This window comes from Pseudorca crassidens, chromosome 6 (genome assembly GCF_039906515.1).
Source record: "Pseudorca crassidens isolate mPseCra1 chromosome 6, mPseCra1.hap1, whole genome shotgun sequence".
NCBI classification, from domain to species: Eukaryota; Metazoa; Chordata; class Mammalia; order Artiodactyla; family Delphinidae; genus Pseudorca; species Pseudorca crassidens.
Window position 1 is genome coordinate 129,989,850 of NC_090301.1, and position 69,811 is coordinate 130,059,660.

Sequence of the window (69,811 nt, forward strand, 5' to 3'; positions counted from 1 at the left end):
GAAGAGGACAGCGTGTCGCCTTGGAGTCTACATGCCAAGAAGTGTTACGAAGGGCCTGCACGGCGGCCTGTTTCTCAGCAGGCCGGGAGGAGACGTGCGGTCTTGCGTTCGGCTGCATGGCAAACAGTGCGGAGGCCAGAGTTCTGTGAGAGCCGACAGCTCTCCTCGCTCTCCATTTAAGCCCGAAGACGGTGGAGAACTCACGGAAACCGCGGCAGGCAAGACCTGTCCGGCGGCCATTTCGCCACTACACTGAGGCCAAGGGTCGCCTTGCGGTTTCCCAGGACGAACGTGGGCTGCAGGATTAGCTCTCCGCCAGAGTTGCAAGAGCCCTGCTTCTCAGGCTAAAATACTCGCTTCCTACACGGGCGTAGGGGCAGAGGAGAGATGCTGGGCAATAGCAGGGTCTTGCAAGCAGCCCCTGAGAAACCGGGATCCAAGCTTCCAAAGGGAAACGCCTGCTTCTGTATGCAGGGTCACCTAGCCTAGTTAGCAGCAAACCTAAGTCCCTGCTGTATTGGCCCTGCGAAGGGAGACCGTCGCAAGACACTGGGAACTTCGCTGAATAAAGTTTCCTTTACAGGCGTCTAAGTGTGGCGACTTCCCTAACAGAACGAAGACCTTAGCAAGGCCTAGTAGGCAATGCCTCTTACGACGACTACCACTGCAAAGTGAGCAATTGTGCTCTTTGCTCAGTTTGGACCTCACCTCGACATCCTGCTTAACCTAGAGAGGGGGCAATTGTGAGCTCCCGGAAAGAACGCTGAGCAGAGTGTTCACCTCAATGCAGGTGGCTTTTCGTAACCGAATCAAAGCTGCGCAGCACACGAGACTGGTTAGGACTGCCTTCGGTAGCGTTTGGCAAGCTGTGGCAACGTAGGTTTCCAAGGCAGAGGACAGTGTGTCGCCTTGGACTCTGCACGCCAGGAAATGTTAACAAGGGCCTACACGGATGGCTGTTTCTCAGCAGGTCGGGAGGAGACGTGTGGTCTTGCGTGCAGTTGCATGGCAAACAGTGCGGAGGCCAGAGTTCTGTGAGAGCCGACAGCTCTCCTCGCTCTCCATTTAAGCCCGAAGACGGTGGAGAACTCACGGAAACCGCGGCAGGCAAGACCTGTCCGGCGGCCATTTCGCCACTACACTGAGGCCAAGGGTCACCTTGCGGTTTCCCAGGACGAACGTGGGCTGCAGGATTAGCTCTCCTCCAGAGTTGCAAGAGCCCTGCTTCTCAGGCTAAAATACTCGCTTCCTACCCGGGCGTAGGGGCAGAGGAGAGATGCTGGGCAATAGCAGGGTCTTGCAAGCAGCCCCTGAGAAACCGGGATCCAAACTTCCAAAGGGAAACGCCTGCTTCTGTATGCAGGGTCACCTAGCCTAGTTAGCAGCAAACCTAAGTCCCTGCTGTATTGGCCCTGCGAAGGGAGACCGTCGCAAGACACTGGGAACTTCGCTGAATAAAGTTTCCTTTACAGGCGTCTAAGTGTGGCGACTTCCCTAACAGAACGAAGACCTTAGCAAGGCCTAGTAGGCAATGCCTCTTACGACGACTACCACTGCAAAGTGAGCAATTGTGCTCTTTGCTCAGTTTGGACCTCACCTCGACATCCTGCTTAACCTAGAGAGGGGGCAATTGTGAGCTCCCGGAAAGAACGCTGAGCAGAGTGTTCACCTCAATGCAGGTGGCTTTTCGTAACCGAATCAAAGCTGCGCAGCACACGAGACTGGTTACGACTGCCTTCGGTAGCGTTTGGCAAGCTGTGGCAACGTAGGTTTCCAAGGCAGAGGACAGCGTGTCGCCTTGGACTCTGCACGCCAGGAAATGTTAACAAGAGCCTACACGGATGCCTGTTTCTCAGCAGGTCGGGAGGAGACGTGTGGTGTTGCGTGCAGTTGCATGGCAAACAGTGCGGAGGCCAGAGTTCTGTGAGAGCCGACAGCTCTCCTCGCTCTCCATTTAAGCCCGAAGACGGTGGAGAACTCACGGAAACCGCGGCAGGCAAGACCTGTCCGGCGGCCATTTCGCCACTACACTGAGGCCAAGGGTCTCCTTGCGGTTTCCCAGGACGAACGTGAGCTGCAGGATTAGCTCTCCTCCAGAGTTGCAAGAGCCCTGCTTCTCAGGCTAAAATACTCGCTTCCTACCCGGGCGTAGGGGCAGAGGAGAGATGCTGAGAAATAGCAGGGTCTTGCAAACAGCCCCTGAGAAACCGGGATCCAAGCTTCCAAAGGGAAACGCCTGCTTCTGTATGCAGGGTCACCTAGCCCTGTTAGCAGCAAACCTAAGTCCCTGCAGTACTGGCGCTGCAAAGGTTGACCATCGCCAAACAATGGGAACTTCGCTGAATAAATTGTTCTTTCAAGGCCTCTAAGTGTGGCTGGTTCCTTAACACAGGGAAGGCCTCAGCCAGGCGTAGTTGGCAATTACTCTTACGACGACTACCAGTGTAACGTGAGGAATTGTGCTCTTTGCTCAGGTTGGTCCTCACTACGACTTCCTGCTTAACCTAGAGAGGCGGCAAGTGTGAGCTCCCGGAAAGAACGTTGAGCAGACTGTTCACCTCAATGCAGGTGGCTTTTCCTCACTGAATGCAAGTGGCCCAGCACATGAGACGGGCTCGGACTGCCTTCGTGAGCGTTGGCATGCTGGGGCAACGTAGGTTTCCAAGGAAGAGGACAGCGTGTCGCCTTGGAGTCTACATGCCAAGAAGTGTTACGAAGGGCCTGCACGGCGGCCTGTTTCTCAGCAGGCCGGGAGGAGACGTGCGGTCTTGCGTTCAGCTGCATGGCAAACAGTGCGGAGGCCAGAGTTCTGTGAGAGCCGACAGCTCTCCTCGCTCTCCATTTAAGCCCGAAGACGGTGGAGAACTCACGGAAACCGCGGCAGGCAAGACTTTCCTGGCGGCCATTTCGCCACTACACTGAGGCCAAGGGTCGCCTTGCGGTTTCCCAGGACGAACGTGGGCTGCAGGATTAGCTCTCCTCCAGAGTTGCAAGAGCCCTGCTTCTCAGGCTAAAATACTCGCTTCCTACCCGGGCGTAGGGGCAGAGGAGAGATGCTGGGCAATAGCAGGGTCTTGCAAGCAGCCCCTGAGAAACCGGGATCCAAGCTTCCAAAGGGAAAAGCCTGCTTCTGTATGCAGGGTTACCTAGCCTAGTTAGCAGCAAACCTAAGAACCTGCTGTATTGGCCCTGCGAAGGGAGACCGTCGCAAGACACTGGGAACTTCGCTGAATAAAGTTTCCTTTACAGTCGTCTAAGTGTGGCGACTTCCCTAACAGAACGAAGACCTTAGCAAGGCCTAGTAGGCAATGCCTCTTACGACGACTACCACTGCAAAGTGAGCAATTGTGCTCTTTGCTCAGTTTGGACCTCACCTCGACATCCTGCTTAACCTAGAGAGGGGGCAATTGTGAGCTCCCGGAAAGAACGCTGAGCAGAGTGTTCACCTCAATGCAGGTGGCTTTTCGTAACCGAATCAAAGCTGCGCAGCACACGAGACTGGTTAGGACTGCCTTTGGTAGCGTTTGGCAAGCTGTGGCAACGTAGGTTTCCAAGGCAGAGGACAGCGTGTCGCCTTGGACTCTGCACGCCAGGAAATGTTAACAAGGGCCTACACGGATGCCTGTTTCTCAGCAGGTCGGGAGGAGACGTGTGGTGTTGCGTGCAGTTGCATGGCAAACAGTGCGGAGGCCAGAGTTCTGTGAGAGCCGACAGCTCTCCTCGCTCTCCATTTAAGCCCGAAGACGGTGGAGAACTCACGGAAACCGCGGCAGGCAAGACCTGTCCGGCGGCCATTTCGCCACTACACTGAGGCCAAGGGTCGCCTTGCGGTTTCCCAGGACGAACGTGGGCTGCAGGATTAGCTCTCCGCCAGAGTTGCAAGAGCCCTGCTTCTCAGGCTAAAATACTCGGTTCCTACACGGGTGTAGGGGCAGAGGAGAGATGCTGGGCAATAGCAGGGTCTTGCAAGCAGCCCCTGAGAAACCGGGATCCAAGCTTCCAAAGGGAAACACCTGCTTCTTTATGCAGGGTCACCTAGCCCTGTTAGCAGCAAACCTAAGTCCCTGCAGTACTGGCGCTGCAAAGGTTGACCATCGCCAAACAATGGGAACTTCGCTGAATAAATTGCTCTTTCAAGGCCTCTAAGTGTGGCTGGTTCCTTAACACAGGGAAGGCCTCAGCCAGGCGTAGTTGGCAATTCCTCTTACGACGACTACCAGTGTAACGTGAGGAATTGTGCTCTTTGCTCAGGTTGGTCCTCACTACGACTTCCTGCTTAACCTAGAGAGGCGGCAAGTGTGAGCTCCCGGAAAGAACGCTGAGCAGAGTGTTCACCTCAATGCAGGTGGCTTTTCCTCACTGAATGCAAGTGGCCCAGCACATGAGACGGGCTCGGACTGCCTTCGTGAGCGTTGGCATGCTGGGGCAACGTAGGTTTCCAAGGAAGAGGACAGCGTGTCGCCTTGGAGTCTACATGCCAAGAAGTGTTACGAAGGGCCTGCACGGCGGCCTGTTTCTCAGCAGGCCGGGAGGAGACGTGTGGTCTTGCGTTCGGCTGCATGGCAAACAGTGCGGAGGCCAGAGTTCTGTGAGAGCCGACAGCTCTCCTCGCTCTCCATTTAAGCCCGAAGACGGTGGAGAACTCACGGAAACCGCGGCAGGCAAGACTTTCCTGGCGGCCATTTCGCCACTACACTGAGGCCAAGGGTCGCCTTGCGGTTTCCCAGGACGAACGTGGGCTGCAGGATTAGCTCTCCTCCAGAGTTGCAAGAGCCCTGCTTCTCAGGCTAAAATACTCGCTTCCTACCCGGGCGTAGGGGCAGAGGAGAGATGCTGGGCAATAGCAGGGTCTTGCAAGCAGCCCCTGAGAAACCGGGATCCAAGCTTCCAAAGGGAAAAGCCTGCTTCTGTATGCAGGGTCACCTAGCCTAGTTAGCAGCAAACCTAAGAACCTGCTGTATTGGCCCTGCGAAGGGAGACCGTCGCAAGACACTGGGAACTTCGCTGAATAAAGTTTCCTTTACAGGCGTCTAAGTGTGGCGACTTCCCTAACAGAACGAAGACCTTAGCAAGGCCTAGTAGGCAATGCCTCTTACGACGACTACCACTGCAAAGTGAGCAATTGTGCTCTTTGCTCAGTTTGGACCTCACCTCGACATCCTGCTTAACCTAGAGAGGGGGCAATTGTGAGCTCCCGGAAAGAACGCTGAGCAGAGTGTTCACCTCAATGCAGGTGGCTTTTCGTAACCGAATCAAAGCTGCGCAGCACACGAGACTGGTTAGGACTGCCTTCGGTAGCGTTTGGCAAGCTGTGGCAACGTAGGTTTCCAAGGCAGAGGACAGCGTGTCGCCTTGGACTCTGCACGCCAGGAAATGTTAACAAGGGCCTACACGGATGCCTGTTTCTCAGCAGGTCGGGAGGAGACGTGTGGTGTTGCGTGCAGTTGCATGGCAAACAGTGCGGAGGCCAGAGTTCTGTGAGAGCCGACAGCTCTCCTCGCTCTCCATTTAAGCCCGAAGACGGTGGAGAACTCACGGAAACCGCGGCAGGCAAGACCTGTCCGGCGGCCATTTCGCCACTACACTGAGGCCAAGGGTCGCCTTGCGGTTTCCCAGGACGAACGTGGGCTGCAGGATTAGCTCTCCGCCAGAGTTGCAAGAGCCCTGCTTCTCAGGCTAAAATACTCGGTTCCTACACGGGTGTAGGGGCAGAGGAGAGATGCTGGGCAATAGCAGGGTCTTGCAAGCAGCCCCTGAGAAACCGGGATCCAAGCTTCCAAAGGGAAACACCTGCTTCTTTATGCAGGGTCACCTAGCCCTGTTAGCAGCAAACCTAAGTCCCTGCAGTACTGGCGCTGCAAAGGTTGACCATCGCCAAACAATGGGAACTTCGCTGAATAAATTGCTCTTTCAAGGCCTCTAAGTGTGGCTGGTTCCTTAACACAGGGAAGGCCTCAGCCAGGCGTAGTTGGCAATTCCTCTTACGACGACTACCAGTGTAACGTGAGGAATTGTGCTCTTTGCTCAGGTTGGTCCTCACTACGACTTCCTGCTTAACCTAGAGAGGCGGCAAGTGTGAGCTCCCGGAAAGAACGCTGAGCAGAGTGTTCACCTCAATGCAGGTGGCTTTTCCTCACTGAATGCAAGTGGCCCAGCACATGAGACGGGCTCGGACTGCCTTCGTGAGCGTTGGCATGCTGGGGCAACGTAGGTTTCCAAGGAAGAGGACAGCGTGTCGCCTTGGAGTCTACATGCCAAGAAGTGTTACGAAGGGCCTGCACGGCGGCCTGTTTCTCAGCAGGCCGGGAGGAGACGTGCGGTCTTGCGTTCGGCTGCATGGCAAACAGTGCGGAGGCCAGAGTTCTGTGAGAGCCGACAGCTCTCCTCGCTCTCCATTTAAGCCCGAAGACGGTGGAGAACTCACGGAAACCGCGGCAGGCAAGACCTGTCCGGCGGCCATTTCGCCACTACACTGAGGCCAAGGGTCGCCTTGCGGTTTCCCAGGACGAACGTGGGCTGCAGGATTAGCTCTCCTCCAGAGTTGCAAGAGCCCTGCTTCTCAGGCTAAAATACTCGCTTCCTACCCGGGCGTAGGGGCAGAGGAGAGATGCTGGGCAATAGCAGGGTCTTGCAAGCAGCCCCTGAGAAACCGGGATCCAAGCTTCCAAAGGGAAAAGCCTGCTTCTGTATGCAGGGTCACCTAGCCTAGTTAGAAGCAAACCTAAGAACCTGCTGTATTGGCCCTGCGAAGGGAGACCGTCGCAAGACACTGGGAACTTCGCTGAATAAAGTTTTCTTTACAGGCGTCTAAGTGTGGCGACTTCCCTAACAGAACGAAGACCTTAGCAAGGCCTAGTAGGCAATGCCTCTTACGACGACTACCACTGCAAAGTGAGCAATTGTGCTCTTTGCTCAGTTTGGACCTCACCTCGACATCCTGCTTAACCTAGAGAGGGGGCAATTGTGAGCTCCCGGAAAGAACGCTGAGCAGAGTGTTCACCTCAATGCAGGTGGCTTTTCATAACCGAATCAAAGCTGCGCAGCACACGAGACTGGTTAGGACTGCCTTCGGTAGCGTTTGGCAAGCTGTGGCAACGTAGGTTTCCAAGGCAGAGGACAGCGTGTCGCCTTGGACTCTGCACGCCAGGAAATGTTAACAAGGGCCTACACGGATGCCTGATTCTCAGCAGGTCGGGAGGAGACGTGTGGTCTTGCGTGCAGTTGCATGGCAAACAGTGCGGAGGCCAGAGTTCTGTGAGAGCCGACAGCTCTCCTCACTCTCCATTTAAGCCCGAAGACGGTGGAGAACTCACGGAAACCGCGGCAGGCAAGACCTGTCCGGCGGCCATTTCGCCACTACACTGAGGCCAAGGGTCGCCTTGCGGTTTCCCAGGACGAACGTGGGCTGCAGGATTAGCTCTCCTCCAGAGTTGCAAGAGCCCTGCTTCTCAGGCTAAAATACTCGGTTCCTACACGGGTGTAGGGGCAGAGGAGAGATGCTGGGCAATAGCAGGGTCTTGCAAGCAGCCCCTGAGAAACCGGGATCCAAGCTTCCAAAGGGAAACGCCTGCTTCTGTATGCAGGGTCACCTAGCCCTGTTAGCAGCAAACCTAAGTCCCTGCAGTACTGGCGCTGCAAAGGTTGACCATCGCCAAACAATGGGAACTTCGCTGAATAAATTGCTCTTTCAAGGCCTCTAAGTGTGGCTGGTTCCTTAACACAGGGAAGGCCTCAGCCAGGCGTAGTTGGCAATTCCTCTTACGACGACTACCAGTGTAACGTGAGGAATTGTGCTCTTTGCTCAGGTTGGTCCTCACTACGACTTCCTGCTTAACCTAGAGAGGCGGCAAGTGTGAGCTCCCGGAAAGAACGCTGAGCAGAGTGTTCACCTCAATGCAGGTGGCTTTTCCTCACTGAATGCAAGTGGCCCAGCACATGAGACGGGCTCGGACTGCCTTCGTGAGCGTTGGCATGCTGGGGCAACGTAGGTTTCCAAGGAAGAGGACAGCGTGTCGCCTTGGAGTCTACATGCCAAGAAGTGTTACGAAGGGCCTGCACGGCGGCCTGTTTCTCAGCAGGCCGGGAGGAGACGTGCGGTCTTGCGTTCGGCTGCATGGCAAACAGTGCGGAGGCCAGAGTTCTGTGAGAGCCGACAGCTCTCCTCGCTCTCCATTTAAGCCCGAAGACGGTGGAGAACTCACGGAAACCGCGGCAGGCAAGACCTGTCCGGCGGCCATTTCGCCACTACACTGAGGCCAAGGGTCGCCTTGCGGTTTCCCAGGACGAACGTGGGCTGCAGGATTAGCTCTCCGCCAGAGTTGCAAGAGCCCTGCTTCTCAGGCTAAAATACTCGCTTCCTACCCGGGCGTAGGGGCAGAGGACAGATGCTGGGCAATAGCAGGGTCTTGCAAGCAGCCCCTGAGAAACCGGGATCCAAGCTTCCAAAGGGAAACGCCTGCTTCTGTATGCAGGGTCACCTAGCCTAGTTAGCAGCAAACCTAAGTCCCTGCTGTATTGGCCCTGCGAAGGGAGACCGTCGCAAGACACTGGGAACTTCGCTGAATAAAGTTTCCTTTACAGGCGTCTAAGTGTGGCGACTTCCCTAACAGAACGAAGACCTTAGCAAGGCCTAGTAGGCAATGCCTCTTACGACGACTACCACTGCAAAGTGAGCAATTGTGCTCTTTGCTCAGTTTGGACCTCACCTCGACATCCTGCTTAACCTAGAGAGGGGGCAATTGTGAGCTCCCGGAAAGAACGCTGAGCAGAGTGTTCACCTCAATGCAGGTGGCTTTTCGTAACCGAATCAAAGCTGCGCAGCACACGAGACTGGTTAGGACTGCCTTCGGTAGCGTTTGGCAAGCTGTGGCAACGTAGGTTTCCAAGGCAGAGGACAGCGTGTCGCCTTGGACTCTGCACGCCAGGAAATGTTAACAAGGGCCTACACGGATGCCTGTTTCTCAGCAGGTCGGGAGGAGACGTGTGGTCTTGCATGCAGTTGCATGGCAAACAGTGCGGAGGCCAGAGTTCTGTGAGAGCCGACAGCTCTCCTCGCTCTCCATTTAAGCCCGAAGACGGTGGAGAACTCACGGAAACCGCGGCAGGCAAGACCTGTCCGGCGGCCATTTCGCCACTACACTGAGGCCAAGGGTCGCCTTGCGGTTTCCCAGGACGAACGTGGGCTGCAGGATTAGCTCTCCGCCAGAGTTGCAAGAGCCCTGCTTCTCAGGCTAAAATACTCGCTTCCTACCCGGGCGTAGGGGCAGAGGAGAGATGCTGGGCAATAGCAGGGTCTTGCAAGCAGCCCCTGAGAAACCGGGATCCAAGCTTCCAAAGGGAAACGCCTGCTTCTGTATGCAGGGTCACCTAGCCCTGTTAGCAGCAAACCTAAGTCCCTGCAGTACTGGCGCTGCAAAGGTTGACCATCGCCAAACAATGGGAACTTCGCTGAATAAATTGTTCTTTCAAGGCCTCTAAGTGTGGCTGGTTCCTTAACACAGGGAAGGCCTCAGCCAGGCGTAGTTGGCAATTCCTCTTACGACGACTACCAGTGTAACGTGAGGAATTGTGCTCTTTGCTCAGGTTGGTCCTCACTACGACTTCCTGCTTAACCTAGAGAGGCGGCAAGTGTGAGCTCCCGGAAAGAACGCTGAGCAGAGTGTTCACCTCAATGCAGGTGGCTTTTCCTCACTGAATGCAAGTGGCCCAGCACATGAGACGGGCTCGGACTGCCTTCGTGAGCGTTGACATGCTGGGGCAACGTAGGTTTCCAAGGAAGAGGACAGCGTGTCGCCTTGGAGTCTACATGCCAAGAAGTGTTACAAAGGGCCTGCACGGCGGCCTGTTTCTCAGCAGGCCGGGAGGAGACGTGCGGTCTTGCTTCCGGCTGCATGGCAAACAGTGCGGAGGCCAGAGTTCTGTGAGAGCTGACTGCTCTCCTCGCTCTCCATTTAAGCCCGAAGACGGTGGAGAACTCACGGAAACTGCGGCAGGCAAGACCTGTCTGGCGGCCATTTCGCCACTACACTGAGGCCAAGGGTCGCCTTGCGGTTTCCCAGGACGAACGTGGGCTGCAGGATTAGCTCTCCGCCAGAGTTGCAAGAGCCCTGCTTCTCAGGCTAAAATACTCGCTTCCTACCCGGGCGTAGGGGCAGAGGAGAGATGCTGGGCAATAGCAGGGTCTTGCAAGCAGCCCCTGTGAAACCGGGATCCAAGCTTCCAAAGGGAAATGCCTGTTTCTGTATGCAGGGTCACCTAGCCTAGTTAGCAGCAAACCTAAGTCCCTGCTGTATTGGCCCTGCGAAGGGAGACCGTCGCAAGACACTGGGAACTTCGCTGAATAAAGTTTCCTTTACAGGCGTCTAAGTGTGGCGACTTCCCTAACAGAACGAAGACCTTAGCAAGGCCTAGTAGGCAATGCCTCTTACGACGACTACCACTGCAAAGTGAGCAATTGTGCTCTTTGCTCAGTTTGGACCTCACCTCGACATCCTGCTTAACCTAGAGAGGGGGCAATTGTGAGCTCCCGGAAAGAACGCTGAGCAGAGTGTTCACCTCAATGCAGGTGGCTTTTCGTAACCGAATCAAAGCTGCGCAGCACACGAGACTGGTTAGGACTGCCTTCGGTAGCGTTTGGCAAGCTGTGGCAACGTAGGTTTCCAAGGCAGAGGACAGCGTGTCGCCTTGGACTCTGCACGCCAGGAAATGTTAACAAGGGCCTACACGGATGCCTGTTTCTCAGCAGGTCGGGAGGAGACGTGTGGTCTTGCGTTCGGCTGCATGGCAAACAGTGCGGAGGCCAGAGTTCTGTGAGAGCCGACAGCTCTCCTCGCTCTCCATTTAAGCCCGAAGACGGTGGAGAACTCACGGAAACCGCGGCAGGCAAGACCTGTCCGGCGGCCATTTCGCCACTACACTGAGGCCAAGGGTCGCCTTGCGGTTTCCCAGGACGAACGTGGGCTGCAGGATTAGCTCTCCTCCAGAGTTGCAAGAGCCCTGCTTCTCAGGCTAAAATACTCGCTTCCTACCCGGGCGTAGGGGCAGAGGAGAGATGCTGGGCAATAGCAGGGTCTTGCAAGCAGCCCCTGAGAAACCGGGATCCAAGCTTCCAAAGGGAAACGCCTGCTTCTGTATGCAGGGTCACCTAGCCCTGTTAGCAGCAAACCTAAGTCCCTGCAGTACTGGCGCTGCAAAGGTTGACCATCGCCAAACAATGGGAACTTCGCTGAATAAATTGTTCTTTCAAGGCCTCTAAGTGTGGCTGGTTCCTTAACACAGGGAAGGCCTCAGCCAGGCGTAGTTGGCAATTCCTCTTACGACGACTACCAGTGTAACGTGAGGAATTGTGCTCTTTGCTCAGGTTGGTCCTCACTACGACTTCCTGCTTAACCTAGAGAGGCGGCAAGTGTGAGCTCCCGGAAAGAACGCTGAGCAGAGTGTTCACCTCAATGCAGGTGGCTTTTCCTCACTGAATGCAAGTGGCCCAGCACATGAGACGGGCTCGGACTGCCTTCGTGAGCGTTGGCATGCTGGGGCAACGTAGGTTTCCAAGGAAGAGGACAGCGTGTCGCCTTGGAGTCTACATGCCAAGAAGTGTTACGAAGGGCCTGCACGGCGGCCTGTTTCTCAGCAGGCCGGGAGGAGACGTGTGGTCTTGCGTTCGGCTGCATGGCAAACAGTGCGGAGGCCAGAGTTCTGTGAGAGCCGACAGCTCTCCTCGCTCTCCATTTAAGCCCGAAGACGGTGGAGAACTCACGGAAACCGCGGCAGGCAAGACCTGTCCGGCGGCCATTTCGCCACTACACTGAGGCCAAGGGTCGCCTTGCGGTTTCCCAGGACGAACGTGGGCTGCAGGATTAGCTCTCCGCCAGAGTTGCAAGAACCCTGCTTTTCAGGCTAAAATACTCGCTTCCTACCCGGGCGTAGGGGCAGAGGAGAGATGCTGGGCAATAGCAGGGTCTTGCAAGCAGCCCCTGAGAAACCGGGATCCAAGCTTCCAAAGGGAAACGCCTGCTTCTGTATGCAGGGTCACCTAGCCTAGTTAGCAGCAAACCTAAGTCCCTGCTGTATTGGCCCTGCGAAGGGAGACCGTCGCAAGACACTGGGAACTTCGCTGAATAAAGTTTCCTTTACAGGCGTCTAAGTGTGGCGACTTCCCTAACAGAACGAAGACCTTAGCAAGGCCTAGTAGGCAATGCCTCTTACGACGACTACCACTGCAAAGTGAGCAATTGTGCTCTTTGCTCAGTTTGGACCTCACCTCGACATCCTGCTTAACCTAGAGAGGGGGCAATTGTGAGCTCCCGGAAAGAACGCTGAGCAGAGTGTTCACCTCAATGCAGGTGGCTTTTCGTAACCGAATCAAAGCTGCGCAGCACACGAGACTGGTTAGGACTGCCTTCGGTAGCGTTTGGCAAGCTGTGGCAACGTAGGTTTCCAAGGCAGAGGACAGCGTGTCGCCTTGGACTCTGCACGCCAGGAAATGTTAACAAGGGCCTACACGGATGCCTGTTTCTCAGCAGGTCGGGAGGAGACGTGTGGTCTTGCGTTCGGCTGCATAGCAAACAGTGCGGACGCCAGAGTTCTGTGAGAGCCGACAGCTCTCCTCGCTCTCCATTTAAGCCCGAAGACGGTGGAGAACTCACGGAAACCGCGGCAGGCAAGACCTGTCCGGCAGCCATTTCGCCACTACACTGAGGCCAAGGGTCGCCTTGCGGTTTCCCAGGACGAACGTGGGCTGCAGGATTAGCTCTCCTCCAGAGTTGCAAGAGCCCTGCTTCTCAGGCTAAAATACTCGCTTCCTACCCGGGCGTAGGGGCAGAGGAGAGATGCTGGGCAATAGCAGGGTCTTGCAAGCAGCCCCTGAGAAACCGGGATCCAAGCTTCCAAAGGGAAACGCCTGCTTCTGTATGCAGGGTCACCTAGCCCTGTTAGCAGCAAACCTAAGTCCCTGCAGTACTGGCGCTGCAAAGGTTGACCATCGCCAAACAATGGAAACTTCGCTGAATAAATTGTTCTTTCAAGGCCTCTAAGTGTGGCTGGTTCCTTAACACAGGGAAGGCCTCAGCCAGGCGTAGTTGGCAATTCCTCTTACGACGACTACCAGTGTAACGTGAGGAATTGTGCTCTTTGCTCAGGTTGGTCCTCACTACAACTTCCTGCTTAACCTAGAGAGGCGGCAAGTGTGAGCTCCCGGAAAGAACGCTGAGCAGAGTGTTCACCTCAATGCAGGTGGCTTTTCCTCACTGAATGCAAGTGGCCCAGCACATGAGACGGGCTCGGACTGCCTTCGTGAGCGTTGGCATGCTGGGGCAACGTAGGTTTCCAAGGCAGAGGACAGCGTGTCGCCTTGGAGTCTACATGCCAAGAAGTGTTACGAAGGGCCTGCACGGTGGCCTGTTTCTCAGCAGGCCGGGAGGAGACGTGCGGTCTTGCGTTCGGCTGCATGGCAAACAGTGCGGAGGCCAGAGTTCTGTGAGAGCCGACAGCTCTCCTCGCTCTCCATTTAAGCCCGAAGACGGTGGAGAACTCACGGAAACCGCGGCAGGCAAGACCTGTCTGGCGGCCATTTCGCCACTACACTGAGGCCAAGGGTCGCCTTGCGGTTTCCCAGGACGAACGTGGGCTGCAGGATTAGCTCTCCGCCAGAGTTGCAAGAGCCCTGCTTCTCAGGCTAAAATACTCGCTTCCTACCCGGGCGTAGGGGCAGAGGAGAGATGCTGGGCAATAGCAGGGTCTTGCAAGCAGACCCTGAGAAACCGGGATCCAAGCTTCCAAAGGGAAACGCCTGCTTCTTTATGTAGGGTCACCTAGCCTAGTTAGCAGCAAACCTAAGTCCCTGCTGTATTGGCCCTGCGAAGGGAGACCGTCGCAAGACACTGGGAACTTCGCTGAATAAACTTTCCTTTACAGGCGTCTAAGTGTGGCGACTTCCCTAACAGAACGAAGACCTTAGCAAGGCCTAGTAGGCAATGCCTCTTACGACGACTACCACTGCAAAGTGAGCAATTGTGCTCTTTGCTCAGTTTGGACCTCACCTCGACATCCTGCTTAACCTAGAGAGGGGGCAATTGTGAGCTCCCGGAAAGAACGCTGAGCAGAGTGTTCACCTCAATGCAGGTGGCTTTTCGTAACCGAATCAAAGCTGCGCAGCACACGAGACTGGTTAGGACTGCCTTCGGTAGCGTTTGGCAAGCTGTGGCAACGTAGGTTTCCAAGGCAGAGGACAGCGTGTCGCCTTGGACTCTGCACGCCAGGAAATGTTAACAAGGGCCTACACGGATGCCTGTTTCTCAGCAGGTCGGGAGGAGACGTGTGGTCTTGCGTGCAGTTGCATGGCAAACAGTGCGGAGGCCAGAGTTCTGTGAGAGCCGACAGCTCTCCTCGCTCTCCATTTAAGCCCGAAGATGGTGGAGAACTCACGGAAACCGCGGCAGGCAAGACCTGTCCGGCGGCCATTTCACCACTACACTGAGGCCAACTGTCTCCTTGCGGTTTCCCAGGACGAACGTGGGCTGCAGGATTAGCTCTCCTCCAGAGTTGCAAGAGCCCTGCTTCTCAGGCTAAAATACTCGCTTCCTACCCGGGCGTAGGGGCAGAGGAGAGATGCTGGGCAATAGCAGGGTCTTGCAAGCAGCCCCTGAGAAACCGGGATCCAAGCTTCCAAAGGGAAACGCCTGCTTCTGTATGCAGGGTCACCTAGCCCTGTTAGCAGCAAACCTAAGTCCCTGCAGTACTGGCGCTGCAAAGGTTGACCATCGCCAAACAATGGGAACTTCGCTGAATAAATTGTTCTTTCAAGGCCTCTAAGTGTGGCTGGTTCCTTAACACAGGGAAGGCCTCAGCCAGGCGTAGTTGGCAATTCCTCTTACGACGACTACCAGTGTAACGTGAGGAATTGTGCTCTTTGCTCAGGTTGGTCCTCACTATGACTTCCTGCTTAACCTAGAGAGGCGGCAAGTGTGAGCTCCCGGAAAGAACGCTGAGCAGAGTGTTCACCTCAATGCAGGTGGCTTTTCCTCACTGAATGCAAGTGGCCCAGCACATGAGACGGGCTCGGACTGCCTTCGTGAGCTTTGGCATGCTGGGGCAACGTAGGTTTCCAAGGAAGAGGACAGCGTGTCGCCTTGGAGTCTACATGCCAAGAAGTGTTACGAAGGGCCTGCACGGCGGCCTGTTTCTCAGCAGGCCGGGAGGAGACGTGCGGTCTTGCGTTCGGCTGCATGGCAAACAGTGCGGAGGCCAGAGTTCTGTGAGAGCCGACAGCTCTCCTCGCTCTCCATTTAAGCCCGAAGACGGTGGAGAACTCACGGAAACCGCGGCAGGCAAGACCTGTCCGGCGGCCATTTCGCCACTACACTGAGGCCAAGGGTCGCCTTGCGGTTTCCCAGGACGAACGTGGGCTGCAGGATTAGCTCTCCGCCAGAGTTGCAAGAGCCCTGCTTTTCAGGCTAAAATACTCGCTTCCTACCCGGGCGTAGGGGCAGAGGAGAGATGCTGGGCAATAGCAGGGTCTTGCAAGCAGCCCCTGAGAAACCGGGATCCAAGCTTCCAAAGGGAAAAGCCTGCTTCTGTATGCAGGGTCACCTAGCCTAGTTAGCAGCAAACCTAAGTCCCTGCTGTATTGGCCCTGCGAAGGGAGACCGTCGCAAGACACTGGGAACTTCGCTGAATAAAGTTTCCTTTACAGGCGTCTAAGTGTGGCGACTTCCCTAACAGAACGAAGACCTTAGCAAGGCCTAGTAGGCAATGCCTCTTACGACGACTACCACTGCAAAGTGAGCAATTGTGCTCTTTGCTCAGTTTGGACCTCACCTCGACATCCTGCTTAACCTAGAGAGGGGGCAATTGTGAGCTCCCGGAAAGAACGCTGAGCAGAGTGTTCACCTCAATGCAGGTGGCTTTTCGTAACCGAATCAAAGCTGCGCAGCACACGAGACTGGTTAGGACTGCCTTCGGTAGCGTTTGGCAAGCTGTGGCAACGTAGGTTTCCAAGGCAGAGGACAGCGTGTCGCCTTGGACTCTGCACGCCAGGAAATGTTAACAAGGGCCTACACGGATGCCTGATTCTCAGCAGGTCGGGAGGAGACGTGTGGTCTTGCGTGCAGTTGCATGGCAAACAGTGCGGAGGCCAGAGTTCTGTGAGAGCCGACAGCTCTCCTCACTCTCCATTTAAGCCCGAAGACGGTGGAGAACTCACGGAAACCGCGGCAGGCAAGACCTGTCCGGCGGCCATTTCGCCACTACACTGAGGCCAAGGGTCGCCTTGCGGTTTCCCAGGACGAACGTGGGCTGCAGGATTAGCTCTCCTCCAGAGTTGCAAGAGCCCTGCTTCTCAGGCTAAAATACTCGGTTCCTACACGGGTGTAGGGGCAGAGGAGAGATGCTGGGCAATAGCAGGGTCTTGCAAGCAGCCCCTGAGAAACCGGGATCCAAGCTTCCAAAGGGAAACGCCTGCTTCTGTATGCAGGGTCACCTAGCCCTGTTAGCAGCAAACCTAAGTCCCTGCAGTACTGGCGCTGCAAAGGTTGACCATCGCCAAACAATGGGAACTTCGCTGAATAAATTGCTCTTTCAAGGCCTCTAAGTGTGGCTGGTTCCTTAACACAGGGAAGGCCTCAGCCAGGCGTAGTTGGCAATTCCTCTTACGACGACTACCAGTGTAACGTGAGGAATTGTGCTCTTTGCTCAGGTTGGTCCTCACTACGACTTCCTGCTTAACCTAGAGAGGCGGCAAGTGTGAGCTCCCGGAAAGAACGCTGAGCAGAGTGTTCACCTCAATGCAGGTGGCTTTTCCTCACTGAATGCAAGTGGCCCAGCACATGAGACGGGCTCGGACTGCCTTCGTGAGCGTTGGCATGCTGGGGCAACGTAGGTTTCCAAGGAAGAGGACAGCGTGTCGCCTTGGAGTCTACATGCCAAGAAGTGTTACGAAGGGCCTGCACGGCGGCCTGTTTCTCAGCAGGCCGGGAGGAGACGTGCGGTCTTGCGTTCGGCTGCATGGCAAACAGTGCGGAGGCCAGAGTTCTGTGAGAGCCGACAGCTCTCCTCGCTCTCCATTTAAGCCCGAAGACGGTGGAGAACTCACGGAAACCGCGGCAGGCAAGACCTGTCCGGCGGCCATTTCGCCACTACACTGAGGCCAAGGGTCGCCTTGCGGTTTCCCAGGACGAACGTGGGCTGCAGGATTAGCTCTCCGCCAGAGTTGCAAGAGCCCTGCTTCTCAGGCTAAAATACTCGCTTCCTACCCGGGCGTAGGGGCAGAGGACAGATGCTGGGCAATAGCAGGGTCTTGCAAGCAGCCCCTGAGAAACCGGGATCCAAGCTTCCAAAGGGAAACGCCTGCTTCTGTATGCAGGGTCACCTAGCCTAGTTAGCAGCAAACCTAAGTCCCTGCTGTATTGGCCCTGCGAAGGGAGACCGTCGCAAGACACTGGGAACTTCGCTGAATAAAGTTTCCTTTACAGGCGTCTAAGTGTGGCGACTTCCCTAACAGAACGAAGACCTTAGCAAGGCCTAGTAGGCAATGCCTCTTACGACGACTACCACTGCAAAGTGAGCAATTGTGCTCTTTGCTCAGTTTGGACCTCACCTCGACATCCTGCTTAACCTAGAGAGGGGGCAATTGTGAGCTCCCGGAAAGAACGCTGAGCAGAGTGTTCACCTCAATGCAGGTGGCTTTTCGTAACCGAATCAAAGCTGCGCAGCACACGAGACTGGTTAGGACTGCCTTCGGTAGCGTTTGGCAAGCTGTGGTAACGTAGGTTTCCAAGGCAGAGGACAGCGTGTCGCCTTGGACTCTGCACGCCAGGAAATGTTAACAAGGGCCTACACGGATGCCTGTTTCTCAGCAGGTCGGGAGGAGACGTGTGGTCTTGCATGCAGTTGCATGGCAAACAGTGCGGAGGCCAGAGTTCTGTGAGAGCCGACAGCTCTCCTCGCTCTCCATTTAAGCCCGAAGACGGTGGAGAACTCACGGAAACCGCGGCAGGCAAGACCTGTCCGGCGGCCATTTCGCCACTACACTGAGGCCAAGGGTCGCCTTGCGGTTTCCCAGGACGAACGTGGGCTGCAGGATTAGCTCTCCGCCAGAGTTGCAAGAGCCCTGCTTCTCAGGCTAAAATACTCGCTTCCTACCCGGGCGTAGGGGCAGAGGAGAGATGCTGGGCAATAGCAGGGTCTTGCAAGCAGCCCCTGAGAAACCGGGATCCAAGCTTCCAAAGGGAAACGCCTGCTTCTGTATGCAGGGTCACCTAGCCCTGTTAGCAGCAAACCTAAGTCCCTGCAGTACTGGCGCTGCAAAGGTTGACCATCGCCAAACAATGGGAACTTCGCTGAATAAATTGTTCTTTCAAGGCCTCTAAGTGTGGCTGGTTCCTTAACACAGGGAAGGCCTCAGCCAGGCGTAGTTGGCAATTCCTCTTACGACGACTACCAGTGTAACGTGAGGAATTGTGCTCTTTGCTCAGGTTGGTCCTCACTACGACTTCCTGCTTAACCTAGAGAGGCGGCAAGTGTGAGCTCCCGGAAAGAACGCTGAGCAGAGTGTTCACCTCAATGCAGGTGGCTTTTCCTCACTGAATGCAAGTGGCCCAGCACATGAGACGGGCTCGGACTGCCTTCGTGAGCGTTGACATGCTGGGGCAACGTAGGTTTCCAAGGAAGAGGACAGCGTGTCGCCTTGGAGTCTACATGCCAAGAAGTGTTACAAAGGGCCTGCACGGCGGCCTGTTTCTCAGCAGGCCGGGAGGAGACGTGCGGTCTTGCTTCCGGCTGCATGGCAAACAGTGCGGAGGCCAGAGTTCTGTGAGAGCTGACTGCTCTCCTCGCTCTCCATTTAAGCCCGAAGACGGTGGAGAACTCACGGAAACTGCGGCAGGCAAGACCTGTCTGGCGGCCATTTCGCCACTACACTGAGGCCAAGGGTCGCCTTGCGGTTTCCCAGGACGAACGTGGGCTGCAGGATTAGCTCTCCGCCAGAGTTGCAAGAGCCCTGCTTCTCAGGCTAAAATACTCGCTTCCTACCCGGGCGTAGGGGCAGAGGAGAGATGCTGGGCAATAGCAGGGTCTTGCAAGCAGCCCCTGTGAAACCGGGATCCAAGCTTCCAAAGGGAAATGCCTGTTTCTGTATGCAGGGTCACCTAGCCTAGTTAGCAGCAAACCTAAGTCCCTGCTGTATTGGCCCTGCGAAGGGAGACCGTCGCAAGACACTGGGAACTTCGCTGAATAAAGTTTCCTTTACAGGCGTCTAAGTGTGGCGACTTCCCTAACAGAACGAAGACCTTAGCAAGGCCTAGTAGGCAATGCCTCTTACGACGACTACCACTGCAAAGTGAGCAATTGTGCTCTTTGCTCAGTTTGGACCTCACCTCGACATCCTGCTTAACCTAGAGAGGGGGCAATTGTGAGCTCCCGGAAAGAACGCTGAGCAGAGTGTTCACCTCAATGCAGGTGGCTTTTCGTAACCGAATCAAAGCTGCGCAGCACACGAGACTGGTTAGGACTGCCTTCGGTAGCGTTTGGCAAGCTGTGGCAACGTAGGTTTCCAAGGCAGAGGACAGCGTGTCGCCTTGGACTCTGCACGCCAGGAAATGTTAACAAGGGCCTACACGGATGCCTGTTTCTCAGCAGGTCGGGAGGAGACGTGTGGTCTTGCGTTCGGCTGCATGGCAAACAGTGCGGAGGCCAGAGTTCTGTGAGAGCCGACAGCTCTCCTCGCTCTCCATTTAAGCCCGAAGACGGTGGAGAACTCACGGAAACCGCGGCAGGCAAGACCTGTCCGGCGGCCATTTCGCCACTACACTGAGGCCAAGGGTCGCCTTGCGGTTTCCCAGGACGAACGTGGGCTGCAGGATTAGCTCTCCTCCAGAGTTGCAAGAGCCCTGCTTCTCAGGCTAAAATACTCGCTTCCTACCCGGGCGTAGGGGCAGAGGAGAGATGCTGGGCAATAGCAGGGTCTTGCAAGCAGCCCCTGAGAAACCGGGATCCAAGCTTCCAAAGGGAAACGCCTGCTTCTGTATGCAGGGTCACCTAGCCCTGTTAGCAGCAAACCTAAGTCCCTGCAGTACTGGCGCTGCAAAGGTTGACCATCGCCAAACAATGGGAACTTCGCTGAATAAATTGTTCTTTCAAGGCCTCTAAGTGTGGCTGGTTCCTTAACACAGGGAAGGCCTCAGCCAGGCGTAGTTGGCAATTCCTCTTACGACGACTACCAGTGTAACGTGAGGAATTGTGCTCTTTGCTCAGGTTGGTCCTCACTACGACTTCCTGCTTAACCTAGAGAGGCGGCAAGTGTGAGCTCCCGGAAAGAACGCTGAGCAGAGTGTTCACCTCAATGCAGGTGGCTTTTCCTCACTGAATGCAAGTGGCCCAGCACATGAGACGGGCTCGGACTGCCTTCGTGAGCGTTGGCATGCTGGGGCAACGTAGGTTTCCAAGGAAGAGGACAGCGTGTCGCCTTGGAGTCTACATGCCAAGAAGTGTTACGAAGGGCCTGCACGGCGGCCTGTTTCTCAGCAGGCCGGGAGGAGACGTGTGGTCTTGCGTTCGGCTGCATGGCAAACAGTGCGGAGGTCAGAGTTCTGTGAGAGCCGACAGCTCTCCTCGCTCTCCATTTAAGCCCGAAGACGGTGGAGAACTCACGGAAACCGCGGCAGGCAAGACCTGTCCGGCGGCCATTTCGCCACTACACTGAGGCCAAGGGTCGCCTTGCGGTTTCCCAGGACGAACGTGGGCTGCAGGATTAGCTCTCCGCCAGAGTTGCAAGAACCCTGCTTTTCAGGCTAAAATACTCGCTTCCTACCCGGGCGTAGGGGCAGAGGAGAGATGCTGGGCAATAGCAGGGTCTTGCAAGCAGCCCCTGAGAAACCGGGATCCAAGCTTCCAAAGGGAAACGCCTGCTTCTGTATGCAGGGTCACCTAGCCTAGTTAGCAGCAAACCTAAGTCCCTGCTGTATTGGCCCTGCGAAGGGAGACCGTCGCAAGACACTGGGAACTTCGCTGAATAAAGTTTCCTTTACAGGCGTCTAAGTGTGGCGACTTCCCTAACAGAACGAAGACCTTAGCAAGGCCTAGTAGGCAATGCCTCTTACGACGACTACCACTGCAAAGTGAGCAATTGTGCTCTTTGCTCAGTTTGGACCTCACCTCGACATCCTGCTTAACCTAGAGAGGGGGCAATTGTGAGCTCCCGGAAAGAACGCTGAGCAGAGTGTTCACCTCAATGCAGGTGGCTTTTCGTAACCGAATCAAAGCTGCGCAGCACACGAGACTGGTTAGGACTGCCTTCGGTAGCGTTTGGCAAGCTGTGGCAACGTAGGTTTCCAAGGCAGAGGACAGCGTGTCGCCTTGGACTCTGCACGCCAGGAAATGTTAACAAGGGCCTACACGGATGCCTGTTTCTCAGCAGGTCGGGAGGAGACGTGTGGTCTTGCGTTCGGCTGCATAGCAAACAGTGCGGACGCCAGAGTTCTGTGAGAGCCGACAGCTCTCCTCGCTCTCCATTTAAGCCCGAAGACGGTGGAGAACTCACGGAAACCGCGGCAGGCAAGACCTGTCCGGCAGCCATTTCGCCACTACACTGAGGCCAAGGGTCGCCTTGCGGTTTCCCAGGACGAACGTGGGCTGCAGGATTAGCTCTCCTCCAGAGTTGCAAGAGCCCTGCTTCTCAGGCTAAAATACTCGCTTCCTACCCGGGCGTAGGGGCAGAGGAGAGATGCTGGGCAATAGCAGGGTCTTGCAAGCAGCCCCTGAGAAACCGGGATCCAAGCTTCCAAAGGGAAACGCCTGCTTCTGTATGCAGGGTCACCTAGCCCTGTTAGCAGCAAACCTAAGTCCCTGCAGTACTGGCGCTGCAAAGGTTGACCATCGCCAAACAATGGAAACTTCGCTGAATAAATTGTTCTTTCAAGGCCTCTAAGTGTGGCTGGTTCCTTAACACAGGGAAGGCCTCAGCCAGGCGTAGTTGGCAATTCCTCTTACGACGACTACCAGTGTAACGTGAGGAATTGTGCTCTTTGCTCAGGTTGGTCCTCACTACAACTTCCTGCTTAACCTAGAGAGGCGGCAAGTGTGAGCTCCCGGAAAGAACGCTGAGCAGAGTGTTCACCTCAATGCAGGTGGCTTTTCCTCACTGAATGCAAGTGGCCCAGCACATGAGACGGGCTCGGACTGCCTTCGTGAGCGTTGGCATGCTGGGGCAACGTAGGTTTCCAAGGCAGAGGACAGCGTGTCGCCTTGGAGTCTACATGCCAAGAAGTGTTACGAAGGGCCTGCACGGTGGCCTGTTTCTCAGCAGGCCGGGAGGAGACGTGCGGTCTTGCGTTCGGCTGCATGGCAAACAGTGCGGAGGCCAGAGTTCTGTGAGAGCCGACAGCTCTCCTCGCTCTCCATTTAAGCCCGAAGACGGTGGAGAACTCACGGAAACCGCGGCAGGCAAGACCTGTCTGGCGGCCATTTCGCCACTACACTGAGGCCAAGGGTCGCCTTGCGGTTTCCCAGGACGAACGTGGGCTGCAGGATTAGCTCTCCGCCAGAGTTGCAAGAGCCCTGCTTCTCAGGCTAAAATACTCGCTTCCTACCCGGGCGTAGGGGCAGAGGAGAGATGCTGGGCAATAGCAGGGTCTTGCAAGCAGACCCTGAGAAACCGGGATCCAAGCTTCCAAAGGGAAACGCCTGCTTCTTTATGTAGGGTCACCTAGCCTAGTTAGCAGCAAACCTAAGTCCCTGCTGTATTGGCCCTGCGAAGGGAGACCGTCGCAAGACACTGGGAACTTCGCTGAATAAACTTTCCTTTACAGGCGTCTAAGTGTGGCGACTTCCCTAACAGAACGAAGACCTTAGCAAGGCCTAGTAGGCAATGCCTCTTACGACGACTACCACTGCAAAGTGAGCAATTGTGCTCTTTGCTCAGTTTGGACCTCACCTCGACATCCTGCTTAACCTAGAGAGGGGGCAATTGTGAGCTCCCGGAAAGAACGCTGAGCAGAGTGTTCACCTCAATGCAGGTGGCTTTTCGTAACCGAATCAAAGCTGCGCAGCACACGAGACTGGTTAGGACTGCCTTCGGTAGCGTTTGGCAAGCTGTGGCAACGTAGGTTTCCAAGGCAGAGGACAGCGTGTCGCCTTGGACTCTGCACGCCAGGAAATGTTAACAAGGGCCTACACGGATGCCTGTTTCTCAGCAGGTCGGGAGGAGACGTGTGGTCTTGCGTGCAGTTGCATGGCAAACAGTGCGGAGGCCAGAGTTCTGTGAGAGCCGACAGCTCTCCTCGCTCTCCATTTAAGCCCGAAGATGGTGGAGAACTCACGGAAACCGCGGCAGGCAAGACCTGTCCGGCGGCCATTTCACCACTACACTGAGGCCAACTGTCTCCTTGCGGTTTCCCAGGACGAACGTGGGCTGCAGGATTAGCTCTCCTCCAGAGTTGCAAGAGCCCTGCTTCTCAGGCTAAAATACTCGCTTCCTACCCGGGCGTAGGGGCAGAGGAGAGATGCTGGGCAATAGCAGGGTCTTGCAAGCAGCCCCTGAGAAACCGGGATCCAAGCTTCCAAAGGGAAACGCCTGCTTCTGTATGCAGGGTCACCTAGCCCTGTTAGCAGCAAACCTAAGTCCCTGCAGTACTGGCGCTGCAAAGGTTGACCATCGCCAAACAATGGGAACTTCGCTGAATAAATTGTTCTTTCAAGGCCTCTAAGTGTGGCTGGTTCCTTAACACAGGGAAGGCCTCAGCCAGGCGTAGTTGGCAATTCCTCTTACGACGACTACCAGTGTAACGTGAGGAATTGTGCTCTTTGCTCAGGTTGGTCCTCACTATGACTTCCTGCTTAACCTAGAGAGGCGGCAAGTGTGAGCTCCCGGAAAGAACGCTGAGCAGAGTGTTCACCTCAATGCAGGTGGCTTTTCCTCACTGAATGCAAGTGGCCCAGCACATGAGACGGGCTCGGACTGCCTTCGTGAGCTTTGGCATGCTGGGGCAACGTAGGTTTCCAAGGAAGAGGACAGCGTGTCGCCTTGGAGTCTACATGCCAAGAAGTGTTACGAAGGGCCTGCACGGCGGCCTGTTTCTCAGCAGGCCGGGAGGAGACGTGCGGTCTTGCGTTCGGCTGCATGGCAAACAGTGCGGAGGCCAGAGTTCTGTGAGAGCCGACAGCTCTCCTCGCTCTCCATTTAAGCCCGAAGACGGTGGAGAACTCACGGAAACCGCGGCAGGCAAGACCTGTCCGGCGGCCATTTCGCCACTACACTGAGGCCAAGGGTCGCCTTGCGGTTTCCCAGGACGAACGTGGGCTGCAGGATTAGCTCTCCGCCAGAGTTGCAAGAGCCCTGCTTTTCAGGCTAAAATACTCGCTTCCTACCCGGGCGTAGGGGCAGAGGAGAGATGCTGGGCAATAGCAGGGTCTTGCAAGCAGCCCCTGAGAAACCGGGATCCAAGCTTCCAAAGGGAAAAGCCTGCTTCTGTATGCAGGGTCACCTAGCCTAGTTAGCAGCAAACCTAAGTCCCTGCTGTATTGGCCCTGCGAAGGGAGACCGTCGCAAGACACTGGGAACTTCGCTGAATAAAGTTTCCTTTACAGGCGTCTAAGTGTGGCGACTTCCCTAACAGAACGAAGACCTTAGCAAGGCCTAGTAGGCAATGCCTCTTACGACGACTACCACTGCAAAGTGAGCAATTGTGCTCTTTGCTCAGTTTGGACCTCACCTCGACATCCTGCTTAACCTAGAGAGGGGGCAATTGTGAGCTCCCGGAAAGAACGCTGAGCAGAGTGTTCACCTCAATGCAGGTGGCTTTTCGTAACCGAATCAAAGCTGCGCAGCACACGAGACTGGTTAGGACTGCCTTCGGTAGCGTTTGGCAAGCTGTGGCAACGTAGGTTTCCAAGGCAGAGGACAGCGTGTCGCCTTGGACTCTGCACGCCAGGAAATGTTAACAAGGGCCTTCACGGATGCCTGTTTCTCAGCAGGTCGGGAGGAGACGTGTGGTCTTGCGTGCAGTTGCATGGCAAACAGTGCGGAGGCCAGAGTTCTGTGAGAGCCGACAGCTCTCCTCGCTCTCCATTTAAGCCCGAAGACGGTGGAGAACTCACGGAAACCGCGGCAGGCAAGACCTGTCCGGCGGCCATTTCGCCACTACACTGAGGCCAAGGGTCAGCTTGCGGTTTCCCAGGACGAACGTGGGCTGCAGGATTAGCTCTCCTCCAGAGTTGCAAGAGCCCTGCTTCTCAGGCTAAAATACTCGCTTCCTACCCGGGCGTAGGGGCAGAGGAGAGATGCTGGGCAATAGCAGGGTCTTGCAAGCAGCCCCTGAGAAACCGGGATCCAAGCTTCCAAAGGGAAACGCCTGCTTCTGTATGTATGCAGGGTCACCTAGCCCTGTTAGCAGCAAACCTAAGTCCCTGCAGTACTGGCGCTGCAAAGGTTGACCATCGCCAAACAATGGGAACTTCGCTGAATAAATTGTTCTTTCAAGGCCTCTAAGTGTGGCTGGTTCCTTAACACAGGGAAGGCCTCAGCCAGGCATAGTTGGCAATTCCTCTTACGACGACTACCAGTGTAACGTGAGGAATTGTGCTCTTTGCTCAGGTTGGTCCTCACTACGACTTCCTGCTTAACCTAGAGAGGCGGCAAGTGTGAGCTCCCGGAAAGAACGCTGAGCAGAGTGTTCACCTCAATGCAGGTGGCTTTTCCTCACTGAATGCAAGTGGCCCAGCACATGAGACGGGCTCGGACTGCCTTCGTGAGCGTTGGCATGCTGGGGCAACGTAGGTTTCCAAGGAAGAGGACAGCGTGTCGCCTTGGAGTCTACATGCCAAGAAGTGTTACGAAGGGCCTGCACGGCGGCCTGTTTCTCAGCAGGCCGGGAGGAGACGTGCGGTCTTGCTTCCGGCTGCATGGCAAACAGTGCGGAGGCCAGAGTTCTGTGAGAGCTGACTGCTCTCCTCGCTCTCCATTTAAGCCCGAAGACGGTGGAGAACTCACGGAAACCGCGGCAGGCAAGACCTGTCTGGCGGCCATTTCGCCACTACACTGAGGCCAAGGGTCGCCTTGCGGTTTCCCAGGACGAACGTGGGCTGCAGGATTAGCTCTCCTCCAGAGTTGCAAGAGCCCTGCTTCTCAGGCTAAAATACTCGCTTCCTACCCGGGCGTAGGGGCAGAGGAGAGATGCTGGGCAATAGCAGGGTTTTGCAAGCAGCCCCTGAGAAACCGGGATCCAAGCTTCCAAAGGGAAATGCCTGCTTCTGTATGCAGGGTCACCTAGCCTAGTTAGCAGCAAACCTAAGTCCCTGCTGTATTGGCCCTGCGAAGGGAGACCGTCGCAAGACACTGGGAACTTCGCTGAATAAAGTTTCCTTTACAGGCGTCTAAGTGTGGCGACTTCCCTAACAGAACGAAGACCTTAGCAAGGCCTAGTAGGCAATGCCTCTTACGACGACTACCACTGCAAAGTGAGCAATTGTGCTCTTTGCTCAGTTTGGACCTCACCTCGACATCCTGCTTAACCTAGAGAGGGGGCAATTGTGAGCTCCCGGAAAGAACGCTGAGCAGAGTGTTCACCTCAATGCAGGTGGCTTTTCGTAACCGAATCAAAGCTGCGCAGCACACGAGACTGGTTAGGACTGCCTTCGGTAGCGTTTGGCAAGCTGTGGCAACGTAGGTTTCCAAGGCAGAGGACAGCGTGTCGCCTTGGACTCTGCACGCCAGGAAATGTTAACAAGGGCCTACACGGATGCCTGTTTCTCAGCAGGTCGGGAGGAGACGTGTGGTCTTGCGTGCAGTTGCATGGCAAACAGTGCGGAGGCCAGAGTTCTGTGAGAGCCGACAGCTCTCCTCGCTCTCCATTTAAGCCCGAAGACGGTGGAGAACTCACGGAAACCGCGGCAGGCAAGACCTGTCCGGCGGCCATTTCACCACTACACTGAGGCCAACTGTCTCCTTGCGGTTTCCCAGGACGAACGTGGGCTGCAGGATTAGCTCTCCTCCAGAGTTGCAAGAGCCCTGCTTCTCAGGCTAAAATACTCGCTTCCTACCCGGGCGTAGGGGCAGAGGAGAGATGCTGGGCAATAGCAGGGTCTTGCAAGCAGCCCCTGAGAAACCGGGATCCAAGCTTCCAAAGGGAAACGCCTGCTTCTGTATGCAGGGTCACCTAGCCCTGTTAGCAGCAAACCTAAGTCCCTGCAGTACTGGCGCTGCAAAGGTTGACCATCGCCAAACAATGGGAACTTCGCTGAATAAATTGTTCTTTCAAGGCCTCTAAGTGTGGCTGGTTCCTTAACACAGGGAAGGCCTCAGCCAGGCGTAGTTGGCAATTCCTCTTACGACGACTACCAGTGTAACGTGAGGAATTGTGCTCTTTGCTCAGGTTGGTCCTCACTACGACTTCCTGCTTAACCTAGAGAGGCGGCAAGTGTGAGCTCCCGGAAAGAACGCTGAGCAGAGTGTTCACCTCAATGCAGGTGGCTTTTCCTCACTGAATGCAAGTGGCCCAGCACATGAGACGGGCTCGGACTGCCTTCATGAGCGTTGGCATGCTGGGGCAACGTAGGTTTCCAAGGAAGAGGACAGCGTGTCGCCTTGGAGTCTACATGCCAAGAAGTGTTACGAAGGGCCTGCACGGCGGCCTGTTTCTCAGCAGGCCGGGAGGAGACGTGCGGTCTTGCGTTCGGCTGCATGGCAAACAGTGCGGAGGCCAGAGTTCTGTGAGAGCCGACAGCTCTCCTCGCTCTCCATTTAAGCCCGAAGACGGTGGAGAACTCACGGAAACCGCGGCAGGCAAGACCTGTCCGGCGGCCATTTCGCCACTACACTGAGGCCAAGGGTCGCCTTGCGGTTTCCCAGGACGAACGTGGGCTGCAGGATTAGCTCTCCGCCAGAGTTGCAAGAGCCCTGCTTCTCAGGCTAAAATACTCGCTTCCTACCCGGGCGTAGGGGCAGAGGAGAGATGCTGGGCAATAGCAGGGTCTTGCAAGCAGCCCCTGAGAAACCGGGATCCAAGCTTCCAAAGGGAAACGCCTGCTTCTGTATGCAGGGTCACCTAGCCTAGTTAGCAGCAAACCTAAGTCCCTGCTGTATTGGCCCTGCGAAGGGAGACCGTCGCAAGACACTGGGAACTTCGCTGAATAAAGTTTCCTTTACAGGCGTCTAAGTGTGGCGACTTCCCTAACAGAACGAAGACCTTAGCAAGGCCTAGTAGGCAATGCCTCTTACGACGACTACCACTGCAAAGTGAGCAATTGTGCTCTTTGCTCAGTTTGGACCTCACCTCGACATCCTGCTTAACCTAGAGAGGGGGCAATTGTGAGCTCCCGGAAAGAACGCTGAGCAGAGTGTTCACCTCAATGCAGGTGGCTTTTCGTAACCGAATCAAAGCTGCGCAGCACACAAGAATGGTTAGGACTGCCTTCGGTAGCGTTTGGCAAGCCGTGGCAACATAGGTTTCCAAGGCAGAGGACAGCGTGTCGCCTTGGACTCTGCACGCCAGGAAATGTTAACAAGGGCCTACACGGATGCCTGTTTCTCAGCAGGTCGGGAGGAGACGTGTGGTCTTGCGTGCAGTTGCATGGCAAACAGTGTGGAGTCCAGAGTTCTGTGAGAGCCGACAGCTCTCCTCGCTCTCCATTTAAGCCCGAAGACGGTGGAGAACTCACGGAAACCGTGGCAGGCAAGACCTGTCCGGCGGCCATTTCGCCACTACACTGAGGCCAAGGGTCGCCTTGCGGTTTCCCAGGACGAACGTGGGCTGCAGGATTAGCTCTCCTCCAGAGTTGCAAGAGCCCTGCTTCTCAGGCTAAAATAGTCGCTTCCTACCCGGGCGTAGGGGCAGAGGAGAGATGCTGGGCAATAACAGGGTCTTGCAAGCAGCCCCTGAGAAACCGGGATCCAAGCTTCCAAAGGGAAACGCCTGCTTCTGTATGCAGGGTCACCTAGCCCTGTTAGCAGCAAACCTAAGTCCCTGCAGTACTGGCGCTGCAAAGGTTGACCATCGCCAAACAATGGGAACTTCGCTGAATAAATTGTTCTTTCAAGGCCTCTAAGTGTGGCTGGTTCCTTAACACAGGGAAGGCCTCAGCCAGGCGTAGTTGGCAATTCCTCTTACGACGACTACCAGTGTAACGTGAGGAATTGTGCTCTTTGCTCAGGTTGGTCCTCACTACGACTTCCTGCTTAACCTAGAGAGGCGGCAAGTGTGAGCTCCCGGAAAGAACGCTGAGCAGAGTGTTCACCTCAATGCAGGTGGCTTTTCCTCACTGAATACAAGTGGCCCAGCACATGAGACGGGCTCGGACTGCCTTCGTGAGCGTTGGCATGCTGGGGAAACGTAGGTTTCCAAGGAAGAGGACAGCGTGTCGCCTTGGAGTCTACATGCCAAGAAGTGTTACGAAGGGCCTGCACGGCGGCCTGTTTCTCAGCAGGCCGGGAGGAGACGTGTGGTCTTGCGTTCGGCTGCATGGCAAACAGTGCGGAGGCCAGAGTTCTGTGAGAGCCGACAGCTCTTCTCGCTCTCCATTTAAGCCCGAAGTCGGTGGAGAACTCACGGAAACCGTGGCAGGCAAGACCTCTCCGGCGGCCATTTCGCCACTACACTGAGGCCAAGGGTCGCCTTGCGGTTTCCCAGGACGAACGTGGGCTGCAGGATTAGCTCTCCTCCAGAGTTGCAAGAGCCCTGCTTCTCAGGCTAAAATACTCGCTTCCTACCCGGGCGTAGGGGCAGAGGAGAGATGCTGGGCAATAGCAGGGTCTTGCAAGCAGCCCCTGAGAAACCGGGATCCAAGCTTCCAAAGGGAAAAGCCTGCTTCTGTATGCAGGGTCACCTAGCCTAGTTAGCAGCAAACCTAAGTCCCTGCTGTATTGGCCCTGCGAAGGGAGACCGTCGCAAGACACTGGGAACTTTACTGAATAAAGTTTCCTTTACAGGCGTCTAAGTGTGGCGACTTCCCTAACAGAACGAAGACCTTAGCAAGGCCTAGTAGGCAATGCCTCTTACGACGACTACCACTGCAAAGTGAGCAATTGTGCTCTTTGCTCAGTTTGGACCTCACCTCGACATCCTGCTTAACCTAGAGAGGGGGCAATTGTGAGCTCCCAGAAAGAACGCTGAGCAGAGTGTTCACCTCAATGCAGGTGGCTTTTCTTAACCGAATCAAAGTTGCGCAGCACACGAGACTGGTTAGGACTGCCTTCGGTAGCGTTTGGCAAGCTGTGGCAACGTAGGTTTCCAAGGCAGAGGACAGCGTGTCGCCTTGGACTCTGCACGCCAGGAAATGTTAACAAGGGCCTACACGGATGCCTGTTTCTCAGCAGGTCGGGAGGAGACGTGTGGTCTTGCGTGCAGTTGCATGGCAAACAGTGCGGAGGCCAGAGTTCTGTGAGAGCCGACAGCTCTCCTCGCTCTCCATTTAAGCCCGAAGACGGTGGAGAACTCACGGAAACCGCGGCAGGCAAGACCTGTCCGGCGGCCATTTCGCCACTACACTGAGGCCAAGGGTCGCCTTGCGGTTTCCCAGGACGAACGTGGGCTGCAGGATTAGCTCTCCTCCAGAGTTGCAAGAGCCCTGCTTCTCAGGCTAAAATACTCGCTTCCTACCCGGGCGTAGGGGCAGAGGAGAGATGCTGGGCAATAGCAGGGTCTTGCAAGCAGCCCCTGAGAAACCGGGATCCAAGCTTCCAAAGGGAAACGCCTGCTTCTGTATGCAGGGTCACCTAGCCCTGTTAGCAGCAAACCTAAGTCCCTGCAGTACTGGCGCTGCAAAGGTTGACCATCGCCAAACAATGGGAACTTCGCTGAATAAATTGTTCTTTCAAGGCCTCTAAGTGTGGCTGGTTCCTTAACACAGGGAAGGCCTCAGCCAGGCGTAGTTGGCAATTCCTCTTACGACGACTACCAGTGTAACGTGAGGAATTGTGCTCTTTGCTCAGGTTGGTCCTCACTACGACTTCCTGCTTAACCTAGAGAGGCGGCAAGTGTGAGCTCCCGGAAAGAACGCTGAGCAGAATGTTCACCTCAATGCAGGTGGCTTTTCCTCACTGAATGCAAGTGGCCCAGCACATGAGACGGGCTCGGACTGCCTTCATGAGCGTTGGCATGCTGGGGCAATGTAGGTTTCCAAGGAAGAGGACAGCGTGTCGCCTTGGAGTCTACATGCCAAGAAGTGTTACGAAGGGCCTGCACGGCGGCCTGTTTCTCAGCAGGCCGGGAGGAGACGTGTGGTCTTGCGTTCGGCTGCATGGCAAACAGTGCGGAGGCCAGAGTTCTGTGAGAGCCGACAGCTCTCCTCGCTCTCCATTTAAGCCCGAAGACAGTGGAGAACTCACGGAAACCGCGGCAGGCAAGACCTGTCCGGCGGCCATTTCGCCACTACACTGAGGCCAAGGGTCGCCTTGCGGTTTCCCAGGACGAACGTGGGCTGCAGGATTAGCTCTCCGCCAGAGTTGCAAGAGCCCTGCTTCTCAGGCTAAAATACTCGCTTCCTACCCGGGCGTAGGGGCAGAGGAGAGATGCTGGGCAATAGCAGGGTCTTGCAAGCAGCCCCTGAGAAACCGGGATCCAAGCTTCCAAAGGGAAACGCCTGCTTCTGTATGCAGGGTCACCTAGCCTAGTTAGCAGCAAACCTAAGTCCCTGCTGTATTGGCCCTGCGAAGGGAGACCGTCGCAAGACACTGGGAACTTCGCTGAATAAAGTTTCCTTTACAGGCGTCTAAGTGTGGCGACTTCCCTAACAGAACGAAGACCTTAGCAAGGCCTAGTAGGCAATGCCTCTTACGACGACTACCACTGCAAAGTGAGCAATTGTGCTCTTTGCTCAGTTTGGACCTCACCTCGACATCCTGCTTAACCTAGAGAGGGGGCAATTGTGAGCTCCCGGAAAGAACGCTGAGCAGAGTGTTCACCTCAATGCAGGTGGCTTTTCGTAACCGAATCAAAGCTGCGCAGCACACGAGACTGGTTAGGACTGCCTTCGGTAGCGTTTGGCAAGCTGTGGCAACATAGGTTTCCAAGGCAGAGGACAGCGTGTCGCCTTGGACTCTGCACGCCAGGAAATGTTAACAAGGGCCTACACGGATGCCTGTTTCTCAGCAGGTCGGGAGGAGACGTGTGGTCTTGCGTGCAGTTGCATGGCAAACAGTGCGGAGTCCAGAGTTCTGTGAGAGCCGACAGCTCTCCTCGCTCTCCATTTAAGCCCGAAGACGGTGGAGAACTCACGGAAACCGCGGCAGGCAAGACCTGTCCGGCGGCCATTTCGCCACTACACTGAGGCCAAGGGTCGCCTTGCGGTTTCCCAGGACGAACGTGGGCTGCAGGATTAGCTCTCCTCCAGAGTTGCAAGAGCCCTGCTTCTCAGGCTAAAATACTCGCTTCCTACCCGGGCGTAGGGGCAGAGGAGAGATGCTGGGCAATAACAGGGTCTTGCAAGGAGCCCCTGAGAAACCGGGATCCAAGCTTCCAAAGGGAAACGCCTGCTTCTGTATGCAGGGTCACCTAGCCCTGTTAGCAGCAAACCTAAGTCCCTGCAGTACTGGCGCTGCAAAGGTTGACCATCGCCAAACAATGGGAACTTCACTGAATAAATTGTTCTTTCAAGGCCTCTAAGTGTGGCTGGTTCCTTAACACAGGGAAGGCCTCAGCCAGGCGTAGTTGGCAATTCCTCTTACGACGACTACCAGTGTAACGTGAGGAATTGTGCTCTTTGCTCAGGTTGGTCCTCACTACGACTTCCTGCTTAACCTAGAGAGGCGGCAAGTGTGAGCTCCCGGAAAGAATGCTGAGCAGAGTGTTCACCTCAATGCAGGTGGCTTTTCCTCACTGAATGCAAGTGGCCCAGCACATGAGACGGGCTCGGACTGCCTTCGTGAGCGTTGGCATGCTGGGGCAACGTAGGTTTCCAAGGAAGAGGACAGCGTGTCGCCTTGGAGTCTACATGCCAAGAAGTGTTACGAAGGGCCTGCACGGCGGCCTGTTTCTCAGCAGGCCGGGAGGAGACGTGTGGTCTTGCGTTCGGCTGCATGGCAAACAGTGCGGAGGCCAGAGTTCTGTGAGAGCCGACAGCTCTCCTCGCTCTCCATTTAAGCCCGAAGATGGTGGAGAACTCACGGAAACCGCGGCAGGCAAGACCTGTCCGGCGGCCATTTCGCCACTACACTGAGGCCAAGGGTCCCCTTGTGGTTTCCCAGGACGAACGTGGGCTGCAGGATTAGCTCTCCGCCAGAGTTGCAAGAGCCCTGCTTCTCAGGCTATAATACTCGCTTCCTACCTGGGCGTAGGGGCAGAGGAGAGATGCTGGGCAATAGCAGGGTCTTGCAAGCAGCCCCTGAGAAACCGGGATCCAAGCTTCCAAAGGGAAACGCCTGCTTCTGTATGCAGGGTCACCTAGCCTAGTTAGCAGCAAACCTAAGTCCCTGCTGTATTGGCCCTGCGAAGGGAGACCGTCGCAAGACACTGGGAACTTCGCTGAATAAAGTTTCCTTTACAGGCGTCTAAGTGTGGCGACTTCCCTAACAGAACGAAGACCTTAGCAAGGCCTAGTAGGCAATGCCTCTTACGACGACTACCACTGCAAAGTGAGCAATTGTGCTCTTTGCTCAGTTTGGACCTCACCTCGACATCCTGCTTAACCTAGAGAGGGGGCAATTGTGAGCTCCCGGAAAGAACGCTGAGCAGAGTGTTCACCTCAATGCAGGTGGCTTTTCGTAACCGAATCAAAGCTGCGCAGCACACGAGACTGGTTAGGACTGCCTTCGGTAGCGTTTGGCAAGCTGTGGCAACGTAGGTTTCCAAGGCAGAGGACAGCGTGTCGCCTTGGACTCTGCACGCCAGGAAATGTTAACAAGGGCCTACACGGATGCCTGTTTCTCAGCAGGTCGGGAGGAGACGTGTGGTCTTGCGTGCAGTTGCATGGCAAACAGTGCGGAGGCCAGAGTTCTGTGAGAGCCGACAGCTCTCCTCGCTCTCCATTTAAGCCCGAAGACGGTGGAGAACTCACGGAAACCGCGGCAGGCAAGACCTGTCCGGCGGCCATTTCGCCACTACACTGAGGCCAAGGGTCGCCTTGCGGTTTCCCAGGACGAACGTGGGCTGCAGGATTAGCTCTCCGCCAGAGTTGCAAGAGCCCTGCTTCTCAGGCTAAAATACTCGCTTCCTACCCGGGCGTAGGGGCAGAGGAGAGATGCTGGGCAATAGCAGGGTCTTGCAAGCAGCCCCTGAGAAACCGGGATCCAAGCTTCCAAAGGGAAATGCCTGCTTCTGTATGCAGGGTCACCTAGCCTAGTTAGCAGCAAACCTAAGTCCCTGCTGTATTGGCCCTGCGAAGGGAGACCGTCCCAAGACACTGGGAACTTCGCTGAATAAAGTTTCCTTTACAGGCGTCTACGTGTGGCGACTTCCCTAACAGAACGAAGACCTTAGCAAGGCCTAGTAGGCAATGCCTCTTACGACGACTACCACTGCAAAGTGAGCAATTGTGCTCTTTGCTCAGTTTGGACCTCACCTCGACATCCTGCTTAACCTAGAGAGGGGGCAATTGTGAGCTCCCGGAAAGAACGCTGAGCAGAGTGTTCACCTCAATGCAGGTGGCTTTTCGTAACCGAATCAAAGCTGCGCAGCACACGAGACTGGTTAGGACTGCCTTCGGTAGCGTTTGGCAAGCTGTGGCAACATAGGTTTCCAAGGCAGAGGACAGCGTGTCGCCTTGGACTCTGCACGCCAGGAAATGTTAACAAGGGCCTACACGGATGCCTGTTTCTCAGCAGGTCGGGAGGAGACGTGTGGTCTTGCGTGCAGTTGCATGGCAAACAGTGCGGAGTCCAGAGTTCTGTGAGAGCCGACAGCTCTCCTCGCTCTCCATTTAAGCCTGAAGATGGTGGAGAACTCACGGAAACCACGGCAGGCAAGACCTGTCCGGCGGCCATTTCGCCACTACACTGAGGCCAAGGGTCGCCTTGCGGTTTCCCAGGACGAACGTGGGCTGCAGGATTAGCTCTCCTCCAGAGTTGCAAGAGCCCTGCTTCTCAGGCTAAAATACTCGCTTCCTACCCGGGCGTAGGGGCAGAGGAGAGATGCTGGGCAATAGCAGGGTCTTGCAAGCAGCCCCTGAGAAACCGGGATCCAAGCTTCCAAAGGGAAACGCCTGCTTCTGTATGCAGGGTCACCTATCCCTGTTAGCAGCAAACCTAAGTCCCTGCAGTACTGGCGCTGCAAAGGTTGACCATCGCCAAACAATGGGAACTTCGCTGAATAAATTGTTCTTTCAAGGCCTCTAAGTGTGGCTGGTTCCTTAACACAGGGAAGGCCTCAGCCAGGCGTAGTTGGCAATTCCTCTTACGACGACTACCAGTGTAACGTGAGGAATTGTGCTCTTTGCTCAGGTTGGTCCTCACTACGACTTCCTGCTTAACCTAGAGAGGCGGCAAGTGTGAGCTCCCGGAAAGAACGCTGAGCAGAATGTTCACCTCAATGCAGGTGGCTTTTCCTCACTGAATGCAAGTGGCCCAGCACATGAGACGGGCTCGGACTGCCTTCATGAGCGTTGGCATGCTGGGGCAACGTAGGTTTCCAAGGAAGAGGACAGCGTGTCGCCTTGGAGTCTACATGCCAAGAAGTGTTACGAAGGGCCTGCACGGCGGCCTGTTTCTCAGCAGGCCGGGAGGAGACGTGCGGTCTTGAGTGCAGTTGCATGGCAAACAGTGCGGAGGCCAGAGTTCTGTGAGAGCCGACAGCTCTCCTCGCTCTCCATTTAAGCCCGAAGACGGTGGAGAACTCACGGAAACCGCGGCAGGCAAGACCTGTCTGGGGGCCATTTCGCCACTACACTGAGGCCAAGGGTCGCCTTGCGGTTTCCCAGGACGAACGTGGGCTGCAGGATTAGCTCTCCGCCAGAGTTGCAAGAGCCCTGCTTCTCAGGCTAAAATACTCGCTTCCTACCCGGGCGTAGGGGCAGAGGAGAGATGCTGGGCAATAGCAGGGTCTTGCAAGCAGCCCCTGAGAAACCGGGATCCAAGCTTCCAAAGGGAAACGCCTGCTTCTGTATGCAGGGTCACCTAGCCTAGTTAGCAGCAAACCTAAGTCCCTGCGGTATTGGCCCTGCGAAGGGAGACCGTCGCAAGACACTGGGAACTTCGCTGAATAAAGTTTCCTTTACAGGCGTCTAAGTGTGGCGACTTCCCTAACAGAACGAAGACCTTAGCAAGGCCTAGTAGGCAATGCCTCTTACGACGACTACCACTGCAAAGTGAGCAATTGTGCTCTTTGCTCAGTTTGGACCTCACCTCGACATCCTGCTTAACCTAGAGAGGGGGCAATTGTGAGCTCCCGGAAAGAACGCTGAGCAGAGTGTTCACCTCAATGCAGGTGGCTTTTCGTAACCGAATCAAAGCTGCGCAGCACACGAGACTGGTTAGGACTGCCTTCGGTAGCGTTTGGCAAGCTGTGGCAACGTAGGTTTCCAAGGCAGAGGACAGCGTGTCGCCTTGGACTCTGCACGCCAGGAAATGTTAACAAGGGCCTACACGGATGCCTGTTTCTCAGCAGGTCGGGAGGAGACGTGTGGTCTTGCGTTCGGCTGCATGGCAAACAGTGCGGAGGCCAGAGTTCTGTGAGAGCCGACAGCTCTCCTCGCTCTCCATTTAAGCCCGAAGACGGTGGAGAACTCACGGAAACCGCGGCAGGCAAGACGTGTCCAGCGGCCATTTCGCCACTACACTGAGGCCAAGGGTCGCCTTGCGGTTTCCCAGGACGAACGTGGGCTGCAGGATTAGCTCTCCTCCAGAGTTGCAAGAGCCCTGCTTCTCAGGCTAAAATACTCGTTTCCTACCCGGGCGTAAGGGCAGAGGAGAGATGCTGGGCAATAGCAGGGTCTTGCAAGCAGCCCCTGAGAAACCGGGATCCAAGCTTCCAAAGGGAAACGCCTGCTTCTGTATGCAGGGTCACCTAGCCCTGTTAGCAGGAAACCTAAGTCCCTGCAGTACTGGCGCTGCAAAGGTTGACCATCGCCAAACAATGGGAACTTCGCTGAATAAATTGTTCTTTCAAGGCCTCTAAGTGTGGCTGGTTCCTTAACACAGGGAAGGCCTCAGCCAGGCGTAGTTGGCAATTCCTCTTACGACGACTACCAGTGTAACGTGAGGAATTGTTCTCTTTGCTCAGGTTGGTCCTCACTACGACTTCCTGCTTAACCTAGAGAGGCGGCAAGTGTGAGCTCCCGGAAAGAACGCTGAGCAGAGTGTTCACCTCAATGCAGGTGGCTTTTCCTCACTGAATGCAAGTGGCCCAGCACATGAGACGGGCTCGGACTGCCTTCGTGAGCTTTGGCATGCTGGGGCAACGTAGGTTTCCAAGGAAGAGGACAGCGTGTCGCCTTGGAGTCTACATGCCAAGAAGTGTTACGAAGGGCCTGCACGGCGGCCTGTTTCTCAGCAGGCCGGGAGGAGACGTGTGGTCTTGCGTTCGGCTGCATGGCAAACAGTGCGGAGGCCAGAGTTCTGTGAGAGCCGACAGCTCTCCTCGCTCTCCATTTAAGCCCGAAGACGGTGGAGAACTCACGGAAACTGCGGCAGGCAAGACCTGTCCGGCGGCCATTTCGCCACTACACTGAGGCCAAGGGTCGCCTTGCGGTTTCCCAGGACGAACGTGGGCTGCAGGATTAGCTCTCCTCCAGAGTTGCAAGAGCCCTGCTTCTCAGGCTAAAATACTCGCTTCCTACCCGGGCGTAGGGGCAGAGGAGAGATGCTGGGCAATAGCAGGGTCTTGCAAGCAGCCCCTGAGAAACCGGGATCCAAGCTTCCAAAGGGAAACGCCTGCTTCTGTATGTATGCAGGGTCACCTAGCCCTGTTAGCAGCAAACCTAAGTCCCTGCAGTACTGGCGCTGCAAAGGTTGACCATCGCCAAACAATGGGAACTTCGCTGAATAAATTGTTCTTTCAAGGCCTCTAAGTGTGGCTGGTTCCTTAACACAGGGAAGGCCTCAGCCAGGCGTAGTTGGCAATTCCTCTTACGACGACTACCAGTGTAACGTGAGGAATTGTGCTCTTTGCTCAGGTTGGTCCTCACTACGACTTCCTGCTTAACCTAGAGAGGCGGCAAGTGTGAGCTCCCGGAAAGAACGCTGAGCAGAGCGTTCACCTCAATGCAGGTGGCTTCTCCTCACTGAATGCAAGTGGCCCAGCACATGAGACGGGCTCGGACTGCCTTCGTGAGCGTTGGCATGCTGGGGCAACGTAGGTTTCCAAGGAAGAGGACAGCGTGTCGCCTTGGACTCTGCACGCCAGGAAATGTTAACAAGGGCCTACACGGATGCCTGTTTCTCAGCAGGTCGGGAGGCTACGTGTGGTCTTGCGTGCAGTTGCATGGCAAACAGTGCGGAGGCCAGAGTTCTGTGAGAGCCGACAGCTCTCCTCGCTCTCCATTTAAGCCCGAAGACGGTGGAGAACTCACGGAAACCGCGGCAGGCAAGACCTGTCCGGCGGCCATTTCGCCACTACACTGAGGCCAAGGGTCGCCTTGCGGTTTCCCAGGACGAACGTGGGCTGCAGGATTAGCTCTCCTCCAGAGTTGCAAGAGCCCTGCTTCTCAGGCTAAAATACTCGCTTCCTACCCGGGCGTAGGGGCAGAGGAGAGATGCTGGGCAATAGCAGGGTCTTGCAAGCAGCCCCTGAGAAACCGGGATCCAAGCTTCCAAAGGGAAACGCCTGCTTCTGTATGCAGGGTCACCTAGCCCTGTTAGCAGCAAACCTAAGTCCCTGCAGTACTGGCGCTGCAAAGGTTGACCATCGCCAAACAATGGGAACTTCGCTGAATAAATTGTTCTTTCAAGGCCTCTAAGTGTGGCTGGTTCCTTAACACAGGGAAGGCCTCAGCCAGGCGTAGTTGGCAATTCCTCTTACGACGACTACCAGTGTAACGTGAGGAATTGTGCTCTTTGCTCAGGTTGGTCCTCACTACGACTTCCTGCTTAACCTAGAGAGGCGGCAAGTGTGAGCTCCCGGAAAGAACGCTGAGCAGAGTGTTCACCTCAATGCAGGTGGCTTTTCCTCACTGAATGCAAGTGGCCCAGCACATGAGACGGGCTCGGACTGCCTTCGTGAGCATTGGCATGCTGGGGCAACGTAGGTTTCCAAGGAAGAGGACAGCGTGTCGCCTTGGAGTCTACATGCCAAGAAGTGTTACGAAGGGCCTGCATGGCGGCCTGTTTCTCAGCAGGCCGGGAGGAGACGTGTGGTCTTGCGTTCGGCTGCATGGCAAACAGTGCGGAGGCCAGAGTTCTGTGAGAGCCGACAGCTCTCCTCGCTCTCCATTTAAGCCCGAAGACGGTGGAGAACTCACGGAAACCGCGGCAGGCAAGACCTGTCCGGCGGCCATTTCGCCACTACACTGAGGCCAAGGGTCGCCTTGCGGTTTCCCAGGACGAACGTGGGCTGCAGGATTAGCTCTCCGCCAGAGTTGCAAGAGCCCTGCTTCTCAGGCTAAAATACTCGCTTCCTACCCGGGCGTAGGGGCAGAGGAGAGATGCTGGGCAATAGCAGGGTCTTGCAAGCAGCCCCTGAGAAACCGGGATCCAAGCTTCCAAAGGGAAAAGCCTGCTTCTGTATGCAGGGTCACCTAGCCTAGTTAGCAGCAAACCTAAGTCCCTGCTGTATTGGCCCTGCGAAGGGAGACCGTCGCAAGACACTGGGAACCTCGCTGAATAAAGTTTCCTTTACAGGCGTCTAAGTGTGGCGACTTCCCTAACAGAACGAAGACCTTAGCAAGGCCTAGTAGGCAATGCCTCTTACGACGACTACCACTGCAAAGTGAGCAATTGTGCTCTTTGCTCAGTTTGGACCTCACCTCGACATCCTGCTTAACCTAGAGAGGGGGCAATTGTGAGCTCCCGGAAAGAACGCTGAGCAGAGTGTTCACCTCAATGCAGGTGGCTTTTCGTAACCGAATCAAAGCTGCGCAGCACACGAGACTGGTTAGGACTGCCTTCGGTAGCGTTTGGCAAGCTGTGGCAACGTAGGTTTCCAAGGCAGAGGACAGCGTGTCGCCTTGGACTCTGCACGCCAGGAAATGTTAACAAGGGCCTACACGGATGCCTGTTTCTCAGCAGGTCGGGAGGAGACGTGTGGTCTTGCGTGCAGTTGCATGGCAAACAGTGCGGAGGCCAGAGTTCTGTGAGAGCCGACAGCTCTCCTCGCTCTCCATTTAAGCCCGAAGACGGTGGAGAACTCACGGAAACCGCGGCAGGCAAGACCTGTCCGGCGGCCATTTCGCCACTACACTGAGGCCAAGGGTCGCCTTGCGGTTTCCCAGGACGAACGTGGGCTGCAGGATTAGCTCTCCTCCAGAGTTGCAAGAGCCCTGCTTCTCAGGCTAAAATACTCGCTTCCTACCCGGGCGTAGGGGCAGAGGAGAGATGCTGGGCAATAGCAGGGTCTTGCAAGCAGCCCCTGAGAAACCGGGATCCAAGCTTCCAAAGGGAAACGCCTGCTTCTGTATGCAGGGTCACCTAGCCCTGTTAGCAGCAAACCTAAGTCCCTGCAGTACTGGCGCTGCAAAGGTTGACCATCGCCAAACAATGGGAACTTCGCTGAATAAATTGTTCTTTCAAGGCCTCTAAGTGTGGCTGGTTCCTTAACACAGGGAAGGCCTCAGCCAGGCGTAGTTGGCAATTCCTCTTACGACGACTACCAGTGTAACGTGAGGAATTGTGCTCTTTGCTCAGGTTGGTCCTCACTACGACTTCCTGCTTAACCTAGAGAGGCGGCAAGTGTGAGCTCCCGGAAAGAACGCTGAGCAGAGCGTTCACCTCAATGCAGGTGGCTTTTCCTCACTGAATGCAAGTGGCCCAGCACATGAGACGGGCTCGGACTGCCTTCGTGAGCGTTGGCATGCTGGGGCAACGTAGGTTTCCAAGGAAGAGGACAGCGTGTCGCCTTGGAGTCTACATGCCAAGAAGTGTTACGAAGGGCCTGCACGGCGGCCTGTTTCTCAGCAGGCCGGGAGGAGATGTGTGGTCTTGCGTTCGGCTGCATGGCAAACAGTGCGGAGGCCAGAGTTCTGTGAGAGCCGACAGCTCTCCTCGCTCTCCATTTAAGCCCGAAGACGGTGGAGAACTCATGGAAACCGCGGCAGGCAAGACCTGTCCGGCGGCCATTTCGCCACTACACTGAGGCCAAGGGTCGCCTTGCGGTTTCCCAGGACGAACGTGGGCTGCAGGATTAGCTCTCCGCCAGAGTTGCAAGAGCCCTGCTTCTCAGGCTAAAATACTCGCTTCCTACCCGGGCGTAGGGGCAGAGGAGAGATGCTGGGCAATAGCAGGGTCTTGCAAGCAGCCCCTGAGAAACCGGGATCCAAGCTTCCAAAGGGAAAAGCCTGCTTCTGTATGCAGGGTCACCTAGCCTAGTTAGCAGCAAACCTAAGTCCCTGCTGTATTGGCCCTGCGAAGGGAGACCGTCGCAAGACACTGGGAACCTCGCTGAATAAAGTTTCCTTTACAGGCGTCTAAGTGTGGCGACTTCCCTAACAGAACGAAGACCTTAGCAAGGCCTAGTAGGCAATGCCTCTTACGACGACTACCACTGCAAAGTGAGCAATTGTGCTCTTTGCTCAGTTTGGACCTCACCTCGACATCCTGCTTAACCTAGAGAGGGGGCAATTGTGAGCTCCCGGAAAGAACGCTGAGCAGAGTGTTCACCTCAATGCAGGTGGCTTTTCGTAACCGAATCAAAGCTGCGCAGCACACGAGACTGGTTAGGACTGCCTTCGGTAGCGTTTGGCAAGCTGTGGCAACGTAGGTTTCCAAGGCAGAGGACAGCGTGTCTCCTTGGACTCTGCACGCCAGGAAATGTTAACAAGGGCCTACAAGGATGCCTGTTTCTCAGCAGGTCGGGAGGAGACGTGTGGTCTTGCGTGCAGTTGCATGGCAAACAGTGCGGAGGCCAGAGTTCTGTGAGAGCCGACAGCTCTCCTCGCTCTCCATTTAAGCCCGAAGACGGTGGAGAACTCACGGAAACCGCGGCAGGCAAGACCTGTCCGGCGGCCATTTCGCCACTACACTGAGGCCAAGGGTCGCCTTGCGGTTTCCCAGGACGAACGTGGGCTGCAGGATTAGCTCTCCTCCAGAGTTGCAAGAGCCCTGCTTCTCAGGCTAAAATACTCGCTTCCTACCCGGGCGTAGGGGCAGAGGAGAGATGCTGGGCAATAGCAGGGTCTTGCAAGCAGCCCCTGAGAAACCGGGATCCAAGCTTCCAAAGGGAAAAGCCTGCTTCTGTATGCAGGGTCACCTAGCCTAGTTAGCAGCAAACCTAAGTCCCTGCTGTATTGGCCCTGCGAAGGGAGACCGTCGCAAGACACTGGGAACTTCGCTGAATAAAGTTTCCTTTACAGGCGTCTAAGTGTGGCGACTTCCCTAACAGAACGAAGACCTTAGCAAGGCCTAGTAGGCAATGCCTCTTACGACGACTACCACTGCAAAGTGAGCAATTGTGCTCTTTGCTCAGTTTGGACCTCACCTCGACATCCTGCTTAACCTAGAGAGGGGGCAATTGTGAGCTCCCGGAAAGAACGCTGAGCAGAGTGTTCACCTCAATGCAGGTGGCTTTTCGTAACCGAATCAAAGCTGCGCAGCACACGAGACTGGTTAGGACTGCCTTCGGTAGCGTTTGGCAAGCTGTGGCAACGTAGGTTTCCAAGGCAGAGGACAGCGTGTCACCTTGGACTCTGCACGCCAGGAAATGTTAACAAGGGCCTACACGGATGCCTGTTTCTCAGCAGGTCGGGAGGAGACGTGTGGTCTTGCGTGCAGTTGCATGGCAAACAGTGCGGAGGCCAGAGTTTTGTGAGAGCCGACAGCTCTCCTCGCTCTCCATTTAAGCCCGAAGACGGTGGAGAACTCACGGAAACCGCGGCAGGCAAGACCTGTCCGGCGGCCATTTCGCCACTACACTGAGGCCAAGGGTCGCCTTGTGGTTTCCCAGGACGAACGTGGGCTGCAGGATTAGCTCTCCTCCAGAGTTGCAAGAGCCCTGCTTCTCAGGCTAAAATACTCGCTTCCTACCCGGGCGTAGGGGCAGAGGAGAGATGCTGGGCAATAGCAGGGTCTTGCAAGCAGCCCCTGAGAAACCGGGATCCAAGCTTCCAAAGGGAAACGCCTGCTTCTGTATGCAGGGTCACCTAGCCCTGTTAGCAGCAAACCTAAGTCCCTGCAGTACTGGCGCTGCAAAGGTTGACCATCGCCAAACAATGGGAACTTCGCTGAATAAATTGTTCTTTCAAGGCCTCTAAGTGTGGCTGGTTCCTTAACACAGGGAAGGCCTCAGCCAGGCGTAGTTGGCAATTCCTCTTACGACGACTACCAGTGTAACGTGAGGAATTGTGCTCTTTGCTCAGGTTGGTCCTCACTACGACTTCCTGCTTAACCTAGAGAGGCGGCAAGTGTGAGCTCCCGGAAAGAACGCTGAGCAGAGTGTTCACCTCAATGCAGGTGGCTTTTCCTCACTGAATGCAAGTGGCCCAGCACATGAGACGGGCTCGGACTGCCTTCGTGAGCGTTGGCATGCTGGGGCAACGTAGGTTTCCAAGGAAGAGGACAGCGTGTCGCCTTGGAGTCTACATGCCAAGAAGTTTTACGAAGGGCCTGCACGGCGGCCTGTTTCTCAGCAGGCCGGGAGGAGACGTGTGGTCTTGCGTTCGGCTGCATGGCAAACAGTGCGGAGGCCAGAGTTCTGTGAGAGCCGACAGCTCTCCTCGCTCTCCATTTAAGCCCGAAGACGGTGGAGAACTCACGGAAACCGCGGCAGGCAAGACCTGTCCGGCGGCCATTTCGCCACTACACTGAGGCCAAGGGTCGCCTTGCGGTTTCCCAGGACGAACGTGGGCTGCAGGATTAGCTCTCCGCCAGTGTTGCAAGAGCCCTGCTTCTCAGGCTAAAATACTCGCTTCCTACACGGGCATAGGGGCAGAGGAGAGATGCTGGGCAATAGCAGGGTCTTGCAAGCAGCCCCTGAGAAACCGGGATCCAAGCTTCCAAAGGGAAAAGGCTGCTTCTGTATGCAGGGTCACCTAGCCTAGTTAGCAGCAAACCTAAGTCCCTGCTGTATTGGCCCTGCGAAGGGAGACCGTCGCAAGACACTGGGAACTTCGCTGAATAAAGTTTCCTTTACAGGCGTCTAAGTGTGGTGACTTCCCTAACAGAACGAAGACCTTAGCAAGGCCTAGTAGGCAATGCCTCTTACGACGACTACCACTGCAAAGTGAGCAATTGTGCTCTTTGCTCAGTTTGGACCTCACCTCGACATCCTGCTTAACCTAGAGAGGGGGCAATTGTGAGCTCCCGGAAAGAACGCTGAGCAGAGTGTTCACCTCAATGCAGGTGGCTTTTCGTAACCGAATCAAAGCTGCGCAGCACACGAGACTGGTTAGGACTGCCTTCGGTAGCGTTTGGCAAGCTGTGGCAACGTAGGTTTCCAAGGCAGAGGACAGCGTGTCGCCTTGGACTCTGCACGCCAGGAAATGTTAACAAGGGCCTACACGGATGCCTGTTTCTCAGCAGGTCGGGAGGAGACGTGTGGTCTTGCGTGCAGTTGCATGGCAAACAGTGCGGAGGCCAGAGTTCTGTGAGAGCCGACAGCTCTCCTCGCTCTCCATTTAAGCCCGAAGACAGTGGAGAACTCACGGAAACCGCGGCAGGCAAGACCTGTCCGGCGGCCATTTCGACACTACACTGAGGCCAAGGGTCGCCTTGCGGTTTCCCAGGACGAACGTGGGCTGCAGGATTAGCTCTCCTCCAGAGTTGCAAGAGCCCTGCTTCTCAGGCTAAAATACTCGCTTCCTACCCGGGCGTAGGGGCAGAGGAGAGATGCTGGGCAATAGCAGGGTCTTGCAAGCAGCCCCTGAGAAACCGGGATCCAAGCTTCCAAAGGGAAACGCCTGCTTCTGTATGTATGCAGGGTCACCTAGCCCTGTTAGCAGCAAACCTAAGTCCCTGCAGTACTGGCGCTGCAAAGGTTGACCATCGCCAAACAATGGGAACTTCGCTGAATAAATTGTTCTTTCAAGGCCTCTAAGTGTGGCTGGTTCCTTAACACAGGGAAGGCCTCAGCCAGGCATAGTTGGCAATTCCTCTTACGACGACTACCAGTGTAACGTGAGGAATTGTGCTCTTTGCTCAGGTTGGTCCTCACTACGACTTCCTGCTTAACCTAGAGAGGCGGCAAGTGTGAGCTCCCGGAAAGAACGCTGAGCAGAGTGTTCACCTCAATGCAGGTGGCTTTTCCTCACTGAATGCAAGTGGCCCAGCACATGAGACGGGCTCGGACTGCCTTCGTGAGCGTTGGCATGCTGGGGCAACGTAGGTTTCCAAGGAAGAGGACAGCGTGTCGCCTTGGAGTCTACATGCCAAGAAGTGTTACGAAGGGCCTGCACGGCGGCCTGTTTCTCAGCAGGCCGGGAGGAGACGTGCGGTCTTGCTTCCGGCTGCATGGCAAACAGTGCGGAGGCCAGAGTTCTGTGAGAGCTGACTGCTCTCCTCGCTCTCCATTTAAGCCCGAAGACGGTGGAGAACTCACGGAAACCGCGGCAGGCAAGACCTGTCTGGCGGCCATTTCGCCACTACACTGAGGCCAAGGGTCGCCTTGCGGTTTCCCAGGACGAACGTGGGCTGCAGGATTAGCTCTCCTCCAGAGGTGCAAGAGCCCTGCTTCTCAGGCTAAAATACTCGCTTCCTACCCGGGCGTAGGGGCAGAGGAGAGATGCTGGGCAATAGCAGGGTCTTGCAAGCAGCCCCTGAGAAACCGGGATCCAAGCTTCCAAAGGGAAAGGCCTGCTTCTGTATGCAGGGTCACCTAGCCTAGTTAGCAGCAAACCTAAGTCCCTGCTGTATTGGCCCTGCGAAGGGAGACCGTCGCAAGACACTGGGAACTTCGCTGAATAAAGTTTCCTTTACAGGCGTCTAAGTGTGGCGACTTCCCTAACAGAACGAAGACCTTAGCAAGGCCTAGTAGGCAATGCCTCTTACGACGACTACCACTGCAAAGTGAGCAATTGTGCTCTTTGCTCAGTTTGGACCTCACCTCGACATCCTGCTTAACCTAGAGAGGGGGCAATTGTGAGCTCCCGGAAAGAACACTGAGCAGAGTGTTCACCTCAATGCAGGTGGCTTTTCGTAACCGAATCAAAGCTGCGCAGCACACGAGACTGGTTAGGACTGCCTTCGGTAGCGTTTGGCAAGCTGTGGCAACGTAGGTTTCCAAGGCAGAGGACAGCGTGTCGCCTTGGACTCTGCACGCCAGGAAATGTTAACAAGGGCCTACACGGATGGCTGTTTCTCAGCAGGTCGGGAGGAGACGTGTGGTCTTGCGTGCAGTTGCATGGCAAACAGTGCGGAGGCCAGAGTTCTGTGAGAGCTGACAGCTCTCCTCGCTCTCCATTTAAGCCCGAAGACGGTGGAGAACTCACGGAAACCGCGGCAGGCAAGACCTGTCCGGCGGCCATTTCACCACTACACTGGGGCCAAGGGTCGCCTTGCGGTTTCCCAGGACGAACGTGGGCTGCAGGATTAGCTCTCCTCCAGAGTTGCAAGAGCCCTGCTTCTCAGGCTAAAATACTCGCTTCCTACCCGGGTGTAGGGGCAGAGGACAGATGCTGGGCAATAGCAGGGTCTTGCAAGCAGCCCCTGAGAAACCGGGATCCAAGCTTCCAAAGGGAAACGCCTGCTTCTGTATGCAGGGTCACCTAGCCCTGTTAGCAGCAAACCTAAGTCCCTGCAGTACTGGCGCTGCAAAGGTTGACCATCGCCAAACAATGGGAACTTCGCTGAATAAATTGTTCTTTCAAGGCCTCTAAGTGTGGCTGGTTCCTTAACACAGGGAAGGCCTCAGCCAGGCGTAGTTGGCAATTCCTCTTACGACGACTACCAGTGTAACGTGAGGAATTGTGCTCTTTGCTCAGGTTGGTCCTCACTACGACTTCCTGCTTAACCTAGAGAGGCGGCAAGGGTGAGCTCCCGGAAAGAACGCTGAGCAGAGTGTTCACCTCAATGCAGGTGGCTTTTCCTCACTGAATGCAAGTGGCCCAGCACATGAGACGGGCTCAGACTGCCTTCGTGAGCGTTGGCATGCTGGGGCAACGTAGGTTTCCAAGGAAGAGGACAGCGTGTCGCCTTGGAGTCTACATGCCAAGAAGTGTTACGAAGGGCCTGCACGGTGGCCTGTTTCTCAGCAGGCCGGGAGGAGACGTGCGGTCTTGCGTTCGGCTGCATGGCAAACAGTGCGGAGGCCAGAGTTCTGTGAGAGCCGACAGCTCTCCTCGCTCTCCATTTAAGCCCGAAGACGGTGGAGAACTCACGGAAACCGCGGCAGGCAAGACCTGTCCGGCGGCCATTTCGCCACTACACTGAGGCCAAGGGTCACCTTGCGGTTTCCCAGGACGAACGTGGGCTGCAGGATTAGCTCTCCGCCAGCGTTGCAAGAGCCCTGCTTCTCAGGCTAAAATACTCGCTTCCTACCCGGGCGTAGGGGCAGAGGAGAGATGCTGGGCAATAGCAGGGTCTTGCAAGCAGCCCCTGAGAAACCGAGATCCAAGCTTCCAAAGGGAAACGCCTGCTTCTGTATGCAGGGTCACCTAGCCTAGTTAGCAGCAAACCTAAGTCCCTGCTGTATTGGCCCTGCGAAGGGAGACCGTCGCAAGACACTGGGAACTTCGCTGAATAAAGTTTCCTTTACAGGCGTCTAAGTGTGGCGACTTCCCTAACAGAACGAAGACCTTAGCAAGGCCTAGTAGGCAATGCCTCTTACGACGACTACCACTGCAAAGTGAGCAATTGTGCTCTTTGCTCAGTTTGGACCTCACCTCGACATCCTGCTTAACCTAGAGAGGGGGCAATTGTGAGCTCCCGGAAAGAACGCTGAGCAGAGTGTTCACCTCAATGCAGGTGGCTTTTCGTAACCGAATCAAAGCTGCGCAGCACACGAGACTGGTTAGGACTGCCTTCGGTAGCGTTTGGCAAGCTGTGGCAACGTAGGTTTCCAAGGCAGAGGACAGCGTGTCGCCTTGGACTCTGCACGCCAGGAAATGTTAACAAGGGCCTACACAGATGCCTGTTTCTCAGCAGGTCGGGAGGAGACGTGTGGTCTTGCGTGCAGTTGCATGGCAAACAGTGCGGAGGCCAGAGTTCTGTGAGAGCCGACAGCTCTCCTCGCTCTCCATTTAAGCCCGAAGATGGTGGAGAACTCACGGAAACCGCGGCAGGCAAGACCTGTCCGGCGGCCATTTCGCCACTACACTGAGGCCAAGGGTCGCCTTGCGGTTTCCCAGGACGAACGTGGGCTGCAGGATTAGCTCTCCTCCAGAGTTGCAAGAGCCCTGCTTCTCAGGCTAAAATACTCGCTTCCTACCCGGGCGTAGGGGCAGAGGAGAGATGCTGGGCAATAGCAGGGTCTTGCAAGCAGCCCCTGAGAAACCGGGATCCAAGCTTCCAAAGGGAAACGCCTGCTTCTGTATGTATGCAAGGTCACCTAGCCCTGTTAGCAGCAAACCTAAGTCCCTGCAGTACTGGCGCTGCAAAGGTTGACCATCGCCAAACAATGGGAACTTCGCTGAATAAATTGTTCTTTCAAGGCCTCTAAGTGTGGCTGGTTCCTTAACACAGGGAAGGCCTCAGCCAGGCGTAGTTGGCAATTCCTCTTACGACGACTACCAGTGTAACGTGAGGAATTGTGCTCTTTGCTCAGGTTGGTCCTCACTACGACTTCCTGCTTAACCTAGAGAGGCGGCAAGTGTGAGCTCCCGGAAAGAACGCTGAGCAGAGTGTTCACCTCAATGCAGGTGGCTTTTCCTCACTGAATGCAAGTGGCCCAGCACATGAGACGGGCTCGGACTGCCTTCGTGAGCGTTGGCATGCTGGGGCAACGTAGGTTTCCAAGGAAGAGGACAGCGTGTCGCCTTGGAGTCTACATGCCAAGAAGTGTTACGAAGGGCCTGCACGGCGGCCTGTTTCTCAGCAGGCCGGGAGGAGACGTGCGGTCTTGCTTCTGGCTGCATGGCAAACAGTGCGGAGGCCAGAGTTCTGTGAGAGCTGACTGCTCTCCTCGCTCTCCATTTAAGCCCGAAGACGGTGGAGAACTCACGGAAACCGCGGCAGGCAAGACCTGTCTGGCGGCCATTTCGCCACTACACTGAGGCCAAGGGTCGCCTTGCGGTTTCCCAGGACGAACGTGGGCTGCAGGATTAGCTCTCCGCCAGAGTTGCAAGAGCCCTGCTTCTCAGGCTAAAATACTCGCTTCCTACCCGGGCGTAGGGGCAGAGGAGAGATGCTGGGCAATAGCAGGGTCTTGCAAGCAGCCCCTGAGAAACCGGGATCCAAGCTTCCAAAGGGAAAGGCCTGCTTCTGTATGCAGGGTCACCTAGCCTAGTTAGCAGCAAACCTAAGTCCCTGCTGTATTGGCCCTGCGAAGGGAGACCGTCGCAAGACACTGGGAACTTCGCTGAATAAAGTTTCCTTTACAGGCGTCTAAGTGTGGCGACTTCCCTAACAGAACGAAGACCTTAGCAAGGCCTAGTAGGCAATGCCTCTTACGACGACTACCACTGCAAAGTGAGCAATTGTGCTCTTTGCTCAGTTTGGACCTCACCTCGACATCCTGCTTAACCTAGAGAGGGGGCAATTGTGAGCTCCCGGAAAGAACGCTGAGCAGAGTGTTCACCTCAATGCAGGTGGCTTTTCGTAACCGAATCAAAGCTGCGCAGCACACGAGACTGGTTAGGACTGCCTTCGGTAGCGTTTGGCAAGCTGTGGCAACGTAGGTTTCCAAGGCAGAGGACAGCGTGTCGCCTTGGACTCTGCACGCAAGGAAATGTTAACAAGGGCCTACACGGATGCCTGTTTCTCAGCAGGTCGGGAGGAGACGTGTGGTCTTGCGTGCAGTTGCATGGCAAACAGTGCGGAGGCCAGAGTTCTGTGAGAGCCGACAGCTCTCCTCGCTCTCCATTTAAGCCCGAAGACGGTGGAGAACTCACGGAAACCGCGGCAGGCAAGACCTGTCCGGCGGCCATTTCGCCACTACACTGAGGCCAAGGGTCACCTTGCGGTTTCCCAGGACGAACGTGGGCTGCAGGATTAGCTCTCCTCCAGAGTTGCAAGAGCCCTGCTTCTCAGGCTAAAATGCTTCCTACCCGGGTGTAGGGGCAGAGGGGAGATGCTGGGCAATAGCAGGGTCTTGCAAGCAGCCCCTGAGAAACCGGGATCCAAGCTTCCAAAGGGAAACGCCTGCTTCTGTATGCAGGGTCACCTAGCCCTGTTAGCAGCAAACCTAAGTCCCTGCAGTACTGGCGCTGCAAAGGTTGACCATCGCCAAACAATGGGAACTTCGCTGAATAAATTGTTCTTTCAAGGCCTCTAAGTGTGGCTGGTTCCTTAACACAGGGAAGGCCTCAGCCAGGCGTAGTTGGCAATTCCTCTTACGACGACTACCAGTGTAACGTGAGGAATTGTGCTCTTTGCTCAGGTTGGTCCTCACTACGACTTCCTGCTTAACCTAGAGAGGCGGCAAGTGTGAGCTCCCGGAAAGAATGCTGAGCAGAGTGTTCACCTCAATGCAGGTGGCTTTTCCTCACTGAATGCAAGTGGCCCAGCACATGAGACGGGCTCGGACTGCCTTCGTGAGCGTTGGCATGCTGGGGCAACGTAGGTTTCCAAGGAAGAGGACAGCGTGTCGCCTTGGAGTCTACATGCCAAGAAGTGTTACGAAGGGCCTGCACGGCGGCCTGTTTCTCAGCAGGCCGGGAGGAGACGTGTGGTCTTGCGTTCGGCTGCATGGCAAACAGTGCGGAGGCCAGAGTTCTGTGAGAGCCGACAGCTCTCCTCGCTCTCCATTTAAGCCCGAAGACGGTGGAGAACTCACGGAAACCGCGGCAGGCAAGACCTGTCCGGCGGCCATTTCGCCACTACACTGAGGCCAAGGGTCCCCTTGTGGTTTCCCAGGACGAACGTGGGCTGCAGGATTAGCTCTCCGCCAGAGTTGCAAGAGCCCTGCTTCTCAGGCTAAAATACTCGCTTCCTACCTGGGCGTAGGGGCAGAGGAGAGATGCTGGGCAATAGCAGGGTCTTGCAAGCAGCCCCTGAGAAACCGGGATCCAAGCTTCCAAAGGGAAACGCCTGCTTCTGTATGCAGGGTCACCTAGCCTAGTTAGCAGCAAACCTAAGTCCCTGCTGTATTGGCCCTGCGAAGGGAGACCGTCGCAAGACACTGGGAACTTCGCTGAATAAAGTTTCCTTTACAGGCGTCTAAGTGTGGCGACTTCCCTAACAGAACGAAGACCTTAGCAAGGCCTAGTAGGCAATGCCTCTTACGACGACTACCACTGCAAAGTGAGCAATTGTGCTCTTTGCTCAGTTTGGACCTCACCTCGACATCCTGCTTAACCTAGAGAGGGGGCAATTGTGAGCTCCCGGAAAGAACGCTGAGCAGAGTGTTCACCTCAATGCAGGTGGCTTTTCGTAACCGAATCAAAGCTGCGCAGCACACGAGACTGGTTAGGACTGCCTTCGGTAGCGTTTGGCAAGCTGTGGCAACGTAGGTTTCCAAGGCAGAGGACAGCGTGTCGCCTTGGACTCTGCACGCCAGGAAATGTTAACAAGGGCCTACACGGATGCCTGTTTCTCAGCAGGTCGGGAGGAGACGTGTGGTCTTGCGTGCAGTTGCATGGCAAACAGTGCGGAGGCCAGAGTTCTGTGAGAGCCGACAGCTCTCCTCGCTCTCCATTTAAGCCCGAAGACGGTGGAGAACTCACGGAAACCGCGGCAGGCAAGACCTGTCCGGCGGCCATTTCGCCACTACACTGAGGCCAAGGGTCGCCTTGCGGTTTCCCAGGACGAACGTGGGCTGCAGGATTAGCTCTCCTCCAGAGTTGCAAGAGCCCTGCTTCTCAGGCTAAAATACTCGCTTCCTACCCGGGCGTAGGGGCAGAGGAGAGATGCTGGGCAATAGCAGGGTCTTGCAAGCAGCCCCTGAGAAACCGGGATCCAAGCTTCCAAAGGGAAACGCCTGCTTCTGTATGCAGGGTCACCTAGCCTAGTTAGCAGCAAACCTAAGTCCCTGCTGTATTGGCCCTGCGAAGGGAGACCGTCGCAAGACACTGGGAACTTCGCTGAATAAAGTTTCCTTTACAGGCGTCTAAGTGTGGCGACTTCCCTAACAGAACGAAGACCTTAGCAAGGCCTAGTAGGCAATGCCTCTTACGACGACTACCACTGCAAAGTGAGCAATTGTGCTCTTTGCTCAGTTTGGACCTCACCTCGACATCCTGCTTAACCTAGAGAGGGGGCAATTGTGAGCTCCCGGAAAGAACGCTGAGCAGAGTGTTCACCTCAATGCAGGTGGCTTTTCGTAACCGAATCAAAGCTGCGCAGCACACGAGACTGGTTAGGACTGCCTTCGGTAGCGTTTGGCAAGCTGTGGCAACATAGGTTTCCAAGGCAGAGGACAGCGTGTCGCCTTGGACTCTGCACGCCAGGAAATGTTAACAAGGGCCTACACGGATGCCTGTTTCTCAGCAGGTCGGGAGGAGACGTGTGGTCTTGCGTGCAGTTGCATGGCAAACAGTGCGGAGTCCAGAGTTCTGTGAGAGCCGACAGCTCTCCTCGCTCTCCATTTAAGCCCGAAGACGGTGGAGAACTCACGGAAACCACGGCAGGCAAGACCTGTCCGGCGGCCATTTCGCCACTACACTGAGGCCAAGGGTCGCCTTGCGGTTTCCCAGGACGAACGTGGGCTGCAGGATTAGCTCTCCTCCAGAGTTGCAAGAGCCCTGCTTCTCAGGCTAAAATACTCGCTTCCTACCCGGGCGTAGGGGCAGAGGAGAGATGCTGGGCAATAACAGGGTCTTGCAAGCAGCCCCTGAGAAACCGGGATCCAAGCTTCCAAAGGGAAACGCCTGCTTCTGTATGCAGGGTCACCTAGCCCTGTTAGCAGCAAACCTAAGTCCCTGCAGTACTGGCGCTGCAAAGGTTGACCATCACCAAACAATGGGAACTTCACTGAATAAATTGTTCTTTCAAGGCCTCTAAGTGTGGCTGGTTCCTTAACACAGGGAAGGCCTCAGCCAGGCGTAGTTGGCAATTCCTCTTACGACGACTACCAGTGTAACGTGAGGAATTGTTCTCTTTGCTCAGGTTGGTCCTCACTACGACTTCCTGCTTAACCTAGAGAGGCGGCAAGTGTGAGCTCCCGGAAAGAACGCTGAGCAGAGTGTTCACCTCAATGCAGGTGGCTTTTCCTCACTGAATGCAAGTGGCCCAGCACATGAGACGGGCTCGGACTGCCTTCGTGAGCGTTGGCATGCTGGGGCAACGTAGGTTTCCAAGGAAGAGGACAGCGTGTCGCCTTGGAGTCTACATGCCAAGAAGTGTTACGAAGGGCCTGCACGGCGGCCTGTTTCTCAGCAGGCCGGGAGGAGACGTGTGGTCTTGCGTTCGGCTGCATGGCAAACAGTGCGGAGGCCAGAGTTCTGTGAGAGCCGACAGCTCTCCTCGCTCTCCATTTAAGCCCGAAGACGGTGGAGAACTCACGGAAACCGCGGCAGGCAAGACCTGTCCGGCGGCCGTTTCGCCACTACACTGAGGCCAAGGGTCCCCTTGTGGTTTCCCAGGACGAACGTGGGCTGCAGGATTAGCTCTCCGCCAGAGTTGCAAGAGCCCTGCTTCTCAGGCTAAAATACTCGCTTCCTACCCGGGCGTAGGGGCAGAGGAGAGATGCTGGGCAATAGCAGGGTCTTGCAAGCAGCCCCTGAGAAACCGGGATCCAAGCTTCCAAAGGGAAACGCCTGCTTCTGTATGCAGGGTCACCTAGCCCTGTTAGCAGCAAACCTAAGTCCCTGCAGTACTGGCGCTGCAAAGGTTGACCATCGCCAAACAATGGGAACTTCGCTGAATAAATTGTTCTTTCAAGGCCTCTAAGTGTGGCTGGTTCCTTAACACAGGGAAGGCCTCAGCCAGGCGTAGTTGGCAATTCCTCTTACGACGACTACCAGTGTAACGTGAGGAATTGTGCTCTTTGCTCAGGTTGGTCCTCACTACGACTTCCTGCTTAACCTAGAGAGGCAGCAAGTGTGAGCTCCCGGAAAGAACGCTGAGCAGAATGTTCACCTCAATGCAGGTGGCTTTTCCTCACTGAATGCAAGTGGCCCAGCACATGAGACGGGCTCGGACTGCCTTCATGAGCGTTGGCATGCTGGGGCAACGTAGGTTTCCAAGGAAGAGGACAGCGTGTCGCCTTGGAGTCTACATGCCAAGAAGTGTTACGAAGGGCCTGCACGGCGGCCTGTTTCTCAGCAGGCCGGGAGGAGACGTGCGGTCTTGCGTGCAGTTGCATGGCAAACAGTGCGGAGGCCAGAGTTCTGTGAGAGCCGACAGCTCTCCTCGCTCTCCATTTAAGCCCGAAGACGGTGGAGAACTCACGGAAACCGCGGCAGGCAAGACCTGTCTGGCGGCCATTTCGCCACTACACTGAGGCCAAGGGTCGCCTTGCGGTTTCCCAGGACGAACGTGGGCTGCAGGATTAGCTCTCCGCCAGAGTTGCAAGAGCCCTGCTTCTCAGGCTAAAATACTCGCTTCCTACCCGGGCGTAGGGGCAGAGGAGAGATGCTGGGCAATAGCAGGGTCTTGCAAGCAGCCCCTGAGAAACCGGGATCCAAGCTTCCAAAGGGAAACGCCTGCTTCTGTATGCAGGGTCACCTAGCCTAGTTAGCAGCAAACCTAAGTCCCTGCGGTATTGGCCCTGCGAAGGGAGACCGTCGCAAGACACTGGGAACTTCGCTGAATAAAGTTTCCTTTACAGGCGTCTAAGTGTGGCGACTTCCCTAACAGAACGAAGACCTTAGCAAGGCCTAGTAGGCAATGCCTCTTACGACGACTACCACTGCAAAGTGAGCAATTGTGCTCTTTGCTCAGTTTGGACCTCACCTCGACATCCTGCTTAACCTAGAGAGGGGGCAATTGTGAGCTCCCGGAAAGAACGCTGAGCAGAGTGTTCACCTCAATGCAGGTGGCTTTTCGTAACCGAATCAAAGTTGCGCAGCACACGAGACTGGTTAGGACTGCCTTCGGTAGCGTTTGGCAAGCTGTGGCAACGTAGGTTTCCAAGGCAGAGGACAGCGTGTCGCCTTGGACTCTGCACGCCAGGAAATGTTAACAAGGGCCTACACGGATGCCTGTTTCTCAGCAGGTCGGGAGGAGACGTGTGGTCTTGCGTGCAGTTGCATGGCAAACAGTGCGGAGGCCAGAGTTCTGTGAGAGCCGACAGCTCTCCTCGCTCTCCATTTAAGCCCGAAGACGGTGGAGAACTCACGGAAACCGCGGCAGGCAAGACGTGTCCAGCGGCCATTTCGCCACTACACTGAGGCCAAGGGTCGCCTTGCGGTTTCCCAGGACGAACGTGGGCTGCAGGATTAGCTCTCCTCCAGAGTTGCAAGAGCCCTGCTTCTCAGGCTAAAATACTCGTTTCCTACCCGGGCGTAAGGGCAGAGGAGAGATGCTGGGCAATAGCAGGGTCTTGCAAGCAGCCCCTGAGAAACCGGGATCCAAGCTTCCAAAGGGAAACGCCTGCTTCTGTATGCAGGGTCACCTAGCCCTGTTAGCAGCAAACCTAAGTCCCTGCAGTACTGGCGCTGCAAAGGTTGACCATCGCCAAACAATGGGAACTTCGCTGAATAAATTGTTCTTTCAAGGCCTCTAAGTGTGGCTGGTTCCTTAACACAGGGAAGGCCTCAGCCAGGCGTAGTTGGCAATTCCTCTTACGACGACTACCAGTGTAACGTGAGGAATTGTGCTCTTTGCTCAGGTTGGTCCTCACTACGACTTCCTGCTTAACCTAGAGAGGTGGCAAGTGTGAGCTCCCGGAAAGAACGCTGAGCAGAGTGTTCACCTCAATGCAGGTGGCTTTTCCTCACTGAATGCAAGTGGCCCAGCACATGAGACGGGCTCGGACTGCCTTCGTGAGCGTTGGCATGCTGGGGCAACGTAGGTTTCCAAGGAAGAGGACAGCGTGTCGCCTTGGAGTCTACATGCCAAGAAGTGTTACGAAGGGCCTGCACGGTGGCCTGTTTCTCAGCAGGCCGGGAGGAGACGTGCGGTCTTGCGTTCAGCTGCATGGCAAACAGTGCAGAGGCCAGAGTTCTGTGAGAGCCGACAGCTCTCCTCGCTCTCCATTTATGCCCGAAGACGGTGGAGAACTCACGGAAACCGCGGCAGGCAAGACCTGTCTGGCGGCCATTTCGCCACTACACTGAGGCCAAGGGTCGCCTTGCGGTTTCCCAGGACGAACGTGGGCTGCAGGATTAGCTCTCCGCCAGAGTTGCAAGAGCCCTGCTTCTCAGGCTAAAATAGTCGCTTCCTACCCGGGCGTAGGGGCAGAGGAGAGATGCTGGGCAATAGCAGGGTCTTGCAAGCAGCCCCTGAGAAACCGGGATCCAAGCTTCCAAAGGGAAACGCCTGCTTCTGTATGCAGGGTCACCTAGCCTAGTTAGCAGCAAACCTAAGTCCCTGCTGTATTGGCTCTGCGAAGGGAGACCGTCGCAAGACACTGGGAACTTCGCTGAATAAAGTTTCCTTTACAGGCGTCTAAGTGTGGCGACTTCCCTAACAGAACGAAGACCTTAGCAAGGCCTAGTAGGCAATGCCTCTTACGACGACTACCACTGCAAAGTGAGCAATTGTGCTCTTTGCTCAGTTTGGACCTCACCTCGACATCCTGCTTAACCTAGAGAGGGGGCAATTGTGAGCTCCCGGAAAGAACGCTGAGCAGAGTGTTCACCTCAATGCAGGTGGCTTTTCGTAACCGAATCAAAGCTGCGCAGCACACGAGACTGGTTAGGACTGCCTTCGGTAGCGTTTGGCAAGCTGTGGCAACGTAGGTTTCCAAGGCAGAGGACAGCGTGTCGCCTTGGACTCTGCACGCCAGGAAATGTTAACAAGGGCCTACACGGATGCCTGTTTCTCAGCAGGTCGGGAGGAGACGTGTGGTCTTGCGTGCAGTTGCATGGCAAACAGTGCGGAGGCCAGAGTTCTGTGAGAGCCGACAGCTCTCCTCGCTCTCCATTTAAGCCCGAAGACAGTGGAGAACTCACGGAAACCGCGGCAGGCAAGACCTGTCCGGCGGCCATTTCGCCACTACACTGAGGCCAAGGGTCGCCTTGCGGTTTCCCAGGACGAACGTGGGCTGCAGGATTAGCTCTCCGCCAGAGTTGCAAGAGCCCTGCTTCTCAGGCTAAAATACTCGCTTCCTACCCGGGCGTAGGGGCAGAGGAGAGATGCTGGGCAATAGCAAGGTCTTGCAAGCAGCCCCTGAGAAACCGGGATCCAAGCTTCCAAAGGGAAACGCCTGCTTCTGTATGCAGGGTCACCTAGCCTAGTTAGCAGCAAACCTAAGTCCCTGCTGTATTGGCCCTGCGAAGGGAGACCGTCGCAAGACACTGGGAACTTCGCTGAATAAAGTTTCCTTTACAGGCGTCTAAGTGTGGCGACTTCCCTAACAGAACGAAGACCTTAGCAAGGCCTAGTAGGCAATGCCTCTTACGACGACTACCACTGCAAAGTGAGCAATTGTGCTCTTTGCTCAGTTTGGACCTCACCTCGACATCCTGCTTAACCTAGAGAGGGGGCAATTGTGAGCTCCCGGAAAGAACGCTGAGCAGAGTGTTCACCTCAATGCAGGTGGCTTTTCGTAACCGAATCAAAGCTGCGCAGCACACGAGACTGGTTAGGACTGCCTTCGGTAGCGTTTGGCAAGCTGTGGCAACATAGGTTTCCAAGGCAGAGGACAGCGTGTCGCCTTGGACTCTGCACGCCAGGAAATGTTAACAAGGGCCTACACGGATGCCTGTTTCTCAGCAGGTCGGGAGGAGACGTGTGGTCTTGCGTGCAGTTGCATGGCAAACAGTGCGGAGTCCAGAGTTCTGTGAGAGCCGACAGCTCTCCTCGCTCTCCATTTAAGCCCGAAGACGGTGGAGAACTCACGGAAACCACGGCAGGCAAGACCTGTCCGGCGGCCATTTCGCCACTACACTGAGGCCAAGGGTCGCCTTGCGGTTTCCCAGGAAGAACGTGGGCTGCAGGATTAGCTCTCCTCCAGAGTTGCAAGAGCCCTGCTTCTCAGGCTAAAATACTCGCTTCCTACCCGGGCGTAGGGGCAGAGGAGAGATGCTGGGCAATAACAGGGTCTTGCAAGCAGCCCCTGAGAAACCGGGATCCAAGCTTCCAAAGGGAAACGCCTGCTTCTGTATGCAGGGTCACCTAGCCCTGTTAGCAGCAAACCTAAGTCCCTGCAGTACTGGCGCTGCAAAGGTTGACCATCACCAAACAATGGGAACTTCACTGAATAAATTGTTCTTTCAAGGCCTCTAAGTGTGGCTGGTTCCTTAACACAGGGAAGGCCTCAGCCAGGCGTAGTTGGCAATTCCTCTTACGACGACTACCAGTGTAACGTGAGGAATTGTTCTCTTTGCTCAGGTTGGTCCTCACTACGACTTCCTGCTTAACCTAGAGAGGCGGCAAGTGTGAGCTCCCGGAAAGAACGCTGAGCAGAGTGTTCACCTCAATGCAGGTGGCTTTTCCTCACTGAATGCAAGTGGCCCAGCACATGAGACGGGCTCGGACTGCCTTCGTGAGCGTTGGCATGCTGGGGCAACGTAGGTTTCCAAGGAAGAGGACAGCGTGTCGCCTTGGAGTCTACATGCCAAGAAGTGTTACGAAGGGCCTGCACGGCGGCCTGTTTCTCAGCAGGCCGGGAGGAGACGTGTGGTCTTGCGTTCGGCTGCATGGCAAACAGTGCGGAGGCCAGAGTTCTGTGAGAGCCAACAGCTCTCCTCGCTCTCCATTTAAGCCCGAAGACGGTGGAGAACTCACGGAAACCGCGGCAGGCAAGACCTGTCCGGCGGCCGTTTCGCCACTACACTGAGGCCAAGGGTCCCCTTGTGGTTTCCCAGGACGAACGTGGGCTGCAGGATTAGCTCTCCGCCAGAGTTGCAAGAGCCCTGCTTCTCAGGCTAAAATACTCGCTTCCTACCCGGGCGTAGGGGCAGAGGAGAGATGCTGGGCAATAGCAGGGTCTTGCAAGCAGCCCCTGAGAAACCGGGATCCAAGCTTCCAAAGGGAAACGCCTGCTTCTGTATGCAGGGTCACCTAGCCTAGTTAGCAGCAAACCTAAGTCCCTGCTGTATTGGCCCTGCGAAGGGAGACCGTCGCAAGACACTGGGAACTTCGCTGAATAAAGTTTCCTTTACAGGCGTCTAAGTGTGGCGACTTCCCTAACAGAACGAAGACCTTAGCAAGGCCTAGTAGGCAATGCCTCTTACGACGACTACCACTGCAAAGTGAGCAATTGTGCTCTTTGCTCAGTTTGGACCTCACCTCGACATCCTGCTTAACCTAGAGAGGGGGCAATTGTGAGCTCCCGGAAAGAACGCTGAGCAGAGTGTTCACCTCAATGCAGGTGGCTTTTCGTAACCGAATCAAAGCTGCGCAGCACACGAGACTGGTTAGGACTGCCTTCGGTAGCGTTTGGCAAGCTGTGGCAACGTAGGTTTCCAAGGCAGAGGACAGCGTGTCGCCTTGGACTCTGCACGCCAGGAAATGTTAACAAGGGCCTACACGGATGCCTGTTTCTCAGCAGGTCGGGAGGAGACGTGTGGTCTTGCGTGCAGTTGAATGGCAAACAGTGCGGAGGCCAGAGTTCTGTGAGAGCCGACAGCTCTCCTCGCTCTCCATTTAAGCCCGAAGACGGTGGAGAACTCACGGAAACCGCGGCAGGCAAGACCTGTCCGGCGGCCATTTCGCCACTACACTGAGGCCAAGGGTCGCCTTGCGGTTTCCCAGGACGAACGTGGGCTGCAGGATTAGCTCTCCTCCAGAGTTGCAAGAGCCCTGCTTCTCAGGCTAAAATACTCGCTTCCTACCCGGGCGTAGGGGCAGAGGAGAGATGCTGGGCAATAGCAGGGTCTTGCAAGCAGCCCCTGAGAAACCGGGATCCAAGCTTCCAAAGGGAAACGCCTGCTTCTGTATGCAGGGTCACCTAGCCCTGTTAGCAGCAAACCTAAGTCCCTGCAGTACTGGCGCTGCAAAGGTTGACCATCGCCAAACAATGGGAACTTCGCTGAATAAATTGTTCTTTCAAGGCCTCTAAGTGTGGCTGGTTCCTTAACACAGGGAAGGCCTCAGCCAGGCGTAGTTGGCAATTCCTCTTACGACGACTACCAGTGTAACGTGAGGAATTGTGCTCTTTGCTCAGGTTGGTCCTCACTACGACTTCCTGCTTAACCTAGAGAGGCGGCAAGTGTGAGCTCCCGGAAAGAACGCTGAGCAGAATGTTCACCTCAATGCAGGTGGCTTTTCCTCACTGAATGCAAGTGGCCCAGCACATGAGACGGGCTCGGACTGCCTTCATGAGCGTTGGCATGCTGGGGCAACGTAGGTTTCCAAGGAAGAGGACAGCGTGTCGCCTTGGAGTCTACATGCCAAGAAGTGTTACGAAGGGCCTGCACGGCGGCCTGTTTCTCAGCAGGCCGGGAGGAGACGTGCGGTCTTGCGTGCAGTTGCATGGCAAACAGTGCGGAGGCCAGAGTTCTGTGAGAGCCGACAGCTCTCCTCGCTCTCCATTTAAGCCCGAAGACGGTCGAGAACTCACGGAAACCGCGGCAGGCAAGACCTGTCTGGCGGCCATTTCGCCACTACACTGAGGCCAAGGGTCGCCTTGCGGTTTCCCAGGACGAACGTGGGCTGCAGGATTAGCTCTCCGCCAGAGTTGCAAGAGCCCTGCTTCTCAGGCTAAAATACTCGCTTCCTACCCGGGCGTAGGGGCAGAGGAGAGATGCTGGGCAATAGCAGGGTCTTGCAAGCAGCCCCTGAGAAACCGGGATCCAAGCTTCCAAAGGGAAACGCCTGCTTCTGTATGCAGGGTCACCTAGCCTAGTTAGCAGCAAACCTAAGTCCCTGCGGTATTGGCCCTGCGAAGGGAGACCGTCGCAAGACACTGGGAACTTCGCTGAATAAAGTTTCCTTTACAGGCGTCTAAGTGTGGCGACTTCCCTAACAGAACGAAGACCTTAGCAAGGCCTAGTAGGCAATGCCTCTTACGACGACTACCACTGCAAAGTGAGCAATTGTGCTCTTTGCTCAGTTTGGACCTCACCTCGACATCCTGCTTAACCTAGAGAGGGGGCAATTGTGAGCTCCCGGAAAGAACGCTGAGCAGAGTGTTCACCTCAATGCAGGTGGCTTTTCGTAACCGAATCAAAGTTGCGCAGCACACGAGACTGGTTAGGACTGCCTTCGGTAGCGTTTGGCAAGCTGTGGCAACGTAGGTTTCCAAGGCAGAGGACAGCGTGTCGCCTTGGACTCTGCACGCCAGGAAATGTTAACAAGGGCCTACACGGATGCCTGTTTCTCAGCAGGTCGGGAGGAGACGTGTGGTCTTGCGTGCAGTTGCATGGCAAACAGTGCGGAGGCCAGAGTTCTGTGAGAGCCGACAGCTCTCCTCGCTCTCCATTTAAGCCCGAAGACGGTGGAGAACTCACGGAAACCGCGGCAGGCAAGACGTGTCCAGCGGCCATTTCGCCACTACACTGAGGCCAAGGGTCGCCTTGCGGTTTCCCAGGACGAACGTGGGCTGCAGGATTAGCTCTCCTCCAGAGTTGCAAGAGCCCTGCTTCTCAGGCTAAAATACTCGTTTCCTACCCGGGCGTAAGGGCAGAGGAGAGATGCTGGGCAATAGCAGGGTCTTGCAAGCAGCCCCTGAGAAACCGGGATCCAAGCTTCCAAAGGGAAACGCCTGCTTCTGTATGCAGGGTCACCTAGCCCTGTTAGCAGCAAACCTAAGTCCCTGCAGTACTGGCGCTGCAAAGGTTGACCATCGCCAAACAATGGGAACTTCGCTGAATAAATTGTTCTTTCAAGGCCTCTAAGTGTGGCTGGTTCCTTAACACAGGGAAGGCCTCAGCCAGGCGTAGTTGGCAATTCCTCTTACGACGACTACCAGTGTAACGTGAGGAATTGTTCTCTTTGCTCAGGTTGGTCCTCACTACGACTTCCTGCTTAACCTAGAGAGGTGGCAAGTGTGAGCTCCCGGAAAGAACGCTGAGCAGAGTGTTCACCTCAATGCAGGTGGCTTTTCCTCACTGAATGCAAGTGGCCCAGCACATGAGACGGGCTCGGACTGCCTTCGTGAGCGTTGGCATGCTGGGGCAACGTAGGTTTCCAAGGAAGAGGACAGCGTGTCGCCTTGGAGTCTACATGCCAAGAAGTGTTACGAAGGGCCTGCACGGTGGCCTGTTTCTCAGCAGGCCGGGAGGAGACGTGCGGTCTTGCGTTCAGCTGCATGGCAAACAGTGCAGAGGCCAGAGTTCTGTGAGAGCCGACAGCTCTCCTCGCTCTCCATTTATGCCCGAAGACGGTGGAGAACTCACGGAAACCGCGGCAGGCAAGACCTGTCTGGCGGCCATTTCGCCACTACACTGAGGCCAAGGGTCGCCTTGCGGTTTCCCAGGACGAACGTGGGCTGCAGGATTAGCTCTCCGCCAGAGTTGCAAGAGCCCTGCTTCTCAGGCTAAAATACTCGCTTCCTACCCGGGCGTAGGGGCAGAGGAGAGATGCTGGGCAATAGCAGGGTCTTGCAAGCAGCCCCTGAGAAACCGGGATCCAAGCTTCCAAAGGGAAACGCCTGCTTCTGTATGCAGGGTCACCTAGCCTAGTTAGCAGCAAACCTAAGTCCCTGCTGTATTGGCCCTGCGAAGGGAGACCGTCGCAAGACACTGGGAACTTCGCTGAATAAAGTTTCCTTTACAGGCGTCTAAGTGTGGCGACTTCCCTAACAGAACGAAGACCTTAGCAAGGCCTAGTAGGCAATGCCTCTTACGACGACTACCACTGCAAAGTGAGCAATTGTGCTCTTTGCTCAGTTTGGACCTCACCTCGACATCCTGCTTAACCTAGAGAGGGGGCAATTGTGAGCTCCCGGAAAGAACGCTGAGCAGAGTGTTCACCTCAATGCAGGTGGCTTTTCGTAACCGAATCAAAGCTGCGCAGCACACGAGACTGGTTAGGACTGCCTTCGGTAGCGTTTGGCAAGCTGTGGCAACGTAGGTTTCCAAGGCAGAGGACAGCGTGTCGCCTTGGACTCTGCACGCCAGGAAATGTTAACAAGGGCCTACACGGATGCCTGTTTCTCAGCAGGTCGGGAGGAGACGTGTGGTCTTGCGTGCAGTTGCATGGCAAACAGTGCGGAGGCCAGAGTTCTGTGAGAGCCAACAGCTCTCCTCGCTCTCCATTTAAGCCCGAAGACGGTGGAGAACTCACGGAAACCGCGGCAGGCAAGACCTGTCCGGCGGCCATTTCGCCACTACACTGAGGCCAAGGGTCACCTTGCGGTTTCCCAGGACGAACGTGGGCTGCAGGATTAGCTCTCCTCCAGAGTTGCAAGAGCCCTGCTTCTCAGGCTAAAATACTCGCTTCCTACCCGGGCGTAGGGGCAGAGGAGAGATGCTGGGCAATAGCAGGGTCTTGCAAGCAGCCCCTGAGAAACCGGGATCCAAGCTTCCAAAGGGAAACGCCTGCTTCTGTATGCAGGGTCACCTAGCCCTGTTAGCAGCAAACCTAAGTCCCTGCAGTACTGGCGCTGCAAAGGTTGACCATCGCCAAACAATGGGAACTTCGCTGAATAAATTGTTCTTTCAAGGCCTCTAAGTGTGGCTGGTTCCTTAACACAGGGAAGGCCTCAGCCAGGCGTAGTTGGCAATTCCTCTTACGACGACTACCAGTGTAACGTGAGGAATTGTGCTCTTTGCTCAGGTTGGTCCTCACTACGACTTCCTGCTTAACCTAGAGAGGCGGCAAGTGTGAGCTCCCGGAAAGAACGCTGAGCAGAATGTTCACCTCAATGCAGGTGGCTTTTCCTCACTGAATGCAAGTGGCCCAGCACATGAGACGGGCTCGGACTGCCTTCATGAGCGTTGGCATGCTGGGGCAACGTAGGTTTCCAAGGAAGAGGACAGCGTGTCGCCTTGGAGTCTACATGCCAAGAAGTGTTACGAAGGGCCTGCACGGCGGCCTGTTTCTCAGCAGGCCGGGAGGAGACGTGCGGTCTTGCGTGCAGTTGCATGGCAAACAGTGCGGAGGCCAGAGTTCTGTGAGAGCCGACAGCTCTCCTCGCTCTCCATTTAAGCCCGAAGACGGTCGAGAACTCACGGAAACCGCGGCAGGCAAGACCTGTCTGGCGGCCATTTCGCCACTACACTGAGGCCAAGGGTCGCCTTGCGGTTTCCCAGGACGAACGTGGGCTGCAGGATTAGCTCTCCGCCAGAGTTGCAAGAGCCCTGCTTCTCAGGCTAAAATACTCGCTTCCTACCCGGGCGTAGGGGCAGAGGAGAGATGCTGGGCAATAGCAGGGTCTTGCAAGCAGCCCCTGAGAAACCGGGATCCAAGCTTCCAAAGGGAAACGCCTGCTTCTGTATGCAGGGTCACCTAGCCTAGTTAGCAGCAAACCTAAGTCCCTGCGGTATTGGCCCTGCGAAGGGAGACCGTCGCAAGACACTGGGAACATCGCTGAATAAAGTTTCCTTTACAGGCGTCTAAGTGTGGCGACTTCCCTAACAGAACGAAGACCTTAGCAAGGCCTAGTAGGCAATGCCTCTTACGACGACTACCACTGCAAAGTGAGCAATTGTGCTCTTTGCTCAGTTTGGACCTCACCTCGACATCCTGCTTAACCTAGAGAGGGGGCAATTGTGAGCTCCCGGAAAGAACGCTGAGCAGAGTGTTCACCTCAATGCAGGTGGCTTTTCGTAACCGAATCAAAGTTGCGCAGCACACGAGACTGGTTAGGACTGCCTTCGGTAGCGTTTGGCAAGCTGTGGCAACGTAGGTTTCCAAGGCAGAGGACAGCGTGTCGCCTTGGACTCTGCACGCCAGGAAATGTTAACAAGGGCCTACACGGATGCCTGTTTCTCAGCAGGTCGGGAGGAGACGTGTGGTCTTGCGTGCAGTTGCATGGCAAACAGTGCGGAGGCCAGAGTTCTGTGAGAGCCGACAGCTCTCCTCGCTCTCCATTTAAGCCCGAAGACGGTGGAGAACTCACGGAAACCGCGGCAGGCAAGACGTGTCCAGCGGCCATTTCGACACTACACTGAGGCCAAGGGTCGCCTTGCGGTTTCCCAGGACGAACGTGGGCTGCAGGATTAGCTCTCCTCCAGAGTTGCAAGAGCCCTGCTTCTCAGGCTAAAATACTCGTTTCCTACCCGGGCGTAAGGGCAGAGGAGAGATGCTGGGCAATAGCAGGGTCTTGCAAGCAGCCCCTGAGAAACCGGGATCCAAGCTTCCAAAGGGAAACGCCTGCTTCTGTATGCAGGGTCACCTAGCCCTGTTAGCAGCAAACCTAAGTCCCTGCAGTACTGGCGCTGCAAAGGTTGACCATCGCCAAACAATGGGAACTTCGCTGAATAAATTGTTCTTTCAAGGCCTCTAAGTGTGGCTGGTTCCTTAACACAGGGAAGGCCTCAGCCAGGCGTAGTTGGCAATTCCTCTTACGACGACTACCAGTGTAACGTGAGGAATTGTTCTCTTTGCTCAGGTTGGTCCTCACTACGACTTCCTGCTTAACCTAGAGAGGTGGCAAGTGTGAGCTCCCGGAAAGAACGCTGAGCAGAGTGTTCACCTCAATGCAGGTGGCTTTTCCTCACTGAATGCAAGTGGCCCAGCACATGAGACGGGCTCGGACTGCCTTCGTGAGCGTTGGCATGCTGGGGCAACGTAGGTTTCCAAGGAAGAGGACAGCGTGTCGCCTTGGAGTCTACATGCCAAGAAGTGTTACGAAGGGCCTGCACGGTGGCCTGTTTCTCAGCAGGCCGGGAGGAGACGTGCGGTCTTGCGTTCAGCTGCATGGCAAACAGTGCAGAGGCCAGAGTTCTGTGAGAGCCGACAGCTCTCCTCGCTCTCCATTTATGCCCGAAGACGGTGGAGAACTCACGGAAACCGCGGCAGGCAAGACCTGTCTGGCGGCCATTTCGCCACTACACTGAGGCCAAGGGTCGCCTTGCGGTTTCCCAGGACGAACGTGGGCTGCAGGATTAGCTCTCCGCCAGAGTTGCAAGAGCCCTGCTTCTCAGGCTAAAATACTCGCTTCCTACACGGGCGTAGGGGCAGAGGAGAGATGCTGGGCAATAGCAGGGTCTTGCAAGCAGCCCCTGAGAAACCGGGATCCAAGCTTCCAAAGGGAAACGCCTGCTTCTGTATGCAGGGTCACCTAGCCTAGTTAGCAGCAAACCTAAGTCCCTGCTGTATTGGCCCTGCGAAGGGAGACCGTCGCAAGACACTGGGAACTTCGCTGAATAAAGTTTCCTTTACAGGCGTCTAAGTGTGGCGACTTCCCTAACAGAACGAAGACCTTAGCAAGGCCTAGTAGGCAATGCCTCTTACGACGACTACCACTGCAAAGTGAGCAATTGTGCTCTTTGCTCAGTTTGGACCTCACCTCGACATCCTGCTTAACCTAGAGAGGGGGCAATTGTGAGCTCCCGGAAAGAACGCTGAGCAGAGTGTTCACCTCAATGCAGGTGGCTTTTCGTAACCGAATCAAAGCTGCGCAGCACACGAGACTGGTTAGGACTGCCTTCGGTAGCGTTTGGCAAGCTGTGGCAACGTAGGTTTCCAAGGCAGAGGACAGCGTGTCGCCTTGGACTCTGCACGCCAGGAAATGTTAACAAGGGCCTACACGGATGCCTGTTTCTCCGCAGGTCGGGAGGAGACGTGTGGTCTTGCGTGCAGTTGCATGGCAAACAGTGCGGAGGCCAGAGTTCTGTGAGAGCCGACAGCTCTCCTCGCTCTCCATTTAAGCCCGAAGACGGTGGAGAACTCACGGAAACCGCGGCAGGCAAGACCTGTCCGGCGGCCATTTCGCCACTACACTGAGGCCAAGGGTCACCTTGCGGTTTCCCAGGACGAACGTGGGCTGCAGGATTAGCTCTCCTCCAGAGTTGCAAGAGCCCTGCTTCTCAGGCTAAAATACTCGCTTCCTACCCGGGCGTAGGGGCAGAGGAGAGATGCTGGGCAATAGCAGGGTCTTGCAAGCAGCCCCTGAGAAACCGGGATCCAAGCTTCCAAAGGGAAACGCCTGCTTCTGTATGCAGGGTCACCTAGCCCTGTTAGCAGCAAACCTAAGTCCCTGCAGTACTGGCGCTGCAAAGGTTGACCATCGCCAAACAATGGGAACTTCGCTGAATAAATTGTTCTTTCAAGGCCTCTAAGTGTGGCTGGTTCCTTAACACAGGGAAGGCCTCAGCCAGGCGTAGTTGGCAATTCCTCTTACGACGACTACCAGTGTAACGTGAGGAATTGTGCTCTTTGCTCAGGTTGGTCCTCACTACGACTTCCTGCTTAACCTAGAGAGGCGGCAAGTGTGAGCTCCCGGAAAGAACGCTGAGCAGAGTGTTCACCTCAATGCAGGTGGCTTTTCCTCACTGAATGCAAGTGGCCCAGCACATGAGACGGGCTCGGACTGCCTTCGTGAGCTTTGGCATGCTGGGGCAACGTAGGTTTCCAAGGAAGAGGACAGCGTGTCGCCTTGGAGTCTACATGCCAAGAAGTGTTACGAAGGGCCTGCACGGCGGCCTGTTTCTCAGCAGGCCGGGAGGAGACGTGTGGTCTTGCGTTCGGCTGCATGGCAAACAGTGCGGAGGCCAGAGTTCTGTGAGAGCCGACAGCTCTCCTCGCTCTCCATTTAAGCCCGAAGACGGTGGAGAACTCACGGAAACCGCGGCAGGCAAGACCTGTCCGGCGGCCATTTCGCCACTACACTGAGGCCAAGGGTCGCCTTGCGGTTTCCCAGGACGAACGTGGGCTGCAGGATTAGCTCTCCTCCAGAGTTGCAAGAGCCCTGCTTCTCAGGCTAAAATACTCGCTTCCTACCCGGGCGTAGGGGCAGAGGAGAGATGCTGGGCAATAGCAGGGTCTTGCAAGCAGCCCCTGAGAAACCGGGATCCAAGCTTCCAAAGGGAAACGCCTGCTTCTGTATGTATGCAGTGTCACCTAGCCCTGTTAGCAGCAAACCTAAGTCCCTGCAGTACTGGCGCTGCAAAGGTTGACCATCGCCAAACAATGGGAACTTCGCTGAATAAATTGTTCTTTCAAGGCCTCTAAGTGTGGCTGGTTCCCTAACACAGGGAAGGCCTCAGCCAGGCGTAGTTGGCAATTCCTCTTACGACGACTACCAGTGTAACGTGAGGAATTGTGCTCTTTGCTCAGGTTGGTCCTCACTACGACTTCCTGCTTAACCTAGAGAGGCGGCAAGTGTGAGCTCCCGGAAAGAACGCTGAGCAGAGCGTTCACCTCAATGCAGGTGGCTTTTCCTCACTGAATGCAAGTGGCCCAGCACATGAGACGGGCTCGGACTGCCTTCGTGAGCGTTGGCATGCTGGGGCAACGTAGGTTTCCAAGGAAGAGGACAGCGTGTCGCCTTGGAGTCTACATGCCAAGAAGTGTTACGAAGGGCCTGCACGGCGGCCTGTTTCTCAGCAGGCCGGGAGGAGACGTGTGGTCTTGCGTTCGGCTGCATGGCAAACAGTGCGGAGGCCAGAGTTCTGTGAGAGCCGACAGCTCTCCTCGCTCTCCATTTAAGCCCGAAGACGGTGGAGAACTCACGGAAACCGCGGCAGGCAAGACCTGTCCGGCGGCCATTTCGCCACTACACTGAGGCCAAGGGTCGCCTTGCGGTTTCCCAGGACGAACGTGGGCTGCAGGATTAGCTCTCCGCCAGAGTTGCAAGAGCCCTGCTTCTCAGGCTAAAATACTCGCTTCCTACCCGGGCGTAGGGGCAGAGGAGAGATGCTGGGCAATAGCAGGGTCTTGCAAGCAGCCCCTGAGAAACCGGGATCCAAGCTTCCAAAGGGAAAGGCCTGCTTCTGTATGCAGGGTCACCTAGCCTAGTTAGCAGCAAACCTAAGTCCCTGCTGTATTGGCCCTGCGAAGGGAGACCGTCGCAAGACACTGGGAATTTCGCTGAATAAAGTTTCCTTTACAGGCGTCTAAGTGTGGCGACTTCCCTAACAGAACGAAGACCTTAGCAAGGCCTAGTAGGCAATGCCTCTTACGACGACTACCACTGCAAAGTGAGCAATTGTGCTCTTTGCTCAGTTTGGACCTCACCTCGACATCCTGCTTAACCTAGAGAGGGGGCAATTGTGAGCTCCCGGAAAGAACGCTGAGCAGAGTGTTCACCTCAATGCAGGTGGCTTTTCGTAACCGAATCAAAGCTGCGCAGCACACGAGACTGGTTAGGACTGCCTTCGGTAGCGTTTGGCAAGCTGTGGCAACGTAGGTTTCCAAGGCAGAGGACAGCGTGTCGCCTTGGACTCTGCACGCCAGGAAATGTTAACAAGGGCCTACACGGATGCCTGTTTCTCAGCAGGTCGGGAGGCTACGTGTGGTCTTGCGTGCAGTTGCATGGCAAACAGTGCGGAGGCCAGAGTTCTGTGAGAGCCGACAGCTCTCCTCGCTCTCCATTTAAGCCCGAAGACGGTGGAGAACTCACGGAAACCGCGGCAGGCAAGACCTGTCCGGCGGCCATTTCGCCACTACACTGAGGCCAAGGGTCGCCTTGCGGTTTCCCAGGACGAACGTGGGCTGCAGGATTAGCTCTCCTCCAGAGTTGCAAGAGCCCTGCTTCTCAGGCTAAAATACTCGCTTCCTACCCGGGCGTAGGGGCAGAGGAGAGATGCTGGGCAATAGCAGGGTCTTGCAAGCAGCCCCTGAGAAACCGGGATCCAAGCTTCCAAAGGGAAACGCCTGCTTCTGTATGCAGGGTCACCTAGCCCTGTT